The sequence below is a fragment of the Alosa alosa genome, chromosome 21, assembly GCF_017589495.1.
Source record: "Alosa alosa isolate M-15738 ecotype Scorff River chromosome 21, AALO_Geno_1.1, whole genome shotgun sequence".
Lineage (NCBI taxonomy): Eukaryota > Metazoa > Chordata > Actinopteri > Clupeiformes > Clupeidae > Alosa > Alosa alosa.
The window spans coordinates 7,006,585-7,077,689 of NC_063209.1; the positions used below are offsets into that span (position 1 = coordinate 7,006,585).

Consider the following 71,105-nt stretch of genomic DNA (forward strand, 5'->3'; position numbering starts at 1 on the left):
ACCCTCAAGAGGGTCTTCAATGGGTTTCCTGCTCTCAAATCTTTAAGATTTGAGTCCCATTATGCTTTAAGGGACGTTCAAGAGATCACCAAATTCTACACAATATGGATTAAATTCAACTACTACATACTTATACAAGTGTCTCAAATCTCTTTTCAAAGAAATTGCAATCATGAAAAAGTTTCTTCAACTTTGCTTAACAAAGACTAATTTGTTAGATGAATCCCATGATGCATGAACCTTTCACTTATCTGCCTTCACTTCCACTCGGAAAGAACGCCACCAAGCCCTGGTCTCGTGCTTAAAATGCTCCAAGTTTACAATACCTGAAAAAGTACAAGAGGTTCCCCCAGTCCCAACACCCCAAGAAACAAATGCATACCAAAATGTATTCCATCACAACGTACTATGTATTTATTTACCAAATATGCTTTACAGATCGCTTTTTATACATTCTTACAATGCATGAAATGCCAAATGGCAAAGCCCATACAGGTTTTTTTTTTTTTAAACGCAAGTAATTAAGTAAATTGTGAACAAGATAAGCAGCATTTTACAAGCTTACGTGATCCAAGACTGAAGTCAGGTGGGAAAAGCAAACCATTACATTCTAAGAGCTAGACCTCCCGTTCAGCTGGCAGAAAGCGCTTGTACACTGGAAAATGCAAAGGGGAGAAACACACCTTGCACCACCCCACCCTAGATTATGCAGTATAACCCCACAACACCATTTATTCTTTACTACAAGTCAAGAAAGCTTCAATGGCACTTAAGTACATACAAGATGAATCAAGCACACAATTTGTATAAAGCACTAACAGATTACTTGCCATACGAACAAGGTAACAACGCCTTGAGCCTGTACGCATCAGTTGTGCTCCACCTTAGGAGGGATCTTTGGAGGGACCACCAGATCTTTGTGGGGGCGGGTAGTTTTAAATAAATCTGAAAAAGTCAAAATCAAGTAGTTCCCCGGCCCCCATATCCCAATTTCGTATTCCTCGAAATACCATCAATAAGACAGATAACAGAGAAATTGAATAAAGCCACCTTACAAGTTGAAATATCAAACTGCTCAACATTCAGATTCTTGTGCCTCATGTTACCCGGCATTGATGAGCTGGTGTGATGGCGGACTTGTTACAGAACGAAGCGCGGCAGAAAGGTACAATGGTGGCTCCACTCCCAAACACGATTACTCGCACCTTTTCTTTAGAAACCCCGCTTTTACAATAGAGCTGTGAAGTCTAGGGAAGACATTTAGGTTAAAATCCCCACACCCCACCCTCCCACAGCAAGATGACATGGTTCCCCAATAAACATGTAAAATGTATGAGATGTACATAGAGTAAGATCCAAATCACTAGAAGACCATTACAAATACCTTCCTACATTCCAAAAGGGCTGCCGTTTCAGGCACATCCTTATCCTTTGGATCAAACAATACTGCTGTGCAATCTAGTGTGTGGACACGCTATTGTGGAACTTGCGCTGGGTGTAGTCGCCCAAGCCAGTTGAGCCTGTAGAAAAAAAACTCGAAAACGCGGTTTTCCCCTCCCAATCCCCTACAGACCAACTTGACTCAACATGTACAACACTTTAAACAGTATTTAAAAAAAAAAAAAAAAAAAAAAAAAAAAAAAAAAACTACAGTATGACCTCAATTCCAGGTTTACCTCAGGAATATAAATATTTCAGAGGATCCAAAATGTTATTTACTAGCAATAGAGGGAATAGTTACTCCCTTTATTTAAAACTCATGCAAACTCAGAGCTTGTTACCAGTATAGGAAGCTGCACCAGCGTAAATGTAGATGGACAGACGGAGTGGGAGACAGAGGTCGCAAAGACGATTAGACGAACTCCCACTTCTCACGATCTCCAAAGATGATGCCTTCTAACACAACCTATTGAATTTCAAAGGGAACAGAGACGCCTTTTCCAGTCGAAGGACTACATCGAAACGATGCCCAAGTTGTGGAGGTTGAGGGATAGTCGTCTCCCCAGCACACACACCACAGCACTCATCTCAGTCGAAACCACTCAGCCAACAAGGGGAACAGGTGACGGGGGGGGAATATCAACGCGTGAAACGCCACGCCTGAAAGAAGAAAAGACAGGGCTTTGCGAGTAAAATGTTGTACAATTGCAAATCGCGTATTACGTTTTTAATTTAGGAGCGATACCTATACCCAACATACAAACCAAACACCTTCCTCCTATGACTTTGAAGCTAGCTGGTGACCCCCTTTACTTCTGTACGCCCACTCCCTGCCTCTGATGTCACCCGGGGACCCATCTTTGGTTCACTCTGGCCTGCACTGGAATGGACTGCTGCCTCAGGGGACCATCTGCACAAGGATGACTACTCTGCCTTGCGATGCTCGACTCCCTCTGGTTGTGGACACTTCCTCCTTGCTTGCATCTCTGGGCCTGCCTGGTTTCCTCCCTCTGATCCTCCCTGGTTCCCCTCTGGCTCTGCCCCGCTCTCCCTCTGATCCCGCCCGGTGGTCCTCTGGCTCCCTTCGGTCCTCCCAGGTCCTGCCATCTGCTCCTGAAATTCTTCTAGATCAACGCTCACCACTAACTAAGTCCATTTGGAGAGTAATGTTACTCTAATAAACTCAGTCTTTTCTCTCCACAGAAGAGCAAATAACATTTGCAGGGTAATCTTCAGCTACCGCCAAAAATAAATGAAAACAAATCAAACTCTTGAAAGAACCACAAGCAACGCTTTCTGCTTAATCGCCATCTCGAAAAAAAGTTCCATAGCCGGTCACCAGATGGTGCCGTTCAACACTACATTTAGGTCTTGGTAGACTGCCAAATACGGGAGTATTGGTTTTAAAATGACAAGCGCCTTGATTGCATTGCGCTAAAACTGCGTTAAAACAACCGATTCACACTTCAACGGCCATTTCTTCCGCAACGTTCCATTGCCTCACACACATTTCATTCACATTTATGACTGCGTCACCTTTTCCTCACAAAGACGCGGCGCCATTTTGACTGATGCAGCTGTCTCAGAACATTTCTGGACTACACTTCCTTCACTACAGGCAACATACCCATACCAAATATGGCAATTAGCGTTAATGTTACCCATTAACGTTAAATGTTAGGTGACATTCGACGTAAAGAGTAGTCATACCTAACGTTAGATGTCTCACTAGCTTTTAGTCTTGACATTTGTCAACACATGAATCAGATAAAAAAAACGACAATGGTCACGTGACGCTATTGCCTTCGGTTAACATAACGTTAGCGATAAAATCCATCTGTATTAAAGTTAGTATATATTTTTTAACGGGTAAATCTTCAATATCTGACATATCTGAAGTTATTACTGAAGTACAATTAGAGCAAATAAAGAAAACCTATGACTGTTAAGACTTGTTTTTGTTAGGCCTTTCTGACGCCCAATACGGCTAACGTTAACGTTCACTGATTAACGTTAACTAGCATAGAGCTACCGTAAGCAATCTTGGCTTGTAAGTTAACGTTAGTTGCTAACGTTAACGTGGCTGACATGAACTCAGTTGCTCAAAAATCTGTTAAAATGTAACATTATTCTTGCATTTAAACAGAACTACGTCCAACCATTGTTATCTAACGTTAGAGGCAAACTATGCCATTCATTTACTTGATGTTAACGTTAGCTATCCTATAATATATTAGCTGATTAGCTAACGTTAACAGTTTAACCTGACAGGACTTGCTTCCAAATCAAACAATCACTTCCTTAAAACAGCTAATATTGCATAAGATAACTCAACAGTTTAGAAAATTAGTTTCTCTCGTCAATATTAAAGAAAAAGACTACGACAGTGAAAAAGAACGATACCGATAGCCGCGACGAAAGCTGCACCCAAGTTAAAATACGCAGTGAACGCGAACGGTTTATATAGGAAACGACTCAAGAACCTTACGTCCGCCCTGTATGCCTACGCTTCAAGAAATAGTCCGGTTGTTTTGCAAACGAAATACTGCAGTGCCTTGTTAAAAAAGATCAGCTTGTTCTGGCATGGGTCGATGGAAAACGACATCATGGCTATATTATCGTTTTGTTAATGTTCCTATATCTTTGTGGGTGAAGATAGTGACTGAACAACTATACAGAGATAACATGGACTGAGTCAGAGTCGCTCTGGTAGATGTGTGAACCTTACAGTTAATTCTAGAATGTTCTGACGTTATAACCTCAGACCTCTGACTTTTCATCAGTTTTACCGGCTTTAAATACGAGGCCTAGTAATGTTCTCTTCTGTAACTGATCTCACTGCTAAAGCATTGAATAAATCAGTGACTGTGATTTGTAGGGGGTCATAATTTAATCTCTCGCCAACAGTTATTGTACAACTATTCAAATTAGGGAAATATACATTGAAACAATACTATTATCAAAAATTCAACAGCACATATCTTTGTGATGAGTCTGTTTACTCATTGTCTTAAGACCTTTTGAAAAATAACAGCTGACGTCAGTGGCAGCTCTTTGCTGAGCGCATGTATATGGTAACAGAGGTGAAAAATCCTTGCTTAAACCGGTTTGAACAAGAATTCAACGCTGGAACTACTTCCCTCACCCCCACATGGGAGTTGGCTGTGACGGATAGTTTCAAATAAAATAAATTAGAAAATCCCTGGGCTTCCCAACGCCGGAAACAGTGAATACAAAGCTTTGTATTGTTGGTAAATTCTCAACGTACTTGATTTTAGTAATCATCTGATGACTCCGTAGGGTGTGACTTGGTCGTTTATGCCATTTGGCTACTCTATGACCATTTTTATTGGAATTGGTAGGGTTATTTAAGTCGTTGATCGACAAGTGTAATCTACAGAGAGAAAGGAACTACTTTAGGCAAGAATGTCTACTTTATTATATGCAGATTTTGGTTAGGTTGGCATTTTGTTACGCAACGTCTGTGTCTGGGCTTTTGGTCTACGTGACTCTTTCTTTTTTCGAATTTTCTACTTTTGAACCAGTAGGTGGCGGTAAACCATCGTATTTAGCCCTTTTGCTGTATGTATTTAGCAGTCCCAAAAGAACAACAAAGCAAAAAGGTGCTGGCCCAAGGGTAGATCTTGGGGTGGATGCATAATTTGCAGGCCACGTAATCGCGGTTTATGATGGTCTATTATTTCTAAAAGAGCTCAGCATACAGAGTTCATTCATCAAAAGACAAAAAACAATGTAATCCGTCTAGCCTATGTAGCTGCAAAGAATGAAATCAAAGCCTAATCATCGAGACTCAGACACTCCAGTGTAGCTTACGTGATTAACTGCATGTGTTGGGGTGAGGGTAGAATTACCCTAATAATCAGATGATCAATCAAACAATGCCAAATAAGTTGAGAACTGAGGCTATGGGTATCTGGCTGTACTGAAAAGTGCTGGGGACATGAGCCTTGATGTGCAGATTGGTATGTTCTATGGACATTCTAGGGAGTTTTTATGTAATCCTGTCACTGGACTGTTGAGCGTCTTTCTCTAATATGAGGGCCATTCCTAAAGTGGTCTCTAGGAGCACAATCCTTGCACCTATGGCACTTCAAAGGGGGAGGGTGTTGACAAATGGTATAGTATTTTGTAAAAGCCAATGCCTAAAATCCCATGTCATTTCCTACTAAAAGTAACAGCTTCCACCATGGGCACATGTGCACATTGCTTCACAGAATGGCTTTTGCAGAGTGTCCTGTAGTCATTTTCCATTCGAGTAGGCCTACATGTTTAGGTTACTTGTTTATTTTACCGCCAGGACAATGCCACAATGTAATACATATTTTGGGGATGAAACAAATATCGAATTTGTCACATGTGTTTTGAGTCATGACTGATGGCAGTGTTTAGTGCTCTCAGCCTCTATAATGTGTTTTTGTAAGGGAAGCTCTCAAAATAAAACACCTAAGATGGAGGTGCAAAAATGGCCTGTTGGGGGATGGGAGAAGAGACTGTAAGGAGATACAGGCCAAGCCCAGCCAATACTTCTCATGTAACATCTAGGGAGAGTACAAAGGGCATAGGCTATGATTATGAAAATGTGAATGGAGATTAGGATACCTATGTGCTTGCAGAAAATTATGCATTACAAGACTGCCCTCAGAAATGTTGGGTTGCCACAATTACTTTTTTCTGGACAGTGGTTCACATTTCAAACTGAAACTTGACTAGGTTCTTGGAATTGACTTGTATAAGCTTGTAAACTACATTGAAATATAGCTAAATTCTTGACAAAATAAATAGCCTACAGTCAATGATACTGAACTTTGATTATTATTTTTCCACTGGAACATATTCTTAAGCTGCCATATGGACCTATGTGTATGTAGACACCAGCAGAGGGAGAGTTCTGTATTGTAGGCTCCAAAATTGATTGTGTTAGTGTATACTCTGTTTATGCAACAGCGCATTGATCATACAGGAGTGGGACTAGGGGGATGGGAGAAGCCTCAGGGGAGATTGCTAGTGATGGCCCTCACACCGAAAGAGGGTGGCAATGTTGAGAAGCTATGGGTGTGGTAGGCTACAAAACAAACAACAGCTTCTTCTTTAAACTGCCCTGCATACTGGCCTCTTGCAAACGACTGTAGGCCTATGGAGGAAAATGTGAGTGTGTTTAGAATAAGAACATAAAGTGCCCACAGGTTAAAGGTCCACATTGGAAGGAGGTATTATCAACAGTTCATAATATGATTATGAAATACCTGTAAATAATAGAATTAGATATACACAAATTAGATGAAGATAATAAGGAAAGCCTATCATACATTAAAATATAGCCTAATGTAATCTATTCGTTGATTGATGTTAACAACAGGTCTGTATGTTAACCTAAATCACATAATATCCTTCAGCAAAGCTTAAGTGTATACATACACTGTATACACTTAACACACATTAATTACATTACATTAATTTGACATCAATACCACTGCATGGTTTTGTACCCGAGTCGCCTGTGGATTTAAACTAGACTAGTTGTAGACTACAAGCTGCGTGATTAAACATGTTCAGAGTAGGCTACGGAAGGATAACTCACTACAGTTAAAAGCAAGATCAATGAGACATGAAGCATGGCTTGAACCCAAAGGTCCTGTTCTGTTCCGGTGTTAAGTTCGATTTGTTCCAGCATCATCAACCCATGGGCACAGTTGTCCCACACTGTCAGTGGCTTCGATGTGACATCATTACATCACAATTAGATTTTTATTGGATGCTAGGAGAGATGAGGTGAAGGGGAGTACCATAACTCTCACGCACACAGGGCACTCTCACAGTGATTGTTTGGACACAGAGAAAAAGTTAGTCAGAGCTAGACGGTAGTCTAGGTTAAGGCAGAGATAGTTGAGTTAAAAGAGTTGCATACAGATGATCTGGATGCGGATGTGCCAAGCGGTTGGATGATTTGCGCAAAATCCTTTTTGTCTATGAAAACTAATTGAGGTAGTTTAATTATACACATATGTCAAGGTAACATTTTTTCTTTTCGGTATTAGTTCAGTTCATTTGCGAGATTCAGACACTTAGCATGTGCACGTAAGTGATTTACTTTTCTCTGTTTGTTTTGGAAACAAAAAACGATCGAATGCATGGCACGTCATTTGGATGCAAAAATTCAGAGTTATAGCCTCAGCAAAAAGTAGCCTAATTTTAACGTTAAGGGATTCGTTTAAGAAGTAGCTGTCCTAGTGCCAAGAAAGGTAGCCTTCTTCATGTTTTGATTGCGCTGGCTGAAAAAGAAGTTGCCTAGTGATGGAGAAGTACTTCACGCCAGTTCACAAACCCTCGCAGGAGGACATAAAACTCAGAAAACACCATCAACACGTTCCCCATCCTCACCATCACCATCATCACCATGACCGCAGGTCACATGACAAGACACCTCACAGGTAAGCTTTTTAAGAAGTTCACTATAGGCCTATATTATCAGTTTAAGCATGAGGTCTTACCACACAGGAAATGTGATTTATAGGCATTGATTTAGGTATTGATTGGTTATTGCTTATTGCTCTACCCTAGGAAATTGCCATATATGAACACATCTGTGTCACTTCTGAATTTTAAAAATCACTCCCCTATTTTCCCTATTCTTCAATCACCATGTTTATTTTGCGATGTGCCTTTGTGCAGTGTTCCAGGATCTCACAGTGACAGCCATGCTCATCACCGAGCACATCACCATGACCACAGTTTCCATGGATACCATCAGATTAACAACCACAAAGCTGAGGATCAACACAGGTCATCTTCCTCATCCAGTCTATCCACCTCCTCCTCCTCATCATCATCCTGGTCCTCAGAGCCAAGTTTGGACGATGAGACATACTTAATGCACAAGCCCCAGCACTCTCTCTCTTGCTCCAACATAGCTGAGCCTAGACGCAAGTCTCGTGACTGGGACTCGGAGGGCGTGGAGTATGACTTGAGATCCCCAACACCATTCCAGCAGTGTTCGCCACACCACAAGCCGCACTACCAGCACAGCCACCCACATCCCAAGAGTCAGCACTCGCACTACCACCCTCACGGCTCAGAGCACGGCCCCAAGCTGTCCAAGCTCCATCGTGGACAAAGCAAGAGTGAGGAGGGTCTCCTTCAGGGCAACGACAGTGATGACGGGCATGGCGGGTGGGACAGACACCCCCATATGGAGCACGGGAATCTCTACAAGACCGCAAGCCTGGGCCGGAGCCTGGCTTTCAGCGATGATGCTGAGGTGGGTGCTGGGGCCAGAGCCACACCCAAGAAGGCAGTGTCCCACATGCAGCTCCCGAGCAAAGGCATCCTTAAAAACAAGGACGGCGGGTCGGCAGCAAGCCAACGGGCGAACTTCCGCAAGGCCAAATCGATGGAGGTCCTGTCTAACCGGGAGCAAGCAGCAAAACAAAGTGGTGGGGGGCCTTTGGGCACCCCAAAGCAAAACGATGTAGAGGTTATAAGGGAGAATTTTGTCAAAACAAAGCTGCAGTTTTCTGCATTTTTGGATGAGATAACGCGTCAAGTTATAAGTCCCTCCAGGCTCAATACACTGGGGGTCACCCCTGGCTCCAGTCCAACGTCGCCGAGATCTCCTCATCAGGAGCGTAAGGAGCCCCCTGGTGGTGGGAAGAAGGAAGAGGAGGGTTCAAGAATGCAGCAATCCAAGCAGCGCATGGCAAAGACTGTAAATCAGAGTCCAGCAAAGTCTGGTAATCCTGATCCACAGTCGCATGCACGACGTGACTCCCATTCAGGGAAGCACCAGCCTAATCTTGGGAGCCCCACAAGGTCTGCCGGTCACCAGCAGTATGGTAACAATAAAAAACGCTATTCTGTCGGGGAAGTACAGGGTGTCACAGAGGACAAACAGCACCAGGGGAAGTATAACCAGAGGCTCACTGATGGCACCAGCACAAGCTCTGAGACCATTTCACACGAGTCCAAACACCATCACTTCAAGCAGCACGGTGATGGACACCATGGCAGTCACAACCCATCACTGCGTCACCATGGAGACCACAGGGGTTCCCCACCTCCACCCGGGCACACCGCGGGACCCGACTACGAGTCTCCTTCCAGCAAGTCGTCCAGTGCCAGTCACAGCTCTGGACATGGCGACAGGCAGAAGCATCCAGGCCACAGGAGACACTCCAAATCTCGGGTGAGTGTATCACATGTTTACGTGAATATGCACATAAGAACATAGGTATGTGCCTATAGGCACCCTTACCCAAACACATGTAGATTTACTTATATGTTAACTGGACAATAAAGAAAGCTTGTAATGAAGCATGGAAATAGAAAAAGCTGTCTCTCTGTCCGCCATTCTCACTCTTCTACTCTTTGCCTCCCTTCCTCTTTTGGCATAATACCTGTAATGATCTCTCTCTCTCCCTTCTCTTTGTCCTTTATCTGTTCTCTCTCGCTGCAGGATTCAGTGAGCTCTGTCGACAGAGTTCAGTGAGTGTTATTTTCTCATCTGTGTTGTGTCATTCTTTATTGATTATGACCTTTTAGCCTAGAGTTTTCCTGTGCTTTAAGCTGGCTGGTGCTCTACAATCTATCAGCCAGCCTGAAGCCAATCAATTCTCTATTTGCCTGCTATCTCATAATAATGGCATGTTTAATATCCATCCGGCCTTTCTGAACTGTAGGCTCTGCTTTGTAATGCATTGCAATTAGTTACATGATTTGTATGGTGCTGTTAGAACAGCAGAATGAATCTAACTTAGCACAGTGGAATGGTGTCTTTGTTTTCCACGCATATGGGGATTAGCATCCGGTTGAAACCACACTGGCGACATATTGTGAGAAATAAATGCAAATTCATCTTCTGCAGGCTGCTTGAGCAATACAACAAGGAGCTACATGAGAACCTGCTGCAGACTGTGGCGTGTATAGAGAACATGGAGACCGAGCTCCAGTGCACCAGGTCGGAGCTCGGAGTCCTCAAGGACAAGTACAAGAGGTTAGGCGTGCACATAAAACATGCTTTGAAGGCTATCAATTTACCATATACCAATTCACCATTAACAACTCTTGAACATTTCATCACAGATAACCATGTACATGGTCATAGGCTACAATTATTAATATCATGATGCTTGTCCTAAATAATGTTCTTGTCTGTTATCTATAGACTGCAGGAGAGCTATACCAACTCCCAACACTCTAGCAGCACTCTGGAGCAGAAGTTACAGTCAGCTGTAAGATTCACAGTCATCCACGTCAGAAATTATTACATTTTTTTATGATGGTAGAATGATGTAGAAATGCACATGTTCAATGGTCAAACCTATGAAATACTTTTCTACAATGTTGTGTTATTGTGTGGTTTGATAGATGGAGAGTATGAACTCAGAGAGGAAGTACCTCTTACAGAGGATTCTGGAACTGACCAAGCAGCTGGACACAGCCCAAAATACCATCAGCTCACTGGAGAACATCAATGTAAGTGGAGAGTAGTAGCTGCAAGCATTGTTGGTTCAGGACTAATTTATTAGCAAATGATTGCTTGCTTGGCAAATAATTGCTTTAGTGTTCTGTTACCTAGGTTCCCGCTTTGATCAAGGAGCTCTTGCAAAAGCACTTCAAATCTGAGGACAGTGTTAAGAATTTTCTGCGCTCTACCACTATGAAGGACAGCAAAGACAACCAGTCAGCTTTGGCGACAGTGGAGGTGGCATCGACTGATTGGCCTGAGTCCGGGCCAGTTAGGACGACGGCCTTTATCCCATGGAAACAAGACCAGGCAGAGTGGCCTGGGTCAGGAGAGGACAGGGGGTGCGGAACCAGACAGGACATGGAGGCCGCTGGAAGCTCCAGGTCTCCACAGCTCCCTTTCACTGTTGCTGAAATTAGCATGGCACTGTTTAAAAACATGAGTGATGCTCAGGCCAAAAGCCACGAGCACCAGCACCCAGAGGTGCCCCCAAACCCTTACGAGATGGGTGGCACAGGCAGGGGAGCGGGCGGAGGGGAGCCCGGGGATGATTTCACCTCCCTTACAGCACAAAGGATTTTGGACAATTTTATGAGTCAGATGTCTCCTCCCTCCAATGAAGGCCAAGAGGAGAGAGGCGGTGGTGCCCTGGACTGGGCAGGACCACCACCAGGACATTAACCTGACCAGTAGCTCCTCTGATAGAGCTATTATGCTAAGGCTATGGGTCAGTACCCAAAGAGCCCAAATACTTGTGAAAAAAAAAATACTGTACATGTATGCCTTCTGTGTATAAGTGCTGGTTTAAGATACAGTTGTAAAGACTCAATAATATGCTGATGACATGTAATTGCTCAATGATAGATGTTCAGAACAAGTGATAGCCCTATTTGTAATTAAGTTGAAATTAATTATTATTTAAATCCATTACCAAGTCTGTCTGGTCAGTGTAACTCACTAAGCATACAGAGTAAAAATAAATCTGAAATAAGAGCAGGAAAATGTACTGGTAAATCTGGCAGTACAATTTCCGTACATCTTGTATCTTTTTTTATTGACAATTCTTTGAAATATTCAAATATTGCCATTCACTGGCAAGTGAGGGATATCATAAAGATATGAAAAGAAAAATGTACAGTAATTGTGTTGGCAGAAACATACCAGTAAATTTTCCAGTTACATTTTCTTTTACAGTGTAGTAGCTTTGTTAAAAAAATCATGATATGTGTGATTAAAATAATAGTCTGCTCTACCCACCCACTGCTTCTAGCTTAGTCTTTGCTGCTGGGATTATAGTCGCTAAGTGAATGTGTGTCTGGTTCTACTTGGATACTGAAATTATACAGTGGTTTCACTAAACCGTGATCTACACATTGTTGCAGATTACTGTCCCATAGCATCCAAGGATTAAGTGTGTATCATAAAGGGCTTTATACATGCCAAGATGCCAGCTGCATTATGGGTACTGTAGCAGCCTCAAAGACATGCTGACTGCTGTATGTTTGACGCTGCTACAGACACTATCCAAAAATATTGTATTTACATTTTATTGTCTATGATTGTTATAATTATGCCACATTTGTTTCTCATGACTTGTGATTATTTGTGAATCTGTGGTGGTAAAGTGTACTGTGCTTTAGCTATTCTGAGGCTGCCTTTGAAGAGTGCTGAAGCTGTGTATATAATAATTATGCAGTTATAATATAGATTATGTTTCCTAGTTTCTGGATAGACTGTACATATCTCAAGAGAGTCAAACAATACCATGTGTATGTCTGAATTTATCTACCCTTCCAAAGAACCATCTGTAATAAGTGTATTGTCGGATTTATTTTCATGCTTAGTTACGTTTCAAATATGTCATGGTAGAATATCCTTGCAGGTTATAACATCTGCTACAACATTCCATCAGACCCAAATCTGGTCAGACTGTACAACTTTTTTTATCTTAAGAAATCAAAGGTGAATTCAGACATAGACTATGTTATGTTCCCCCCATGAAACTTGTTGATTTGTACAACATATGTAAATATCCTGTGCCTTGAGATATATCCCTTACATGTTTAAAACTGCTTTCAAATTGTATGCTCCACCACACCTAACAAAGCCTAATAAATGGATCTACATCCAACAAGTGAGCCAGTCTTTTTATTATTATTATTATTATTATTATTATTATTAGAGAATGAGCTGTGACCTGCACCAACGATGCAAAGTCCTATAATTTCTGTAAGGACTAGGCTAAAATTATTGGTATTATTATTAATTTATTTTTGAGTGGATGCAAGGTCAGTTTTCATTTCCCACTCACAGTTTTCTGGACAAGGTACAGCACCCATTTGACTTTTATGTGACCTTTTGCGGTTTAACCCTAAATTACTTGGTACATATACCATTTTGACAAACAAAATTTTTTCATTGCTTGTTTCTCTCTCTCTCTTTCTCTGACCAGCTCCCTCTTCCCCGTCACCTCATCTCAAATCCTCCTTTTGAAGCTGCCGCTAAGGGCAGGTCTGCTGAATAGACAGTGGCCTGAATTTCCATTGGAGGGGTTAATGTAATAGGATTCAAACCAGGGGAGGAGGGAATGGGATTACCTGGATGATATCCTAGATATAATTTTTTATGTGTATACTTGTCTTCTCCAAAATGGCCTCGGAAATATGAGGACGGTGCCCGTGAGCGCGAGCCCACCCACAGGAGCCTAAACAAATAAATACGACTCTTGATACGTCACAGGGTGAGAGACCCCCATTCTAATCTCTGCTGTTGATTAGGATTAGATTGAAGTAGTTATTTTTACTATTTATCTGAGAAATCCTAAAATAACTGAGTGCTGTCTTACTAACAATTTTATTTAATTACTTAATTGATATAAGCTTACAGTAATTTAATATTTCATTTTTGTTTGACCTGAATGGCAAGCAGCATTCATTCTTTGGAATTCCTCCATTTTGACCTAGATCTCTACAATCCATCTTGTCCTTCTTAGTCCCTTGTCTCACTCAGTCTCCTCTCTGTCATCTACTGTCCTTCACCAGGTGCCTTCCTCTCTCCGTCTGTGGCTCTGCGCTGTTGTAGGCATCATGAGTATGATGAAGATCAAGTTTACCTTCCAGAAGAGGGTGCGTTTGGCCCAGGGTCTGTGGCTGCTTTCCTGGGCGGCCATGTTCTCTGGGATGGTCGTCTTCTTCATGGGGGTGTTCCTGAAGACAGAGCTCCTCCGCAGATCTGAGGTACAGCTCAAATACTCAATGACTTAAAAAGTATATTCAGTACTTCATATAACATTAGGGAAATGTCAGTCTCACCTTATGGAACTTTGTTACATTTGTTAATGTGAATGAATTAAGATTAATCTGAATTTATTAGAGTAAGAGTACTTGTGACTGCAATATAATTTCTTTGCTTAAATATAATTTTTACATTTTCATTTTAAATATGAAATCATGATTTCACTGTTATTTTTGCTGCAAAAGTTACTGTGTCAATAGAATGTTTGTATGATAGTGTAGTAGAGTTTGGTGGATTATAAAGGTGACTCATGTCCTATATGAGTCAGGTGTAGTCAGGGATAAGCACCAAGGTGAATATTATTACATCTTGACGCACTACACACTACACACCTTCTATAACACCTATGTCAGCTTGGAATTTTCAATTCAATTTTCAATTTAATATCATTTATAGAGCGCCAAAACATTGCACATGTGTCATGGCGCTTTATAGAGGTAGTTTTGAATTTCCCCTTGGGGATCAATAAAGTATCTATCTATCTATCTATCTATCTATCCATCTATCTATCTATCTAAACAATAAGAGAAGGCCCATGAGTAACAGGGGCGAGGAAAAACTCCCTAGAATTGGAGATACATGTAGGAAAAATCCTTGAGCAGATCCACGACTCAAGGGCCTGACCCATCTGGCTAGGGTCAGTACAGAACAGTAAAGTCTGTTTACCCCAGTAAAGTAAAGTCTGTTTTCATGTTAAATGAATAAGTTAGTTAGGTGTAGAGAAAAGAACATGGTGTTTAAAGCCACCTGAGGTGTGTGTTACAAAGAGGTGGGATGGTTACATATCCAGTATAATAATGTATGAATCTTATTTAGTGTCAGAAAGTTCAAATAGTCCAGTGTAGGAATGAATTGTCCAAGGGGATTAGGAGTTGTCATAGGGCATAGGGAATCCGGGCAGGGGGACAGCAATAGGCGATGATAGGGCAGCCGTAGGGATGGGACTTGAGGTGAGATGAGGGCCAAACACAAGGATGGCTGATGACTGGTAATGGTATACCTCACAAGTGAGGTAAGGTGGAAGAGATAGAGTGGGTTAGTATTACTATGAATCAAAATGGTTACCGTAATATCAATAAGTATATCATTGGTACTATATAGTGTTATACCATAGTGAGAATAGCCAGAGTGAGAGTTGAGAGAGACAGAGCGGAAAGGGGAGAGGAGGGGTTGTACGGCGTGACACATGGAAAGTCCACTAGGCTATAGCAGCATAACTAAGGCATGGTGAAGGGTAGTCGACACCAGTGCAGGTATGGTCAGTGACCATCGTCGCACGCATGACTGGGGTGCCAGTCACACAAGGGCACAGCAGGATGGTCTATTCCAAAAAACCCTGAGGTGGTTGAAGTTCCACACAGCACCAAACCTAACTATGGGAGGCACTAAAGAGGTATGTTTTAAGTCTAGATTTAAAAATAGGGAGGGTGTCTGCTAATCGAATAGAGGGAGGGAGATTGTTCCAGAGGAGTGGTGCGCGGTAGCAGAAAGCTCTGCCTACTGTAGTTTTTGAGATTGGACTGAGTGATGTCAACACTCACAGCAGGCCTCCTAACTCACCGGTACTGTAGTTTTTGAGATTGGACTGAGTGATGTTAACACTCACAGCAGGCCTCCTAACTCACCGGTACATACCTTGGTTATTGTAACTCACTTGTAAGTTGCTTTAGTCTAAAACGTTTGCCAGTAAATGTATTGCAATATATTAATTTAAGTCCAAGATCAGTCCCCATTGCCAGTACTTCAAAGAGTGTAGTTACATCATGTTGTGTTAGGATTGTAAAAGGCCGGCATCTATTTCAAGTAACATCAGTATTCTTGTGTCACCTGCGGTCTAGGTAATGCACAATGATGACATCCATGTGGTGCCCAACTTGCTCATGGTAGTGGGACTGGCATCTGTGGGCATTAACTTGTGCGCTGGCCGAATCTGTCAGGACTCCATGGACGTGGCCCGCTTTGCCCGCTGGAAGACCTTCCTCACTCCTTTCTTTATCGGGTCTCTGCTGTTCACCTTCATGTTTCTGGTGGCCATGGCATTGAGCTATGCCTTACAGGCCAGTTTGGAAGAGTCCCTAAAGATCGGGCTGAAGAATGGCATTCGCTTCTACAAGGTAGAGGGCTGTGTTCTTTTAATGTAATTTATATGTGATCATCATCCATTTTATTGTTCAGGGAATAAAATGAACTGAGCAATAAGCTCTTTTATTGCGATGCCTTGCAATTGCTTATTTTATTGCAATTTAGAACATAACTTGTTTGAAATACTGACATGAATGACATGCATGTGTGTGTGTGTGTGTGTGTGTGTGTGAAACTGTAGGACACAGACACCCCAGGCCGTTGCTTCCAGAAGCAGACCATTGACCACCTGCAGATAGAGTTCCAATGCTGTGGGAACAACAACTTCAGGGACTGGTTTGAAGTGCAGTGGATCAACAACCGCTACCTAGACTTCACCTGCAAGGACGTGAAAGAGTGAGTGAATGGCTCTGAGCTGAGAAAAGTGGAGATCAACGAAATGTGTGAGGTTGTGGGTTATGGATGTATATCTAGATTATGTTAAAAAAGTTCCATGTCCAAGTGTAAACAAAGTAAATAACTGGAATGATACTACATCCAAACTTTGTTCAGAGTATGTGTAGGTAAGTGATATTCCAGGCAATGCCTTAGGGTACAATACTATCAGTTTTAGAGCAGTTTGTCACAAATTTAACATGAACAGGACAGTGTAGAGCTTTTCACACAACCATTTAGATGAGCTTTGGTCTTATGAGGACAAGTTCAACAAAGAACAGCAGGACTTAATGAAAGGTTCCGGAAGTATTGACGACATGGCAAGACCAAGAGGGCACTTTCTGTGACAGCTCTTCCTGTATGGAATCAAAAGGAAATCACATGGTCTCATTGATTCACATTGATCCACACAATTACCCACATGTGCATCACCTCCTATGGAACACACATGTGTGAACTTTTTGGATTGATTCGAGTCAACAGTCATGCTGTGTGGATTGTACGTGCCATAGATCACACAAACCAACACATGCCAAAGAGCATGAACACGCATGACGGTTGCGTATCTGGACTGTGACCTTGTGACTGATTTCATGCTGAAGGGTATCATTGACGTGCAATGCAAATCCTAACCCTGAGCATTGATTTCTCTGTTTTCTGGCTGGTAGTCGTGTGCGGAGCAATGTTGACGGCCGCTACCTGATGGACGGCGTTCCGTTCAGCTGTTGCAACCCGGCGTCCCCGCGTCCCTGCATCCAGGAGCACATCCTGGACAATACGGCGCACCACAACTACGACTACCAGACGGAGGAGCTGAACCTATATAGCCGTGGCTGCCGCCAGGCCCTCGTCAGTTACTACATGGGTCTCATGAACACCATTGGCCCTGGTGTCCTCTCCGTATTCATGGTTCAGGTACAGTGGACATCCGTTCCCCAATTTCACTAGCATAACATTATTCAGTCAGTGTTGTTGTCCATGGGGAGACTCTTGGCAAGCCAAAAACATGGTTGACCTTTACAGAATTTTTTCTTTTCTCTGTGAAAGTCAAACACTTAGATAGGACAGTTTAATGGCCTCTCATTATTTGTTTTTCTCAACACAAAAACAATCAGTGAGAGGTCAAATTGGTGGGATTTGACAGAAAAAGGGCAAAACATTTTATTTAGTAAACAGGGGATGAATATAAATCGAACATATTAGACACTGCTCTTTGGGAACCCGTGCTGGCATGTGAGGGGAAAACTCAATTGCAAGAAAGTATCGATCGGCCTGTTCATAAATGAAACATGACTATTGACCAGAGGGTGGTCCTGCACAAATGAGAGGATACATTACAAGCTCTCATAGCTCTTTATAAAACCCCTAGCAAACATATCATAAGGGGAGTGACTCAGATGAGGATGACCACCAGTGTATCCAAATTATTCTCTTGCTCATGCAATGAGTCAGGATAATGACTTCTGCTGTCTATTGCCTTATTGATATTATATGAAAAGATGAATGGTGCCTCTTTGTATGCTAGACTAATATACCATATGAAGATACATGTTTATGCTGTAGTGGGACCTATTGTCATGTGAATTATTGTCATCTTTTTCAGATGTCCATGCTGGCGAGTCTGCGGTACTTGCAGACGGCCATGATTGGGGTGGAGGCGGAGGACATGGAGGTGGAGACCGAGGGCTACATCCTGGAGAAAGGGCTGAAGGAGACGCTGGAGGAGGCCAAGGAGACCCTGAAGGCGCTCCTGCGCCTGAAAGGAGGCCAGGTGGTGGACGAGACCACGGAAGGAGACGCAGAGGCAGGGGCCTCCGAGTAGGCCACTTCACCGAGCAGCTAAACAGAGCCAGGGGAGAGGTGACCCAGCAGAGCTGACCTGGGTGGATGGATGGACGGACGGATGGATGGGGCGAGCTCTGACTCCTCCGGGGAACTGGTCCACAAGGGTTCCATCTGAGTTTTTCAAGCAGTTTTTTCTCATGTGTTTTCATATGGCAGTGTTGTTATACATAGAAAAAGAAGGCTCTGATCCAGTCAAGTGCAAACGACTGCACACAAAATTATGGACAAAAAAACAAAAAGTACACAAAAGTATGGACAAAAAACCCCCCACACACATTCATACACTCTCTGTGTCTCTCTCCCAGGATTATACACAGACACCACACACACCCTCCTCCACACACACACACACACAGACTTAAAATAATGAAAATCTTTATGGAAAACATGCACTGTTACTCATTAAGACATGAAAAATGCCCCCTTTGTATTATATGTGTACAGTTTATGGCAAAATTCTTGTAGTTGGCCTCTGCTCTCTTTGCATTGCTGTGTAACCAACAGTAAAAAAAAGATTGTACAAAAACTAAAAGAATTGGAAAGAAATTGAGAGAGTGAATAAATACTTTAGAGTTTTTAACAGTTTTGTAGTCTGGTGTCATTTTCCCTTAAAATTTCACCTCAGACTCAGGTGCAGTTTTAAGATCAGGTGAGTGCACATACAACACACCTAATTATCAGATGGCAGACACAGGGATGAAAACAATAGCCGATGGGAGGGTTATCATTGAGGTCACAATGCTGAGGGCTTAGTCGGACAGATCTACGTCCTCTGTGCTAACACCTTATGAAATCTCATTATCCTGTTGATGGAGCTAATGCCCAAACTGCTGATAGAGCACTAATACACAAATGGCTTATAAATAGCTATAGGAGAATACATTGGGGCCTCACAGAGGCCTATAGGCCAAATGAAATTTGGCTGCAATAGGCAATGGGGTTTGGGGTATTTAGTCTGTATTTCTTTTTTGTCATTCAGCAGTTGACATGAGAGACCCTCTCAAAGTGAACTAGAATATTTAAAAAAAAATATGCATACAAAACTGAGATGAGAAACGTGAGTTTTAGCCCATTCTAGAAAACAGACAAATTCTTCAAAGTCCATGTTGAGCTGTTGTGCCATCGCCTCCAGATGGCGGTACATTGCTGAGAATAGTCTTGTCAATGGAAAAGTTTTGATAACTCTGCTTTGCTTTAACACAGTCTTTATTTATGATAGACAGGTGACTTTTTCACAATAATTTTTGAAAAAATGCTTTGTTTCCCTTCTATCTCGTGGGTCAGCCAATGCATGTGGTGTTGTGTGTGAGGAAACACATGCCTGCGGGTGTGATGCTGACCTAAGTCAGCTCTGCAGGAACAGAATTGATGCAATACACTTTGAAATTCCGGTGTGGCCTTCAAAGTTCTCGGTGACTCAGTATGACAGAGGAAGAGCGACAGCGAGTAATGTAGATATGTTTAACGATTTAAATGTTTTGTATTTATTTTAACAATGAACAAATATATCGTTCACTGTCATTGATGACAGTATGTCGATAACAGAGTTCGGGTAGGCCTAATTTATTACTATTTTTACTAAAAGAAACACGCGGCACGAAGATGGACGCAAATTTCACGGAAACGTTAGACGACTTTATGGAAAGTGCATTGGTAACGTGGGTATGTAGTGAAAAAAAACAACAACTAAAAAACATTTCTGTTATATAGGACATACGGCATTTGACCTAATTTACAACCAGTAGCCTACAGGTTAAGATAAGTTAACCTCCACCAATAATGTAGTTCGCTACTGTTTTATCATTCCTCAGTGATGTAACATCCAGAGTTACCTACTTTCAGATGTCTTCTTGAGTGGAATTAGTATTGATCGGTGAAGGATGTGTAGTACTTTCCATACCGCGGAAAAGGAGGGGGTTTATGCATGAGTTGGCATGTTATTAGTTATAGAAACGGGTTAACCATACCAGACCCTCTGACAGAACTTCTGCTTTTCCCGGCTTCAAATATTTTTTGCTTCCTTTTGCTTCCCCACTAAGCCATGGCAACTGATAGGTGTTTTTAAAAGAGACTAACAAACAGCCAGTCTTTTGTTATATTTAGGCAGATGCCTTCTTTCACCTGTGTCTTGTGTTTTAATATTGGGTATGGAACTGTCAAAGTGGCATTATTGCCTAAATGTGGAGTTATATATTTCATTATATTATTAAAATGTTATAAAACACTGTTTCTCCCAGGTGCGTCTCTTTGAAGATGTGGTGGGTGGGGAAATGACTAACCCCTCAGCCCACCAGTACATGGAAGTGAACTCTATCTCCCAGAATGTACTGAAAATATATAAAAGACTCACAAATGGAATCTATCTCAATGAAGTCATGAGGATCATGTAAGTCAGAAAATAGGCCCTATTTGAAAATATGAAAAGTTTAAAACACAGGCCATTAGCATAACTTTTCTCTTTTTAAAAAGGCTTTATGTAGGCCTATATTTTATACAGCAATTGTAATAAAACAATGACCTCTTTGAAATGAGCAATATGGCTTTATATATTTGTGGGACATCTGCACCCCAAAACCAAACATTTACTCATGGCAAATATCCTGTTATAGTGACCCAAATCCAAAAGTCGAACAGATCTACCGCAACGTGAATGAGGACAAGATTCTGAGAGTGCAGAATTTCTCTGTCCTTAACCGGCACTTGCGCTCCTACTACCAGGTGAGGCACAGGGAGGAATGGCGTGGCTGTCAGATTAGGGGGCTTATAGGGTATATTAAGCTTGTCTAATGTGATGATTAGCCTAATGTAAACAAAAAGGTTGCATTGTAACAATGATTCCCACAAATCATAAGTTGTGAGTCCCCTATATGACTGAATGGAACTTTAAATGCACAGCTCACATTTGTGTATTTAAATATATAAAAGCTGTGTATAGCAGCATTCGTAGTTAGCACTTGTAAATAGGAATGTTTGTGTCGCCTGCTGAGTACACAGAACTATTGTTATTCATGGTTGCTAACTGGTCGTTTTTGTGGTTTCACTTCTTCTTTTGAACTTCCGCGTTGGCAGGCGTTTGGTTGCATTTATCCAAACCTGGATTTGTGTATGTATAGTGTGTCAGTACCAGCAGGTTACAATTGGAAAATCTGTCTGCCTCTCCTCAGGAGAATCTACAACAATTGATTCTGATGCCCCTTCCAAATATTGCCATTTTAGGACGAGATCCTCTCACAGGTAGCCTATGCTTCTACCCATCTGGTCAGTTTCAGCTGTAACACTTACTGCCACTGTATGTAAGACCTGTGTAATAGCACAGACTAGATGTAAAAAGCAATATAGAACACAACAGAACCTATACCCTAACTCAATGTTAATGATGTTTGTGTTTTCCTACTGTTAGAGGGGGCTGTGGAGGAACTGAGGAGATTGCTTCTGCTGTTACTTGGCTGCGCTGTGCAGGTTCAGATCTGATGTATTCCTCACTCATGCACCATATGTACATTTAAGGAACTCAAATCACTTTTGTCCGTTATTTGTTTTCTCTCTACGTATGACATCAATGTATTATCTGCCCTTCAGTGTGAGAGGAAAGAAACCTTCATCCAGCAAATTCAGGCATTGGACATTGAAACTCAGACAGCTATCGCTATGTGCATTCAGGAGGTCAGGACTACAGTTTATGGATTTACATTGAGAAATATACTGCCTGTCGGTTTTCTAGTTATTTAATCATGAAAGTAGATTTTTCTTATGCTGATACAAAAAATGGCATCCTACTGCAACTCAAACCCAGCTTATATATCAGCATAATTGTATGTTAGATAGCTCCAAAGCAATAACATGACAGGACATGAATACACGACATAACAAGTGGTTTGTGTTTTCTGTTGAATTTAAATTATATGTTAGTCTGTTGAATAGTAAAATGTCTATTTGACTAGTCATTGAAACAGATGCTGCCACCATATGTATGTATGTTGATGATGCCACTACTACATTTGACATGAAAAGGCCTGATGCAATGTGATTTTAACGCCAGTTTGGTTTGGTTTGCAGGTGACCCAGGACCCGCGTGCGGTGCTGCCACTGCAGTATGCTGAGCTGTGTGGGCTGCAGATAGAGGAGATCCAGAGCCTCTTCAGCATCATGGCCAAACAGATTCAGGGCCTGCTCTCTCAGAGGGACACCCAACTGGAGGTAAACAAGCACTGGGGAGCTTCACAGCTCAAAGTTCAATAGTAACAAGATAATGTAGAACAATATGATGGTGTGGTACTGTTTTTTTTTTCATCAAAGCCTCTAACAGGATTTTACATGTTACTTGTAGTCTATATCTTGTATCAATAGAGCTTTGCACATAGGCTTAATATAGAGATCAGTTCTGTGTGGTCTGGTACTACAGATACAGGTCAGCACTCTGTAGTATGCACTGGTATTTATGGTAATACACATATACCCACTCTAATTGTGTTCTCTCTCTTTCTCTCTCTCTCTCTCTCTCTCTCTCTTTCTCTCTCTCTCTCTCAGAGGATTGCAGAGTTGTGTCAGGAGCGTGAATCCTCTCAGTCACATTCGGCGCCCCCTACTGGCTTTGGAGACAGCCCACCAGAAGGGCTCAATGTGCAGCTGGCTGACTGCAAGGCCAAGCTGCGGCGCCTTAAACAGGAGCTGTGAGTGTGAATGTGTGTGTGTGTGTGTGTGTGTGTGTGTGTGTGTGTGTGTGTGTGTGTGTGTGTGTGTGTGTGTGTGTGTGAAGCTGTATAATGTAGTGATGAATAGTATTATTTTGTCAGAGATTATTATAATACTTAATCATAATTAAAGACTATAGAATGTAATTATTCAAGTGTCGATGTACCTTGCAGGGAAGACAAAGGCGATCAATTACTGGACTATAAGCTGGAGATTCAAACTCTGGAGGGGGAACTGAAGAAACTACAGCAAGAGGTAATTTAATTAGACTCAGGGCTCCATTTGTTTAGTTGTCTTACAATAACCTTTTCATAAGCTGTTTTGGAAAAAAGAAATAATGAACATTGTCAACGGCTATAATTGAGTTATGCGCTTTAATGATAGACCAGAGAATGAAGCATTGCAGAGTGCCTCTATCGTTTTTGTGTGTCCTCTAACTTAGTGTGTGATTCATGTAATACATCTTGTCTGTGTGCGTGTATGTGTTCAGAACCGGACCTTGCAGGGGGAGTCGCGCGTGAGCCGAGGCCTCCGTGATGAGCTGGACTGTCTACGAGACCGGGCCGCCAAGGCCGAGCAGCTACAGGCGGAGCTGAAGTCCTGCACACACCGACTGCGCAGCCTCGACCTCTGCCGCACACAGCTGAAGGTCAGAGGGCAGGGGGTCACCAGATTAATGCAGCTCACCCATGACTTTACAGGGAGGGTTACGTAAACTGTAATGATTTTCTGAATAGTGAATAAACATGTTGTGAATCAATATGAGGAGTTGCATTTCAAGTAAAACACAATGCAAGAAATGTTTTGCTCGATGTTTTGCTTGATCTGTGTGATAATATATGTATAAGTGCCATTAGTTGTGCAATATGAAGATTCTTCACCAACAGAACAATGGGTGTGTTTTAATTTACTATAGGATGGAATACACAGAATGCATTGCATAAAAAGACTACCGAAGATTGGCATTGGTGGTCGGACATGTGTTCTGGACCACCTCCTCTCCTCAGTGGGACTTGATTCAGTGTGTCTGTGCCATTGCAGGAGCAGCAGCAGTATTGCACCACCCTGCAGGAGAACAAGGCTTTGCTGGAGGAGCAGCTGGCTGATGCCCGGGCACGATGCTCTGCTCTACGGGAGCTTGAGAGGGACAATTTTTTGCTCCGGCAGAAGCTGATGGATCTTGAAGGCGTAAGTACTGTGCACAGATATAGCATACAGTACAAGGATACAAGGATACAAGGAAGTTTATTGTCACATGCATATAGTTACTGGAAGTAAGAAATGCAGTGAAATTATGTCTGGTGTCAACCTATTTGTGCATTAATGGGGTAAAAAGTGCAGTAGAAGAGGGTTTAGTAGATTAAGTGGCAAGGGCTGCATAAAAAAGGTGGGGGATGATTGGGATTGGGTGGGGGCACCAACAAGGAGCACCCAAGAGCAACAGGGGCAAGGAAAAACTCCCTTACCAAGGAAGAAACCTTGGGCAGATCCACGGCTCAAGGGGCTAACCCAACTGCCAGGGGTCTTGGTGTGTGTGTTGGGGGATGACAGGGGAGATGGGATAGTGTGCTGTGTATGTGTGGGGAGAGGGCAGTGTGCAATATGTGTGTTGGAGAAGCTTCCTCATGAGACAATGTGCTGTGTATTGGGGGCAGTGTGCTGTAAGCATGTTGGGGATGTGTGTTGGAGAAGCTTCCTGATGAAATAATGTGCTGTGTATGTAGGGGGGCAGGGACTTACTATTGCAAGCAGAGTACTGTATGTAATGTATGTAATGTATGTGAGTGATGACAGTGAAGATGTGTGTGTGGATGGAGGAGTGGAGCAGTGACTGTGTGTGTGTAGTGTGTAGGTGGGTAGGTGGGGGCAGTGTGCTGTAAGTATGTAGAGGATGTGTGTTGGAGAAGATCCTGAAGACAATGTGCTGTGTATGTGGGGAAGTGTGCAGCAAGTATGTAGAGGAGGCTTACTGTAGCAGTGTGCTGTATGTATGTGAAGTGATGACAGTGATGATGTAAGTGTGTGTGTGTTGGGGTCAGGGACTTACTATTGCAAGCAGAGTACTGTATGTAATGTATGTGAGTGATGACAGTGAAGATGTGTGTGTGGGCGGGAGTGGAGCAGTGACTGTGTGTGTGTAGTGTGTGTGTGGGTGGGTAGGTGGGGGCAGTGTGCTGTAAGTATGTAGAGGATGTGTGTTGGAGAAGATCCTGAAGACAATGTGCTGTGTGTATGTGGGGGGCAGTGTGCAGCAAGTATGTAGAGGAGTGCTGTATGTATGTGACGTGATGACAGTGATGATGTAAGTGTGTGTGTTGGGGTGGGGGGGGGCAGAAAGGCTAGGCAATCAAGGACATGGGTAGATGGAGGAGAAATCAAAAATAATAAATAAAAAGTGTGCAAAAGTTGGAGAAAGTCAGATGTGTGTGTGTGTGTGTGTGTGTGTGTGTGTGTGTGTGTGTGTTTTGACGTGTGATGAAATAAGAAAATAAATAAAAGGTCTGTAGCATAGGGAGAGGGATGTAAAAGTGCTAAAAGTCTTGTAGGTGTGTGTGGGGTGTGTGTGTGTGTGGGGGGTCATGAGTGCTGAGGAGTGAATGAGTGCAAAGTCAGTATAGTGTGAGTTCAGAGTTGGGAAATGTTTGAGAGTGCTGAGGAGTGAATGTGTGCAAAGTCAGTATAGTGTGAGTTCAGGAGTTCGGATGGCCTGGGGATAAAACTTCTCCTGAGTCTCTCAGTTCTGGCTTTGTGACTACATAGTCTTCTTGATTTCAGCGGTAGGAATAATCCATTGTTAGGATGAGAAGAGTCCTTCAGAATCTTTTTGGGCTCTTAGGAGTACTCTTCTGGAATAGATATCTTGTAGAGCAGGGAGTTGAGTTCTTATAGCACGTTCAGCTGAGCCACTACTCTCTGCAGAGTACTACAATCTCTAACTGTGGAGTTCCCATACCAGGTGATGATGCTACCAGTTAGAACACTCTCAACCGCTGAAGTGTAGAAGGCCTTCATGATGGATGTAGAAACTTTGAATTTCCTTAGCTGACGAAGGAAGTAGAGTCGTTGTCTGGACTTCTTCAGAACATATTGAGTGTTAACAGTCCATGTTAAGTCTTCAGTAATGTGGACAGTAGCACCGTGCACAGATACAGCAGTGTATAATTTTATTGCTTTATACCTAGAGCCCTGTGGCTCAGTGGCTCTGGCGTTTGCTCTGTTCCTCGGAGGTATTTGAAGAACACAGGAAACATAGGTGATGTCACAGAGGAAGTCATCTTAGTATGGGGGAGTCAACTTTCAGTTTCTGTCACAGTGGATTTAAAATACAGCCTTAATCCTCCACAAGTTTCGCTTACAATTTAGACAAAGGATATAAGAGCGAAACTAGGGACTTATTGCCCACATGCATAGATAGTTATCAGTTACATATCAAACCAAGTGAAACAAGATTCATTACAATATATTAGTGATACCCAGCCTCATTTATGCAAAGTGTCCTCTGGGCCTGTGGGATTTCTATATTATAGGAGGTTTGTCTCTCAGTACAACCCAACTGCAACTAATTGAGTGAACATAATGAATTAATTAATGGAAATGAATGGATGCAGATGTGTAAAAGTATATGACATAAATATTTTTTTCCAGTCCAAAAAAGAAATGAGGGACAGTGTTAAAACGCATTCAGAGCCTGCCAACTCCAACACCAACACATGTTTATTTGCGTGTGTCTGTGTGTGTTTGTGTTTTTATGTGTGTGTGTGTGTGTGTGTGTGTGTGTGTGTTTGTCAATGTGTGTGGTGTCTGTTTATAATCCTAGGAGCGAGACACAGAGAGACAGAGGGTTGACGAGCTCTTAGAAATAAACATGAGCCTGCAGTCGGAACTGAAGTCGGAGCTAAAACATAGTCATGTTGTCACTCATCATTTCCACCAATCAGAGGTGGAGTCTGATGAAGATCAGGCTCCAGAGCAAGGTCAGCATCACACAGCTTTTTCTCTTCCACAAGCTGTTTTTGACCGAGTGTTAAAGCTGTCACTGTAGCCAGATGCAGAAGTGTGCCCAGCAATTTCCATTGAAAATCTGAACAGATGGGGTACGCATTCCATTCAAAATGGAAAGAGACATGTTATTTTGTGATCCGTCTTAACTCTTAATCAACAGCTGTCTCTCACAGTCTGCCCTGCAGTCCCCGTCTCTTGTCTCTTTGCCCCCTGCGCCATCTCTGTGTCCCTCTCTCTCTCTTCCAGATCTGAAGCCGTTGAGTGTGGAGGTGGACGAGGCCTCCAGCCTGCGACTCCTGGGAGCCGAGAACGAGAACGCCGAGCTGCGGAGGCGGCTGGAGCTGCTGCAGGCCGAGCGAGAGGTCAGGGCACCAGAGGTCACTGCTACTGTAGAGCAAGCAAAGGGAGAGGTCAGAGAGGGAACATAGGAAGGGCTTCCTGGCCCTGCAGTGCGGACGGACAGCGTAGATTTGTAGACTGAGGAAGAGAGAATGTTGTGCTCCCAGAGGCTTTTGTTGTGGAGAGATCAAAGTGGATGATGCTTAGAGCATGTGGGGACATGTTTAAATATTCATCAGAGATGATCAAAATATCTGAAGACTATCTGAAGACTAGGCGGCAAATTACCAAGGTTACGAAGGCTATTGTATAACTCTTCTGGTGATATAGCTTCAATATGCTGTCACAATGTAAAACATACTGTCTACTCTGTGAAGATCTTTTTTCAATCAATAAGAGGTTATTTCCAAGAAATTATCGAAATGCTAGTCAGTTATAGTACATAACTGATGTAGTGTCTACATCCAGACATATTGAGTGAGGAAAGGGATACTTTCCTCTGAATGGAATACTGCTCCCTCACAAACAAAATTGTTATAATTTAGAGCACTATTGTAGTGGGTACTTAACACCTCTGGAGAGAGAGAAGGCGTGGTCACTCAAACCGCAGGTTTCCGTGAGCACTGGCTGAAGTGATTGCCAGTGCGGTCAGAACTGAATGCATTTCATCAAGGCTAGCTGTGGGGAAATGTTTGCTGTAATCCTCGTCTTGTGAAAAGCATGTCTTCACTGTGCCTTTACTGAAAGACGTAGACGTGACCCCAAAGGTTACTGTTTGGACTCCTCACATAATCAACACAGGTTGCAATAGACAGTGGGCAGAGTAATGTGGATGATTGTATAGAGTATTGTCATTGTATTGGTGTGTAGATATCACTGTGTCAACATTTCATATGGACCCTTTCAACAATAAAAACAAAAACAATGCTTGAACGTTCTATTTGGGCCCCAATCTACTTCCTCTGCATTAAGATAACATATGGAATGTTAAAACGGAAGTCTTGTGGGGCCAACTATGATGCTGATAATGGAACTCTCTTGAAAGGGTCTATAAGAAGTCATTTGTTGTTATATTATCAAATGTAAATTGGAATGTTTTACCTCAAAGAAATTGAAGGAGGAAGAATAGAGCAGGTACTCTGGTTACACTGTGTCAGAAAGCATGTTGAGATATTTTAGCTCAGCAGCTTTTTGTGGCTTTTGCATCAAACCATACTGTATATCAAAACCTAAAAATCTGATGTGCGATTAGAAAAGCAAAATATAATATTGTTTGTCATGGCAACACTTTCAATATGCTGTATGAGTGGGGTAAGTTAAATACTCTTCTGGATGCTTTTGTCAGGGATCGCTGATCATTGTCATTGTCAATGCAAAAACGAATAGTATCTTCAGCGTATTGCGTAAGAACCTGATTTATAGTCAACATCACAGTTTCGTCTCCTCAGTTCACCTCAGGCTCTTTATTATGCATCTTTGTCTTACCTTAAACCATTGGCAATTTCATTTTCCCCATGCTCCAGGGCAAAGTTATTACTGCAATTTAAAAAGGTTGTTAAAAACTTAATTTAATAATCGCCTAAATTAATGGTTGACAGCACATTATGAGTTAATAGAATTTGAAAGTATTTATTGCCCTTATTAACAAAAAAATCAGTCCTTTCTTTAGGTCTCCTGTGTCTTCCTTCCCATGTTGATTTCTCTGAAGAGAGCTATAATTCATATCCTGAGGACAAACTCAAATGATATTGTGACAGTTCCTACAAGCCAGCGCCTTAAACTGGTTATGTCTACAAACATATTGCATTTTGGGCTTATCAACGTGATGAGATTATTGCTTTTGAATGCTGTAGGACACTGGCGAGGATATGAGGGAGGAGCTTCAGAGGCAGATGGATCGACTGCGTTGCCTGGAAGAGGAACATCAGAGCACCCTGAGAGAGGTGAGATGGAGCGGGCTGACAAAACAACAACACGAGTTCAAACAAGCGGAAGAAAGACAGAACTATCCCCCAGAGGAGCCTGCCATGTTATTCCCAGCAGTTCACGCAACCAATGTTTTATCTCCCAGTTTCAGAACATGAAGAACGAAAACGCCAGCCTGAAAAAGTCTCTTGAACAACTGAAGACAAAACATGAGCTTATCGATGCCGAAGACGAGAAGGGAGAGTCTCCGAAGAGGGAGAAGAGAGGCACTCCGAGAGGAGAGGGGGAGGGAAAGGATACGAGAAAAGAGGAGAAACTCAGGGTGGATGAAGAGAAAAGAGGGGATGACATAATCAGAGTGAAGAGAGAGGATGGAGAGGGGGAAGAGGTCTTTGACCAGAAAGAAAGGAAGGATGACAAAGGGGTGATGGAAGTCAAAACTAAAGACAGAGGCGAAGCTGAAGGGGAGAAGGAGATGGAAAGAGAAAAAGAGAAAGTGCCCATCTCCCCAAAAGAAACGAGGGAGGAAGAAGAAAACAAGACGGAAGACAAAGCACCCAATCTAGAGAGGACAGATGAAGAGAAGAAAGAAGTGGATCCCGTGCTAAGTATCAACACCAGCCAACTCACTGCCCAGCTCCAGGAGGCCCAGGAAGAGGCTGATCGGCAGGCGGCCATAGCCCAAGACCTGCGCACCAAGCTGGGGGAGCAGAGCAAGAAGGCCTGGGAGGCTGAACAGCGGCTGGTGGTCCTTGAAGCCCAGACTCAGAGGCTGCGGAAGTCGGCAGAGATGCTGACTGACACCAGGAAACAAATGGAGGTAGTATGCCAGTTACGTGTCAATCAAAATAAGAAATTCACAGATAGACTGGGGCTGCTGTGTTAACCAAATAAAGAGCTGACTTGAGTGTTATAGAGGTCTTCTGAACTGAGTCTTAGGGAAGATTGTTCTCTATGTGAAACCTGTCAGAGCGCCTTTTATTGGCAAATTGCTATCCACCAGTCCATCACAGAACCACACAGCATGATATGTCATTACATGTCAGTCAAACAGTTACTGCTGGTTGTGAGAAGAATAGACAGAGTAGGTCGAGCGGGTGGTTTTGCAGCCTTGATGCGGCTCAGCCAACGGCAGACTCTGCTACCGGTTTTCCCCGTTTGACCTCTTGACCTCTGCCACAGGCCCTTCAGAGCGAGTCGCTGCAGATGGAGGAAGAGCTGACACGGCTGCGCAGCCAGGTGGAGGTGCACAAGATGGAGGCGGCAGTGATCGCGCAGCTGGAGGGCGAGCGGGCGGTGCTGGAGAGGGAGAGGGAGGCCCTGAGGGCCACGCTGGAAACGCTCAGGGCTGTGGCGCGCAAGGTGGGACCGGAACACGCCACAGCGCTTCACTTATCACAGCTAATCACTCCGATAATACTTACAAACAGACACTTATCAAAGTTTTATGTTATATTAGTGTAGTAAATTACACTATTACCTAGCTGAATGAAAAGTGATTTTTTGTTTCTGTACCTATTTCTGTGAAGGCCATCTTTGTGAAGCCACTGCTGTGACTATGTATGAATTATTGATATTCTATTTTACAGTGTTTAGTTTGAGGTTCAATTACACTCTGTTTGGTCAGGAAGGTTGTATCAGATGAAATTTTTTTTTATGGCTTAACTGCTTGTGACCTGATCACGAACCTCACAGAGTGACCAGCTGGAGCTGACCAATCAGACGCAGAGGGCGGAGCTGGAGCGGCTGGCCCGCGGCCTGGAGTCGGCGCGGCGTCGCGAGGAGGAGCTGGAGGCCGAGCTGCGCGAGTCCGGCCTGGAGGCCGAGTCGTCGGCGCGCTTGCGCGACCAGGCGCTGCTGGAGGCGTCGCGGCTGGAGGCGGAGAAGGAGACCCTCCAGGGCCAGCTGGACGGCCAGCGGCGCGAGCAGCGGCAGCGGGAGCGCGAGGCCGCTCGGCTCCGCCAGCAGCTGGAGAGCACCACCTCCGCCCTGGAGCACAGCAACCAGCGCGCCTGCAGCCTGGAGGCAGAGCACAGGTCTGGGGCCAGCGCTGCACAGTGGCACACCAGAGACAAATAAACATTCAAATCGAATAAAATAAACAACAGCATAACAAGGGAATAGGTTTTTTAGGACGTGGAATTTTAAATTTGTCTGTTACAGCACTTTTGGGGGATTAGAACTGTATTTTTTCAACTTTCATTGATTGCGCTGTTGGTTGGTCCACGGGAGGCGTGAATCGTTTGTCTTTTTAATGGTGGCGCAACCAATTTTGAAAATAGCCCAGTTTGCAGTCCTACACATTGTAATGCTATTTAACAGGGCCTTTGTTTCTTTAGACCTTGACAGGAGGCCATTTGTAAGTCATGTCCTGACTCCCCATCTGTCTCTCACACTCTTTCTTTCCCTCCCTCTTTCTCTCTATTCCTCTGTAAAGGCGGGCTTGCCAGGAGATTTCACATCTAAAAGAGCTCAGTTCCAAACTGCAGGATCTTGAGCGGGAAATTCAGAGCCTTACAGTGCAGAACACAGAGGGGAGAACCCAAATCGGCACCCTCACTCAGGTCCGTGGTATAAAGAGCTCAAGCAGGGTTGTGTGCTGTGTGTTGTTTTGTAAGCTGCCGAGAAAAATGTCCTTGTATTTCCCAACACAGGAGCTGGCCAATGAGAAGATTCGCTCTCAGGAGCTGACCAATCAGGCGGTGGAGCTGACTAATCAGGTGGTGGAGCTAACCAATCAGGTGGCAGAGTTAACCAGTCAGGTAGCAGAGCTGACCAATCGGGCTGCTGAGATGACCAATCAGGCGGTGGAGCTGACCCAGAAGCTGGAGCAGTCGGAGGCCGATCTCAAACTGGCCATCGCCTCAGCCCAGAAACAGCCCGAGCAGCAGCAGCCTGTGGTGGAACCAGAGCCAAGTGCCAAGGTGACGCAAGCCACCGAACCAGACGCCCAGACCTCGCCACCCGCGGCGGCCCAGCATGTCTCACTGCAGAGCGGGCAGCCCAGTTTGGAGGTCCCTGCGGTGGGCCCTCAGATCTCCAGAGAGGCTGAGCTGACCGGGGGCAGACTGTCCAGAGACCACAGCCCGTCCAGCGCCGAGCACAACGAGAGGCTGATCGATGTGGAGAGAGAGGTGTGCTTGTGCATACATGTTAACTCTAAACATCAGCTGCTACATCAAAGTGCACACTTTCGTCATGAAACGTCAGTAGTTATAACGACAGCAACAATGACTTTGGTGTACAGCTAAAGAAAGCACCAAAAGGAAACTCACTTTTTCCCTCTTTTGTGCCATTAATAGAATGACATCCCAATATGTAGTCCTTTCTGACCTTCAGTCTCTAACCCTTCCCAGAATGCCTCTCTTCAGAAGGAGCGGGAGGCCCTGCAGGCCCAGCTGTCCCAGTGTCAGGTGACCTGCACTGGGTTAAGGGAGCAGCTGGACACCTTGCAGCGCCACTCCATCTCCCTGCAGGAGAACTGTGCCAACCTACAGGCCCTCAACACCAAACTGCAGGTGTGAAGCTTTATACAGAGTTCCAACACCATATGACATTCCTTATACACTCAGAACAGTTACTGAAGGCACTTATGGCAAACTAGCAGTGCAGGCATTTAAATTCAAAACTGTACATCTGACTGCAGATGCAGAAGATTTCAGCAAAACCATGTTGTAGGCCTTTAATAGACAGTATGTAGCAATTTGCCAACTGTATTGTTAGGCATATTTTAGAGGCAACTAGAACTGGTATCATCTTAATCATTTCTTGCTATACCTATGTGAAGAGGGCAGCCAATTAGCTGTCTAGAATATGTGCTATGCAGTTTCTTGTGGTTTGTTAAAAAAAAGCTCACTATATAGCCAAAAGGCATGAGTTAGCACTTTACCAAAACCTGTTTGTAGTGCTTGTAAAGTTTTTGCGGTTCTTTTCTGTCGTTAGATAGTGCTAGTTTTCACCCAACAGCCTTTGATGCTGCTTGAAATACGAAGATGCAGTAACTAAAACTGATGGTCATCTGTGGTTGACCCTGTTGTTTGAACTGTTTAGGTGGAACAGGCGACGCTGAGTACCCAGCATGCCTCAGTGATGGCCCGCTACAGCGAGACTGAGGCCCGCTGCGCCGCCCTGGAGGTGGAGTCCAAGGTGTGGGTGAAGGAGAAGGCGGAGTGCATGCTGCAGTTGGAGTCTCTGAGGCGGGACCACGAGAGATTGACAGCTCTGCAGCAGCGTCAGGAGGTGGAGCTGGAGGAGCTCCTGGCCAAGCACAGGCAATTAAAAAGCAGCAGCCGCACCCAGGAGGCCCAGTTCAAAGAACTGGAAGCAAGGTAAGGACAAACTTGTCGGGAGCCATATCTGATGCGCTCAGAGACTCATGAAAATGTGCATAATGCCCCTGATTACTCTTTTTTAAGCAGGCGGCGAGCATCTGTTTTTTCCCTGTTTGACAACTAGCTTGTATGATTAGCAGTATACATGCATAGCCTGTTCCCATCTGGATAATCACATCCTGTTAAAAGCTGGTCTCCGGAAGCAGGAGAAGGGGCGCTAACGTGATGAGACACCTGCGTGCTTTTATTCCCCAGATATCAGAAGCTGCTGGAGCGCAAGAGCCAGCTGGAGCGCGGAGAGGAGGCCGTCCAGGCGGAGCGGGAGAGGATGGAGAGGAGCACCCAGGAGCAGATGGAGAGAGAGAGGGAGCTGGAGAGACTCCGAGCGGACATTGACAGGTCAGAAGAGACACTCAGCCACGAGTCGGCTGGGACCGAGAGTGGCACTGCCACATCACAGCAGAGGATGAACAGGGGCGAAAAAACATATTGTCAATCCCATTATCTGCCTCATCCTCCTCTTCCCATTATCCGCTTCATCACATCTTTATGCTCCTCTTCTTTCTCTTCCCTCACCTGAATCAAAGCATCTATCCATCCATCCATCCATCCATCCATGTCAATCCCATGATCATCTTTCCATCCCGCCTGTATCCACTCCTACTTTCCCTCCCTTCATCTAGCCTGCCAATCAAGCGTTTAATCTCTCACATGTGTGCATCCCTCCATTAATCTCTATCCATCCATCCATCCATCCATCCATTCACTCCTTCCCGCCGTCCCTGTCCTTTGTCAGGTTCCAGGCCCTGCAGAGGGAGTGGGTTCAGGTGCAGTCGGAGCTGCTGGCCCAGGGCTCGGTTGTGCGGGCAGAGCTGAACTCGGCCCAGTTGGAGCGCACCCGCCTGGAAGGGGAGCTCAGCACACTGAAGGAGCAGAACCAGAACCTGGACCTCAACTACGCCCGCCTGCAGAGCCAGTACCAGGTCTGTAGGCGTGTGTGTGTGTGTGTGTGTGTGTGTGTGTGTGTGTGTGTGTGTGTGTGTGTGTGTGTGTGTGTGTGTGTGTGTGAGAGAGAGACTGTTTGTGTGTGTAGAGAGAGATAGATAGGGAGGCAGGAGGTGAGGGGTTCTCATCAGCATTCTGAGAACATTTCAGTCACACACACACACACACACACACACACACTCATGCACACACTTGCCAAATGGGCTCCTTTTCATAAGAGATTCCCTATCAGCTGTTGCCTAGTGACCGCAGGGTGGCTTTGGGTGCATGGAAACAAACACGAAATGCAAAGCAACTGTCTCCTGGAGGAGAGCTGGCTCGCCCGCCGCAGAAATCAAAGGGCATTTTCACAGAAGATTCTTCATTAAACATCAGTTCGTGTGAAAATAATAGGCTCAGTCTGAACTTAATAAACCCTCTGTTGAAGTTAGAAATGGCATATTAGGAGAGGAAAAGATGAAGCGTGTGGAATATTGATTGCCTTGCTCCTTTGTGACTGTGTGGTCAGGTGCTTTGCAATTCCAATTAAGTGTACCCCTCTGGTGATTAACGTTTTGGAAACGTTTTGGTGCATTTCAATGAAAAATGACATCATCTTGATAGCTCATGTGCATGTGCAGTCTCCCAAACCCCCATTAAGAGCAACACATAGTCAGAGATCAATTAAGTGGTCTCTGATAAATACACTTCATTTTTAGTAGTCAGGTGAGCGTGTGTGTGAGAGAGAGAGTGTGTGCATGTGTGTGCATGTGGTATCTGTTTCTTATGAACCCTTCTTTCGTGTGTGTGTGTGTGTTTGATGCAGCTTCTAACGCAGCTGAAAGGGAACATGGAGGAAGAGAACCGGCACTTGGTGGACCAGAACCAGAGTCTGTCTCGGGAGAACAGGACTCTAATGGAGCGGAGCCTCGAGAACCGAGAGGAGCACCACACGCAACAGAGAGAGTACCAGTACGTGGTGTCAGAGCGCACACACACACACACATACAGTATATATATAGATATCACACACACACACGCACATACAGTATATATATATATATATGTATATATATACTATATATATATAGTATATATATACATATCACACACACACATACAATATATATATATATATATATATATATATATATATATATATATATATATATATATTTATAGATATAGATATCACACACACACACACACACACAGACGAACACATAGACAGCCAGCAGAGAGAGTACCTGTACGAGATCTTAGAACACACACACATACACAGACTCACACTGATGAACAAATAGACAGCCAGTAGAGAGAGTGCTTTTATTTCAAGTGTTTATGTTTGAATAGAGACATACAGATAGAGAGATTGTACCTACATGTGACCTACTGTTGACCCTGTGGGTGTACAGAAACACATGATAATATCCATTTTACAGCTGTATACTATATAGTTGTACGTACACTATATTCTATATACACACACACACACACACACAACTCACATGCACACATTCGAAACACAGAGAACACTTACATGCAGACTGCATACATATTCCCTTAAGAGAAAAAAAGGCTATTTTAGTCACACACGCATTCACACACTCTGCACACCCTACCAGCACAACTTCTCCCAACCATTATCCCAGCATGATGCTCACTGGCGCTGCCTCCTCTCTGGCATGTCTAGAGACAAGCTGAACGAGCTACGCCGTGAGAAACAGAAGCTGGTGGAGAAGATCATGGACCAGTACCGGGTCCTGGAGCCTGCTATGCCCACCCCCACCAAGGCCAAGTCAGTGAAGCTTACATCAGCCCTGTCTTCCACCCCCTCACCCCTCCCGCTCCACCCACACCTCACCCCTCCCGCTCCACCCCTACCTCACCCCCATCCTTTGCCGGACGCCTTTCCCTCTCTTGGTTCTTGCCTCCCTGTCCTCTTGTGTTTGCATCTGTTTGCTGTAATCGGCTCGCTGTCTTAAATCTCATCAGCTAGAACTGTGAGTACTCCAAGGACTGATGTGCAGGTGGTCAATCTCAAAATGACATAATCTTGTTTAATATTGAAAAGAGGAAAAATCAGCACTTTGTCCTACTTCAAAGATCAATGTCTTCATGGTCCTCTGCCACTTGCTAAAAGGCAATAAACAATGGCCAGTGTGTTATAAATGTCATCCTTTCCCAAGGCTCAACCTCCCCTATTATCTTTCACCTTTTCCTTCATATTGTCACATCGGTTTTTTTTTCTTCTCAAAAATCTCTTGTCCTTTTAGCCCTCTGTTTTTGTCACTCGTCTTCATTCTCTCGTTCTCTGTGACCTTTTTTTCCCCATCTCCTCTCACTCTCTTACTCTGTCCATCTTCACCTTTACCCTCCTCTCTCTTTGTGTCGTCCATTCCTTTACTCTGACACTCATTCTTTTCCCCATTCTCGCTCCCTCTTCCTCCTCTTCCTCTCTCTCCTCCCCACGCCCTGCAGGAAGAGTAACTGGATAGCCGACCGGATGAAGAAGCTGATAAAGCCACGTGTCGGCAGAGAGGGCCGCGCTCAGTTTATCGCTTGCGGGAGCGTGGAGAACCTCGCCGACGCGGGCGACATCATACACCACTCACCGTCACCTCCGCTGCAAGGTAGTGCTATCTCTCGTCACTTATCTCTCTCTCTCTTCACCTATCTTGCTCTCTCTTACACACACACACTTTTCCATCACTTTTTCTATCTCCTATTCAGAGATACACACACACACACACACACACACACACACCCATTATCACCCATTGCTGTCTTTACCACCCCCTGTAGACTTTTCCATTGTGGTGAAAGATGAGGGAAATAACCACATTATTGTTTGTTTTTTCAACTCACACATGTACACAAACACTCACACTGATAGAGAAAGAGAAAACATATCTTGAAGAGGTCATCGACAGTGTGTGTATGTGGAAATGCGCTGTGTCATGGTGACCTTTTCTATTGTATTTATTGATGGACTTCAGCGTTATATTTTATATTTATCATGAAAATGCATTTTATTACTATATGGTGTATTTTAAGTATGGAAGGACTTAACATACACTACATACAGTATATGGCTAGATTACATTTAGTCTGGCCCTGTATGTTGCTATGTTAAGAATTTCAATATTCTTAAACAAGAATTTGGAATGTTTGTCACCATTTCCAGGAACTGTTTGTCCTTCTTCCCCTTCTTCTAAGAAATAATTTTGCTGGTTTTTATGTTTGTGCTGTTGTGTACAGGTGTTTTTTTTCAACCATTTCCTTCTAAATGTCATGGGGACTTCTGCATTTTGCCCTGTTTTCAGCTGAGCCTTTCAATAATTAAGGGGAATATTCTTGTCTTCATAAATATATCTGTAACACAAATGTATAGATTTTTTGACCAAGTCACCTCTCCCACCTCAGACCTTCGCAGTGCTCCGGGCTCCCCCACCCCCCTGCGCAGAGTCGCATCAGCAGAGTCGGACGAGCCCCCGAAACCGGGTCAGCGCTCGGGCCGCCGCAAGCTGGGCTCGCGTCACGGCTGGGCCCTGGGCAGGGGGGGCCGCGGAGGGAGCGTCTCGCAGTCCTTCAGCCCCGGGGACCAGCGTGCCCACCCCCGCGACCACTGGCGCACCTCGAAGGCCCTGTGGGAGGCGGAGAGCAGCCCCAGCCAGGACAGCCTGAGTGAGGAGGGCAAGGGTGAGCAACACAGCCAGGACAGCCTGAGTGAGGAGAGCAACACAGGCAGGCAGGGAGGGAGGGGGATGGGGGCACCAGGTCTAGGACACACCAGGCAGGCACTGGATGAAGCTGCTTGGGCATAATAATAGACTCATAAGCATAATAGGGGATTCACACCATCCAGCCATAACAGCCCATTATGTTAAAATTTGTTTCGACATGCCTGAGTTGAATTCTCCCTGAAGTGTAGGAAGTGAAACTGAATTTCATATACAATCCAAAGCATGATCTTTATGCTGATGATGGTGGTACATCTGGCACTAAGAGATTGTGCTTGTACATAATGTTTAATTTAAAGCCCATTTGGGTGTATTTAAAACATTTATAATTCCTAACATTTTAAGTAGATGTGGCTATTTACTCGTACTATGTGTGTGTGTGTGTGTCTTAGCTGAAAGTGAGGACAGTCTCAGTAGAGACCTTACACCAGACCGGCAGCGCCTGTCTTCAGGAGCGGAAGGTGGGAGAAACAAAACATAACTGTTGTTTTATGGATTATGGCTTATGCAGTGCTTAAATGAAAAACAAATCTGTTTTGAATGAAAATCACTCTGTTTTGGGTGATTCAAATCTCTAAACTTGGCCTTGGTGTGGTAATACTCTTGTGCTACTCTTTATGTACATAAATGGAGAAATTTATAACCTGAGTTCTGAGGAGATCTCCCATAACAAGCTGCTTTTGCTCCTGTCTTTTACAGATGGCCCTTCAAGCAATGAGAGATCCACGGACTAGAGTGGATGTGCAGGCAGTAAACCACCACTGACCTACACACCCTTTGTGTCAGTTTAAATCAGAGCTACTGTATGTGCTTTATTGAAATGCGTTCTGGAGGGTGGAGGATTAACATGAATGACTTGAATATATTTTTTATACTACCGGTACTTGCCTTACATTCAGTATATACATCAATAAACACATTTTTGTACTGCGGCCCCAAAACAATGACGTGTATGTTTTGAAAGCAATACACTGGCTTGATTTGATTGAGTGTCATGGTTGCTAAGATAGTTGCTAGGCTCCTTATTTCTGGGCTGTACTTACTACATGTGACCATTGTGGGGCAGTGTGACAATAGGCTGTTCCATCAAACTACTTAGAGAATGGCCGTGTCTTTGCAGAAAGGGTGTCCACTCTGTATTTATGTTGAGCAGCACCGCTGAAGGGGGCTTTGGGCCTGGACTCTGAGAACTGGAATGACGTTTTTTGGCCTTGACTGTGGTAATCTCATGAAGAGTGGAGCCGCTAAAACATTTGGGGAGAGGAGCTTTGACAAGCCTCCCTCAGGTGAATCGTAACTCAGACGCGACAAATGGGAGCACTAATACATCTAATGAATTACACTGCCGTCATGGTGTGTCCTCAATCAAAACACGTCAGTCGGCTAAACCATTTGTTTATGAAAGTGTGATATACGGAGGGTAAACCATCAGGACATGTCAATCATTGGACAGGCACAGTGACAAAAAAAACCCTGATATTTTGCACTGAACACTGAAAACTTTCAATTCCTCTAAATCTTTAATACAAAGCATGAAGTCCACTAAAAGTACACTCAATAATGTATCGGATTGTTCCCTTTGCGCGCATAGTGTCTGTTCAGTAGGCCAATAATGTTAGCTTATAAAACCAATGGAACATGGAAAAGATCCCCTATTCCCTTGCCCTCTCTATCCCCTCTCCTGTAGCGTTTCTGAATTATTAAGAGCTGTGCGGCTCTCTAATGCTGGTGGAGTGAGGCTCCGCAGGAAGAGCAAAAATATTCCTGTCCTCCTCAACCGTTTCTTACAGCTGTGGTAAACTGCTGCCATGACCTGTAGCAAGGACCAAGTCATGGCAGCAGTACAATGGTATTATTCTGTCATTATGACCGCCGCGCAGCGAAGCGATTCCCGGGACACTGAAAGACCGGGGTAGACGAAACTTGGTGGGCATGTAACCCCATATGGATAGCATGGAACCATCGTTTTTCGTTTTGATCTGTAGCCCCCCCGCTGGACTGCACCCCCCGAAAGGAGGGTAGGGCAGACACAGTTTTCTGTGAATATCGTAAGGTTGAACCGTAAGGTTTAGGAGGACCATTTTTTTTTTTGTATGTTGATCTCAAGGGGCCATGTCAACCCATTCCATAACCACTCATTTCATGTATAGCGCCACCTAGTTAAACACAAAAAAGTAAAAATGAGGTGTTGTAATCGCAGGTATCTGTGACCTAACATAGTCAAAACTGCACGAAATTGTAAGTGTAGGATCATTATGACACCCTCTGAATGCACGCCAAGTTTCGTGGAATTCCGTTCATGGGGGGCCACACAATAAATTAATTTATGTTACTATACACCAACTGGCCTGTAAGTGGCCGGAGACAGTTTTCTGTGAATATCTCGAGAACCGTAGGGCCTAGGAGGTCCACCTTTTTTTGTATGTTGGTCTTAAGGTGGCATGTCAACCCATCCCATTACCACTTATTTCATGTATAGCGCCACCTAGTTAAAAATTAAAAAGCAAAAATTAGGTTTTTTCATCACAATATCTCTGGCTGACATGGTCAAAACTGCACGAAATTGAAAGTGTAGGATCATTATGACACCCTCCGAATGCATGCCAAGTTTTGTGAACTTTCGTTCATGGGGGCCTTACAATAAAATAATTTATGTGTACATTTAGTGACCGTACACCAACAAGGATTCGGGACACTGAAAGACGGGGTACCGCGAAACTTGGTGGTCATGTAACCCCACATGGATATCATGGAACCATCGTTTTTCGTTTTGATCTGTAGCCCCAGCTGTACTGGACCCCGAAAGGAGGGTAGGGCAGACACAGTTTTCTGTGAATATCTTGAGAACCCGGAGGGCCTAGGATGACCATTTTTTTCCGTATGTTTGCCTCCAGGGGTCATGTTAACCCATTCCATGTGCACACATGTGCATAAACAGATACACGCACACACATACATTCACGGTAATCATAATTGATGACACATACTCACACAGTAGACATATATGCGCATGCATGCACATGCACAAACACACATGAGCAAACACACAAATGCGCACACACACACACACCCACACACATAAACATAACGCAGGTACTGCATACACATGCACACAATTCAGAATTTCTCAAATTATGAACAGGCAAGATGGGGGTGGGGTTGTATAAAATGAATTTACATGTGAAATCTATTAACTAATCATGTTTTGGTACTTGTTGTCTAGCAGATACCAGTGAGAATTGAGTGTGGATAATGCAATTTAGTGGAGACAGTTAGAATCATATAGGCCTTTCAGCGTGATTTATTTTTGTGGAAAAAATGTGCTGGACTGGGCACCGGTCATATTTTGTACCGCTCTGCGGTACGTCTAGTTGAAAGAAATGCTGAGCTATTGAACGTTGCAGCTGAGCAGATGTACAGTACGGTAGCCTTGTCCAAACATAGCATCTTGGATTGGAGATGATCTGTGATGGCAATTATTTAAGTGTGGCCTTGGACGACAGTGGCTGATATACAAGGTCCTCGACAAAATCACCATTTGTGAATTGTGATGGATGTTGATCGCACTCTCCCTTGTCCCCTGTGACAGCATGTGACCTCTTGACCTTTCACATAAGTACATTGTGAATGTTGTTAGGGGCATGAGCTGTAAAGGGGTGACTGCAAATATTTCCTACAAGGACCCACTCTCATTCATCCTCTCGTTCTCTCTCCCTCCCTCCCTCCCTCTCCCTGCTTTTTCCACCCCCTCCCTCCTTCGACCCCCTCCATCCCTCGCTCTCCCCCTCCCTCTCCTCCCTAGTGTATTAAAGGCTTTGACGCTCTCAGTAAAAAGCTGATTTATTTTGTGGAGATATCGATCGGTCCCTGCATTAAAGATTATAATTCATTACCCCGGCCCTTTTAATACATTAAACACTCAAAATAAAAATAAAATAAAACAAAATCGAGGTGGGTGCGAGTGGAAAACACTCAGGGGCGTTCGCTCACGCAAGCACTCACACACACACACACACACACACGCAAACACACACCTTCCCTGTTCATCTCAATCACTTCTAGACTCACAAACACAAACACTCACATACAAACACACCCTTCAGCAATATAGCCACACATAAATATTCAGCAATACTCCGCAGCATAAAGCCAGACACCCAACTAGACTGACATGAAAATAGAAGGCACACACACATAAACACACTATACTGTAACTCAATGACAAAACATGCAGACATACACACACAGAACATCTGTAAATCATACCTGTGGCCTGACCATGACGGCATACATTTAGTGACTTATACAGGGACATTAAAGGGGCCGTTGTTGGAGAGGGTCTCTATTAATTCTTTTTTTTTTTTGTTTCTTGGGGTGGGAAGGAGAGGATTCTTGTTTTGTAATTTGCACGCTAGTGAGGTCTATATCAAGAAATTAATGAATGGCCTCAGGGAAATGGTAATGACTCACAGCAAACTTACTGTGAGTAAGAGCAACCCTCCAAAACCACACACGATTCTTGCCTGACCTTCTTTACGAACCAGAGGCATTTTATTTTCAGCCGCTTAGCAAAGTAAACCTCCGCACACATGTACAGAAAAATCCTGGATTGAACCGACCATATGGAGACCGACTTGTATAATTGCTAAGTGCAAACTTTGATGCTGATACGCTGATTATTCAAGTGCAATGGGGAGGGATTAAGTGAAGTGGGTTTTTGCCAGTGTTGCAACACCCCAGTAGGTCATTGGTGAGTTTTATTTGGCTTCTGTGATGCAGGTGTGTTGGCCAATCATGTCATTTCAGCACAGCAACCCTCAGTGTCATCTGTTCCGTTCCACTTCATAATTACACAGAATTGTCTCATCTTTCCACGCTGCTTTTTGCACTCCCCTCTTTGTGCATCCTACTCATGAGCTCACCCCCCACCCTCTCATCCCCGCCACCCCATCCCATCCCCCCGCCCAGGTTTATGCACCCCTCCTTCTGCATGGGGTTTCCGAGCCCTGACAGGCTTTCAGGTTGTAAATCACCCAATTGATCCAATGGGGCAGCAGAGTGTCCTGGGTTCTGCTAAGCAGCCATTTTCATTTCACAAGCAGTTTACCACCATCTCCTCACTCCCTCTCTCCCCAGCATCCATAAACATCAGGTTTGCCCTCCTCGACCCAACACACACACACTCTGTAGTTTTGACCCCTCACTCTTGTCCGGAACACTCAATCTCGTCCACTCTCCCTGCCACTTCGGTAATCTGTTAGAAAGGCCATCTTTTTATCTGATCGCACGGAGGACTCGCAGCCAACGCAGCTGGTGACACACAAGGAGACGCAACTGGCTAACACAGAGAAAGTAGACAGATGCTCCGGGTTGACACTCGGCGGGACATACTGATACCTCCGAAATAGAAAGGCATTCATAAAGAGCGAGAAAATGTGTGTGTGTGTGTGAGAAAGAAAGACAGAGAGAAGGAGAAAAAGAGAAGAGAGAAGGAGTGAGAGGGTGAGAAAAGACAAAAAAACACTTCCCCTGGATGATTTCGAGACGAGGTGAAGAGGAGAGAAAGCGTGTGAGGGAGCCAGTCGAGAGAGAAAGTGAGGGTGATAAAAACAAGTGCGGCTAATCTGTCTCAATAGGAGAGTTAGGGCCTTTTAGGAGACACATCTCTGTAATCTTCACTCGAGAGTTACCAAATCAGGGAGGATAAATGATGCGTGTTTGTGATGCAAATAGTGGGAATTGAATTAAACTGAGAGGACTGGTGGAGCTTGAGAGGAGAGTGGGGGATTCAGAGAGGAGAGGCGGTGAAGAGAGACCGAGAGAGAGAGGGGTACTAGAGAAGAAGAGAGGGCAGCAGTTAGGCGGAGGAATAAATGAAGGGAGAAGAGGAGAGAAAGAGTGCTGATGGGATGGGGATGAAGAGTGCCTGTGGGATAATTACTGCGCCAGCCCCACTGTCCTTTTCATTCTAGCTTCACATACTTCACTCTCTCCCTCCCTCCCTCTTGTCTGCGTTATGCATGTACATCTCTCATACCTCCATGTTAAATCCCTCTCAAATGGGCCCAACTGCCCCCCACCCTACCCCACCACTTTCTTCTATTACCCCCACACCCTTCTCAATCTCTTGCCTTGTACAATTGCAGCACGTCGGTCTTCCCTCTCTTTCTTTCTCTCCTCTCTTCCTCCTGTTCTCCCACTCCTCTCTGCTCTGTCTCTCCCTCCTCATTATTTGTAGAGGTTCCTGTGATGGCAGTATCTGGGCTGTCCGCCGCTTATTAAAAAATGAAAATGACTTCAAATGAGTTCATCAAGAGCTCCCTCTCTTCTCTCTTCTCCCATCAGGAGAGAACAGGGAGGAAAGACTAACAGACTTACTGGAGATTTCTCTGCATATGAGAGTGTGTGTGTGTGTGTGTGATTGTGTGTGCTATTCCTTCAGACAGAAATAAAAACCGACCCAAGAATAAAGACAGTAATAACTTAATTTGAAACAACATCCAGTATGGTCTCGAAACAGTTTATCTTCGGCGGTGTTGTAAGCGGCTCACTTAAGGACCAGAGCCCCTTTACCCCCATAGTGCAATTAGTACAGTAAGAAAAGAGCAGAGCAGAGCCATTACGTTTCCAAAAGAATTGACTTTAATGAGACTCCTTCATCAAGCCCGCAGACATACAGTGAAATAGCAGAGAGGGAAAAGTTATTTAATTGTAGGCTTGTGAGTGTTGAGATCATGGACAGAGGCTAAGCTATGTCTCCATTTCCTCCGGTCTAATAGGTTCAATAACTTACATGTGCCCATAAGGCATCCCCTCTCTACATGTTGCCAAGTGTTTATTTAGCTGAAGTAGACACATATGAGAGAATACAAATTACATCTTTGGCTATTAATATTACAAACATCACTTCAAATCCACTCAAATACATCACCCCTCTTAAAGGATATGATAGATTATTAATCTCATGAATTAAACAAACTGTGCACTTACACAGGGTGGTCAGTAGAAAACAGATATACAGTAATTTCCTGTGTATTAGCTGCAGGACAGTGTTTTATGCAAGTTAAAAAAACAAAATCATATTAATACCATATTAACTGCCCCCGTGCATTAACCCAATGGCTGAAGAAATTTTGCAAAATCAATGTATAAACCTCAGCTAATAGGGAAATTACGGTAATGGAAATGTCAGTGATGACTCCTTGTAGTGCGAACCACATCAGGTAACACTTGTTAAAAGCGTGTGAAAGTCAACATAAAGATTCCACCTATTTTAATGGTTCATACCCACTTCATTAACACCAACGTTGAGGTGACAATCGCAAGTTGCATTAATACTGTGAGGGCTATACTAACATTCCTACCTAACATCCAGGCACAATGTTCATCTTAACATTGTATAAACTAAATCAATGGGTCTTCACTTTGCCAATTTTCCTTTAAAACCGCAGCCTGTGCTACACTCGACACTGTGAGCGTAATTCCTGTTATTGACCCTATGTAGTATTTTGCGAGCACATCTTGTTTAGGAAGGTGTCGGGCGGTGTTGTGCCCCAGCCAAGCCCCTCCATCTCTAAGCATTTCCCAGCAGTACCACAGTAATTACACATGTTCGTCAGATTTTTCTACAGAGGGAGAAGAAAACAACATTTTAAAAAAGCGAGCAGAGATGGGGTGATGGGGGTGGGGGGTGGGTGACGAGGAGCAGGAGGAGGTCAGGCAAAACCATGATGGGTGGCGTAGCGTATCCACGGCAACGGTGACAGGCAATCATAGCTTGCTTTTCACAGAAGATCCTGCCGAGAGAAGATGAACAGGGATTTTAAAGCGTGCAGATTAAACTCTTTTCATCTAATTATCATCCCTGTCAGTACCATTATCGTTACGACCATCAGCTCAGGTGAGAAGCGCAGGTGCCCCACCCTCCCTAGACATTCCCCCCCTTGAGAATCAGGATTACTACGCCGTCTGAGGACTGTTTAATGGACATGTCTATTACTCCAGCAAAAATTATAAAAATGACTGTGCTATTATGACAATTATTAGTCTACATTTACTGCTAAGATTAGTCTGTCATTCGCAGGTGCACAAATCAGTTTTTCAGTGTAATTAGACAGAAAGTGTATTGCAGCGCTAATATACTGACACAGGGGGTAGTTTGTTAGACGGAGAGGAAGGGAGATAAGAGATGGTTATGGACAGCCGACGTGCTGTCGTTCTAACACAGGTTAGCTACAGCCAGCTACGAGCACTACGCTTTTCAAACACACAAGGACAAACAACACAAAGCACTAGCGCACGCCATGCCTTTTACCTGTCCACCAGGGGGGCTCTCTGATTGGCCAGCAGACTCAGCTGATAAGGGGAGGGATGGACATGAGGGGTTTTGGGGGGAAAACAAGCAAAGATTGTCCAAAAGAATCCAGCACATGTAGTGATGTGATATGCATGGTTTTATATGACATTACTCAGCGTGACGGCTATTCTGGAAAAGGCCATTCAGGAAATAAAAATGACTTCCGCGGGTGATTTGTTATTAGAAATGGCTGTAAATGATGCTACAGGTTGTGCATTACGTTGATGCTGACTGTGACAGATGTTGGCAACAATGACAGCAAGACAAAACCAAAAAGAGCCTAAGATAATTACAGTGTATCTCTATGGAGCCCTGTTTGTCTTGGTGGTAAGATGGTTGTGCATTGGACATACATTAAAAGAAGTGCCCTACTCTCTGTGACCCTAACAGGCATCAGGTACTCCGACATGCGGTGAGAAAACCTCTCGTGAGTCACCCCATATTGTTTCGCAAGTACCTCTCTGAATAAATAAACAAGGGTGCAACACTGTGCTTTGCAGCTGCTAAATCCTTAACCGGCCAGACATAACTTGGCTGTCAGTGAATGCTTTGTGAGATTCTCCCGGGGGCTACAGTATGAGTTTGCAGATATTGCTAAGTGTGTGAGTGGCTCGCTCTGGTGATACTCACCCTGAGGGAAATACAGAGGGAGATTGCGCTGGTAGAGATCCTCATCTGTCTTCAGAAAGACGCAGAAGATGACCCGGTCCAGCTTTGAATGCAAACAACAACATTGAGATGATGACTCACAAACTGTCCAGATTTGTCCATTTGAGCACAATCATTTAGATACAATAGATGCAAGACTGAGGAGCAATGAAATTCATTTTCTACAAGGGTCACACTTTTATGTCATTGCTGTCATTTCCTGTGTTTCTGGCGTATAATGGTTAAATAACCATCTTCTGAAATATCCTACTACCAACACAGTTAAGCATCCTCCACTTAAGCTCACCCCACCCCAATTACACTCCATTGTGTCTGTACCAAATGTTCTAGAAAGGCAGTGTTGCAGATCATACAAAGAGCTGCTATAGCTTGTTGGATACTGTTTTTTTATACTACACTGTAGCTGCATTGAGGGTCCATTCAGGTCACTTAATATAAAGCAATGATGGAAGAGGTAATGAGTGGTATTCACTAATGATTTGCGACGCTGCTTGAGGTCAAGGCATAGACTGCACTAAAGGCATTACCAGTAAACAGCAGCGGCTGCCTGCTCACCTTCGCTGAAAACAACGGCCTTGTATATTTTGGATGCGTTTTACATCCTTCACCTGACTGGCGTGTCACACTCCCTCAAAACTCGCCAGTCTCCACCAAGTCCATTCCAAACCCCGACTGCGGGCATGAAGGAGCAAAACTGGCACGACTTGAATTGACAACGTGTGACAGAGCCTGTTGCCAAGTTTAGAATTTTCAATTTGTTTGTTTGTCTCTTTGCTGTCTGGACGTGCCCGTGCTGATTCCCCATCAAACGGCTCTCTCCCCCTCTCCTCTCCTCCACCCCCCTCCCCTGCTGCAACTATCCCCCTTTTCCTTGTCTCTGCCTCTCACTACCCCACCAACCCCCCCTCCACCCAACTCCACCCTTCCTCGTCTCCTTCAAGGGGCCTGTGGGGTGCGGATGGGGTGCGGATGGGAGGGGATTAGGCCTGGCTGGTGGAGGAGAGAAGCTAGGGGTTTAATTAGGATGCCTTAATGAGGCTGTCTTTGTCACACCACACATCAGTGGCGCTCAGGAGGCGCGAACAGCTCAGCGAAAAAAGCCACTGATGAGTAGAGGACGGGTGGAGGAGAGAGAGAGAGGGAGGAGAGAGAGAGAGAAGAGAGTGGTGAGGAGGGAGGAGTGTTGTTGAAGGAAGAAAGAGAGGGAAAAAAACAAGTGATGAGAGAAAAAGGAATGGGAATGGTGTTGGAGAAGGGCTGTGGGGGACAAGTGAGAAAGGTGGAGAGACAGGTGGAGAGAGAGAGAGAGAGTGAAAGATGGAGAGAGAGAGAGAGAGAGAGAGTGAAAGATGGAGAGAGGGAGAGAGAGAGAGTGAAAGATGGAGAGAGGGAAAGAGAGGAATCAGACCAAGTATGTGGAAGGAGTTTAGTTTTTCTGGTCACTGGTATTCTTTCCATTCCCATCTAAGGGATTAGTGTGTGTGTGTGTGTGTGTGTGTGTGTGTGTGTGCACGTGTGTGTGTGTGTGCGTGTGCACGTGTGTGTGTGTGTGCGTGCACATGCGTTCTTCTCCTTGTACATGTGTGTTTGTGTAGTTCTACTACTATGACAGCAGCTCAGTTATGATCCAATTATATAGCTAAGCTCCGCGTGTTTACAGTAGGCCTATATGGGCATATGAAAAGTACAGTAAAACTGTGTGTGTGTGTGTGTGTGTGTGTGTGTGTGTGTGTGTGTGTGTGTGTGTGTGTGTGTGTGTGTGTGTGTGTGTGTGTGTATGCTGTGCGTGTGTGTGCGTGTGTGTGTGTGTGTGTGTGTGTGTGTGTGTATGCTGTGTGTGTGTGTGTGTGTGTGTGTGTGTGTGTGTGTGTGTGTGTGTGTGTGTGTGTGTGTGCTGTGAGTACACTGTGCTGTTTGAAAAACACAGTCCCACAGTGATTACTCTCTTCCCTTGTGTTCATGGGAAAACCATGCCAGCAGCAGCAGTGACAAAACACACACCTAGAGGGAACAGAGGGATGAGAGAAAGAGAGAAAAAATATTATGAAACTCACTCACTCTCTCTCTCTCTCTCACACACACACACAAACACACACAGAGAGTGAGAGAGGGGGGTAAGAGTGAGAGAGAGGAAGAAGGGAGGGAGGGAAGGAAGAAAAGAGTGAGCGAAAGAAAGAGAGAGAAAGAACACACCTGTTCATGATGCTCATCCAGGTATTCTCTCACTGTAGCCAACGCCACCTCCACTGCATCCTCGGGTGGATACCCTACACGGAAACATGCACATGCAGATACACGCATAACACACAGCGCCACAAAATTATGTTTGTCACACACACACACACACACACACACACACACACACACACACACACACACACACACACACACACACACACACACACACACACACACACACACACACACACACACACACACACACACACACACACACACACACACACACCATTTCCCATAAAAAATTCATACAAGCACAACATCCAAGAGGGACGAATTTCTGAAAGGACAGATCCTCCATTCAAGCATAAAAACTCAGTACGACACATGTGCAATGCTGCAACTTGTCCCTGTAATCAGTGGCTCATCCAACAGAGGTGCTCGCTAGAGCTCCATGATGCAACAGGGGGAGTGAGTCATGGAGGTGGCCACACATCAGGGTAAACAGAGCCCAGCGGAGGTGGGTTCCGAACGCGCTGCGGTCCCACACAAAGGAGAGCGAGAGAGCTGCAGACGGCACATTATAAAGGCAGGCTGCACGGAGGCTGTACAAAGGCTTGGCGCGTACCGGTTTAGAAGAGTGTTTTATTTAGACACTCAGCCCGGATCTCAGTCACCAGCGAGGAAATAATAAGGTCTCCCCACGCACGGCCACTCACCTCTCCACAGCAAATCCACCAGATATAAAGCACACAGAACAGGCCGTGGTGCTGAATTCACACTAAGGGCAGCTCATATGGGGCTCAAGAATGAAGGATAAAGGTTATTTTATTTCTGTAGCATTAGTCCTCCATATTTATTTCACTGACTTTTACAGGTTTACCTGTTTCTTCCACTTAAGATATCATCTGGCTTATGGGCATATGGCTTTGCACACAGTACAGAGAGCATGCCATATGATGTCATCCCAAAAGGTATTATGGCAAATAAATCACATTACGAGGAGCTGTACAGTGACTTTTATAGTTATGTGGTACCAGGGCAGGGCCTTACTGTCCGGACTCCATCTCTAGAAAAGAGTTTTTCAAAGACGAAAAAAACTGTCAGCTCCAGGAGTCCTTCTCAACTCTAATCACCGCACGAAGCGCTAAGAAAGGGGGATTACGAAATCAGAGGGACATGGTCTCACTTGTAATCTCTTTTAATCGCGCTGTCTAATCTCACCCTTAATCTAACAAAAACCCCTGCCGCCATGGCGACTGACATCTGCCCGCGTCCCTGGCTGCGCAAACACTCAAGCATAAGTGAGGCTTGAGCACGTGAAAGGCACCAGTGGAGGAGCAAACATGTTTCACTACTTCTCTCACTTCCACGGCCCATCTCAATCCCTCTCTCTCTCTCTCTCCTTTTGTTCTTCTGTTTCAGCCTCTACGATCTGTGTCAGACGCTTCCACCATTCCTCAGATTCCCCCGTGTGCCGTTAATGGCTGCCAATCACCTTCCCTCTATCGCTTCCTCACTCTCCCTCTCACGGCAATGTTCACTCACATTACGCCTCTTATAGTAAGCAATGTATGGTTGCTATGTGTAATGATGCAACTGAGCTAAAAACAACTATGTGAAAGAACACAGGGATTATGTCTGCATACTCACCATAGACTCCAGTGGAGATGCAAGGGAAAGCCTGTGTAAGAAAAGCAATAGAGGACAAGAGGACATCATCAGAGGATGCACTTCAAAGCATCAGATATGACTGGAAGGTTGAGTGTTTTTCTAAAAGGCAGCCTTGTGACTAACACAATAGGATAGCCTTTTCATTTCAATGAAGGCGTATTTCTGAAGACACTTAACAGGTCAACTGAGACGGGTTATTGGGCTAGAGTGACTGTAGCCATTAAAACATAAATGCAACTTTTATCTTATCTTTCTTGTTTTTTTTAAGTGAATGTTGCAATAAGTGCACAAATAGCATCTTGGATCATATGTTGTGGTCTCTGTTCTGAAACAGTGTGGCATATACATGTAATATATACATCTATGTATATATTAAAACCTCCAAAGAAATAGTTATGTGCCCAAGTGTATATTCATCTCATATAAAGCCTCACGTAGGTAAAGTAGTTCAACTCAAAACAATAGGATGGCCCAAAAAGTCTTCATTGATTATCTTCACTTCTCAAGTGTATCAGAGTATATTTAACATACCAGTGAATGCACCCAGAGAAGCGCATTGCTAGACACTTCTCCACCTGTATTTGGGTGTGTGTGTGTATTTGTGTGTGTGTGTGTGTATTTGTGTGTGTGTGTGTGCGTGTGTATGTGTGTTTGTGTGTGTGTGTGTGTGCATGTGCATTTGTGTGTGTGTGTGTGTGCATGTGCATTTGTGTGTGTGTGTGTATGTGTATATATGTGTGTGTGTGTGTGTGTGCATGTGCATTTGTGTGTGCGTGTGTATGTATATATGTGTGTGTGTATTTGTGTGTGTATTTGTGTGTGTGTGTATTTGTGTGTGTCAGCTCCCTTGGTCTCACCACTGTCCTCAGCTGGTTCTGCACAGCTGTCTCGAGGCTGTTGAGGTAGCAGTCTCGCAGGGCGTTTCTCTCCTTGTCACCCACTCCACCATAGGCTATGGGGCCCACTGTGTGAATCACATCTGTGTGGATAAGGGAGGAGGGTGAGAGCAACACTAACCTCCCCCTAAAAATAACACAGGGGTTTTAGCTGAGGAAAGCAACACCGTTAACTTATAACACGATGCCTGCAAGGAGCACAAAAAAACATGGTCGACATCCATGTTATCGAAACTGATTCAGCAGTCACATTATGTGATGTGAAAGCGTGTCTATCTGTCAAGGAAAGTGTCGATTTGATGTGGAGAAGCTCATGCTTGTCAGGAGAAAGTCAGCTAAATTATCTGCTTGCTGCTTGCCATGTAAAAGATCTAGCGCGAGCGTTTCGGGGGGCCATGTAAATTTCACTTTTGAAATTTAACTGCGAAATGAATGACTTTGCTGAGCTTGATAAATATATCATCTCGAGTCTCAGAGTTGATGAAAAAAGAGAAGGAAAATGTAAATCGAGCAAGTGTAATTAGTCTCTGAAGTTTCCTTCAGTGTTGCCACTGAGGAGCAGGAATTATTAAACGGCTCGACTGGCCTTGCAGAACGACATATTAAAGTTGACTTGCTGGGTGACAGTGACACTATTATTTCAGAAGGGAATTATGTCTTCTTCCTGTCAGTCACATCACAACTCAAGGTCAGCAATAGGCTATTTATCCTCCACGCATATCTGGTCAGTCCTGTAATGACTTCTGATCCTCCTCCGCTGGCAATTCTGCCACCTTCGCCGTTCCTGAATCCTGTCACTCTTACAACGTCTATACAAACTCTGTGTAACCTCTGGACAACCCTGTGCTGCTCTGTCCATTCATCTCATTCACCACTTGTTTTTTCCTCTCCCTCGGTCCACCTTCCTCCCACACCTCAGTCCTCTGCAGTCCCCTGGTCCATCACTCTTCATGTCCAGCGTGATCCTCGCGCCCTCCTCCTCTTCCCGTGGCTGTGTGACCCTTCCCTGCTCCCCCTCCTCCTTCTCCTCGCCCGGCGTCCGTCTCATTCGCTCCCTGACCTCCCTGTTCGCGCCTGCCTGATGCTCTTTGGCCTTTTCCTTCGTCCCCTGTCTCCCATCTTGTCCTCCTCCTCCTCTCCTCCTCCTCCCTTTCTCCTTTCTCTCCCTCTCCGCCTCGGAGAGCCTCTCCTTCGCCACCTCAGCTGGCGCGTCCTGTCGGTCGGCGGGTTATTTACTGCCCCTCTCCTCTGTGTTTACAGCATCGATCGCCTCCCTGTTTGTTTAGTCCGGCGCCCGGGCCATACATCAGCCCAGTCACACACACACATTACTCAGACGGAGGGAGGGAGAGACTGAAAGAGGGAGAGAGAGAAAGACTGAGAGAGAGGAAAAGAGAGAAAGACTGAGAGAGGGAAAAAGAGAGTGTGGGGGAGAGAGAGATATAGAGGTAGAGAGAGAGATGGATAAAGGCTGAAAGAGGGAGAGAGAGACAGATAGAAGGTGAGAGAGATGGAGAGAGAGAGACTGAAAGAGGGAGAGAGGGACAGAGAGAGGGAGAAGGGGAGAGAGAGACAGTGACAGAGTGGAAGAATGGAATAAGGAGTGAGGCAAAGGGGAAGAGACAGTTCAAAAGAGATTAAGGGAGTAAGACAGGAAAAGGCAAGGAAGGAGGGGTGTGAAAGGAGGAACCAGAAAGGTCACAACAAGCAAGAGAGAAAAAGAGAGAGAGAGAGAGAGAGAGAGAGAGAGAAAGGAAAGGAGCGAGAGTGACAAAAGGGTAGGGAGTCTGTAAGGATGTGTGATCGGCCCTCCGATGGGGAGTGATGACACTCGGCGGCACAGAAAAGCCGAGGGAACAATGCACACTGGGCAGCCAGCAGAGGACAACACCCGGCACAGAAAAGAAAGGCCGATTTGAAAAGACGAACGCGAGTGAAATGATGAGGAATAAAAGGGGATAAAACCCTTGAAAGTGCGGAAGACAAGCGCTGGGAAATAAAAGACTACATAGGGGAGAGAGAGAGAGACGGAGAGAAAAGGAAGTCAGAGAGAGAAAAGTCACAGAAATACTAAAATCCTTAAAAGCCTATTATTTGGAGCTTTTTATAAAGATTTTTTTTATGCTCATAAAGCAAAAAAATGCTTCATAAAGCTTTTTGTGGAGAACATATACTGTATAAAGGAGGGGGAATATCTCAAAGGAAATAAAAAAAAAGGGTTCGGGCAGAGGCAGAGAGAGATTTAGTGAGACGGACAGTCCTGACGAAAGAGTCCCAATCAGAGACGGAGTGGGAAAGGGAGAGAGAGAGAGAAACGGCGAATGACATAATGGCTTTTGACACAGGTGCAGCTAAAGGTTGCGGCTGGCTAAAGGCTAGGGGCCAGAGGCCATAAATCCTGTACAAATGAACTCATGCTGACATTACTCTGCTCCATTTAAATCTGTGAGCACGTGTAGGCCAGAGTGTGTGAGTGAGTGTGTGAGTGTTTGTGTGTCTGCGTGTCTGCGTGTGTGTCTGCACATCAGTTTTTTTTGTACATTTGTGTAGGTTTGGGTAAGGATTAGAGAATGACTGCAGCCCCTTGAGCCACAACACAGTTATATGGTCAGTACTGCAAGAGCGTATGTTGCAATACCTTGTAGGACAGCAAATCAGATCCCCCACAGAAATATTATCATAGTCCATCCAGTCTCTCCCACTTCAAAATAGTCTCCTCAGCTTTTATATTAAGAACTTGTGAAAGCAATTGAAATTATAAACCTCTAGTATGCTGATAGGATGCCTGGGCATGTAAAATAATTGAAGATAAAATAAATAAAGATTAAACCCTGACATATATCCCACAAAAATTATCAGCACATTAAAAACAAGCAGCTGGAAGAGTTCTTTTATGATGGAAACAGAGGGCTTCTCATTTCCACTAAACATTTGGAGGAAAATCTCATGTGCCCACACATAAGCACACACACCACGCAAACTTGCCTATTCTGGTTCTCTCTTCACAAACCAGAGCATTACAATTTACCATGACAGCTTGACCTCAGAAAACTTTTTGAAGAGCTGCTTTTCTTCCGATGCATTTTCCTCTTTCACTCTTTGACTATTCCTACCTCCGTTTCTCTCTCTCCCTCTCTCCTTCGCTCCCTATTGTGCGGCGCGTTCTCTGACACATTCCTTCTGGCTTCTTCCACCCTCCCCGTTCCCTCTGCCTGCCTCCAAACAATACCCCCAACCTAAGAACGTTTTTTTTCTTCTTTTTTTCCCTTTTTTGTGTTTTATAACTCATGTATACATTCTGTGCTCTTTTTCCATCTATTGTCTGTCTCTTGACACTTCCGGGCCTGCCTGCCTTTTTTCTCTCCTCCTTTCTCTCTCTGTTCGTCTCTTCCCCCTATCTGTCTTTTTCTCAGTGGCATAGAGTAGAGAGGGAGAGAGAGCGAGAGAGAGAGAGAAAGAGAAAAGGGAGGAGGGGAGGGGTGTTCCAAAAGCTGGACCGGTCCTCTGGTGCCAGCCTTCATTTCGTGCTCAATGGAGCGGGACATGTCACAAAATACAGTGCTGGGCCCCTATCCATGCACACACACACACACAGGGGCCTCCTAGAGGAGTCACACCACGCCTCGCCTCACCCCTCCCGAGCGCAGGAGCAGGTGAAATGACTTTTAAAGTATGTGACGGGCAAAGCACAAAGACTAAAAGGGGGTCCCCGGGGAATCACAATGAGTCCTGAAGAAGGGGCCCAAGCGCTTACCATCTGAAAACTCCCAAAGATAGGGCTGTTTTGACCCCTCCTGTCTGTCTTTGTCTTGGCTCGGACCTTTACAAAGTGCACACACACACACACACACACACACACACACACACACACACACACACACACACACGACTGCAGACTAACTAAAGCAGAGGGTTATGATTTCTTTCAGCAAGGATGGCATACTTAATACTTAATGCATATTTTCCGTTTTCATGAACACTATATCCATATCCATGATGCTACAGTGGTAATTATTGAGAGGTCGTACATAAGCAGTTGGAGGTGGGTATTAAGCGAGACGCTGTCTTAGCTGAGAGGGGATGAGACGGTAAAAGAGAGGGCAGGAGAAAGACAGCGAAAGAGGGATAAGTTATGTCTTTGACGAAAGGAGGAGAGTGGGTGTTCATTTGGCCTGGGCGGATTTTAATTAGTGTTAATTGGTCACTGAGGGAAATGAGACCATTCGGAGCATTTGTGTATGTGTGTGTTTGTGTCTGTGTGTGTGTGTGTGTGTGTGTGTGTGTGTGTGTGTGTGTGTGTGTGTGTGTGTGCACAGCACCAAGCTGACAAGCTTTCTCCTTGCCTCGTTTTCTCCCCCTCCCTCTCTCCTCCATAACGATTGTTGCTGTTTGTCTGCTTGTTTCCCCTCCGGTTAGGTCTGTATTGGTACACAGGTTGGCTTTGGGACTTGCCACAGTGGGTTGGTGCTGTGCCTGTGTGTATGTGTGTATGTGTGTGTGTGTGTGTGTGTGTGTGTGTGGCTGTGTCTCTGTTCCTTTTTTCTCACACACCACACTCTACTAATTCCCTTTGGGTCGATAAGCCACCTACCTGATCTTAAATTCCTCTCGGAACACAAAGCTCGCTCTGTGTACCTCTCTTTCTCCCTGCAACCCCCTCTTCCTCTGCGCTTTCTTGTGACTGTTTCGAAAAATGTTATCTGCACCATAATAGACTTGACTTGCCGTGGCTAAAAATACCACCTTGTTAGGCACTAACAAGTTGCAACAAGCCCTGCCTCAATCAGCACGTGGAAATAAAAAAACATTTTTTTTTTTTTTTTTTTGCTCTTATCTAAGCCTGAGCTAATTACTTAATTTTAGGAGGAATTTGTTTTTATGTGCAAATAATTCCTGGGCATAATGAAGCGAGGAGGGACGGAGCATAACCTTGGAGATAAATGGAGACTCATGTTGCTTGAGCATAACCTTGGAGATAAATTGAGAGTCATGTTGCTTGAGCATAACCTTGGAGATAAATTGAGACTCATGTTGCTTGAGCATAACCTTGGAGATAAATGGAGACTCATGTTGCTTGAGCATAACCTTGGAGATAAATGGAGACTCATGTTGCTTGAGCATAACCTTGGAGATAAATGGAGACTCATGTTGCTTGAGCATAACCTTGGAGATAAATTGAGACTCATGTTGCTTGAGCATAACCTTGGAGATAAATGGAGACTCATGTTGCTTGAGCATAACCTTGGAGATAAATAGAGACTCATGTTGCTTGAGCATAACCTTGGAGATAAATGGAAACTCATGTTGCTTGAGCATAACCTTGGAGATAAATTGAGACTCATGTTGCTTGAGCATAACCTTGGAGATAAATGGAGACTCATGTTGCTTGAGCATAACCTTGGAGATAAATAGAGACTCATGTTGCTTGAGAGACATTTGTGTTCTCACTCTCCTCAGCGTTTCATCCTCTTCTTCACTCGTGATACAGCTAGAGTGAACATATGTGGGGAGGCTAATAGCACCTCTTCACAACCGGCTGCTTAATGACACACACACACACACACACACACACACACATGCACACACACACTGGCACAGCACAGAAGCACACACTCAGTCAGAAATATATACACTGTAAGTTAGATTAAAAAAAACATCTCAGAGTAATAGCTACTTTTCTGAGCATAGTGCCTCCAATTGCACAAGACATTACACAAGAACAGCACACAAACCCACAAAAAAACTGATTTTCAGATTTAATGCAACACACACACTCACTAACCATACAGAACTCAGACATAATATTATGAGAGGTGAGGTGATAATCTGCCAAATAACGCATGGCACCCATCATTCCTTTGAGGACTCCCCTTGATGTCCTGGCCTGGCCTAGCAACTGTAGATAAACAGCCAAGTAGCCAAGCGGACAAGAGACCCAAATGACTGAACTAACTGGTCCCATTGCATTATCGATACAGAGTCGATACTGTGCATCCAACCCCCATTCCCTTTAAACTTGACAGGGCAAGGTAAGGAGGGGTCATAAATTAGGTAGGGAAATTACTGCTAAGTGTGGGAATAAATTAAAGTGCACTTGCATCTGTAAACACTGTCTGACTACATAATTACTGCACACTCCCACTAAGACAGAGAAGGAGGGGGGAAGAGAGAGAGAGAGAAAGAGGAAAGGAGAGATGGAGGGAGGGAGAGATGGAGGGAGGGAGGGAGGGAGAGAGGGAGAGAGAAAGCCTAAGCTGATGGCTCAGCTCTGGCCTGCGGTCAGTGCTGCAGGGTGGCCTAGAGTCCAGTTTGCTGTGAATAAACACACAACATCCCTGTCAGGAGATTAGCCAGGCCCACCTCACCTGCAAGGTCAAGAGAGGGCAATGGAGAACACACACACACATGAAACAGACAAACACACACACACACACACACACACACACACACACGGAAGTGTGAGGCTGTCCACCCTCAGCTCCCTGCTCTGAGTACTCTCATGTCTTCCTCCTTTGATGACAGCCACCATCCAAAGCTCACCAGGGGTGTTCAGCACCTCCGTCAGCCAAAACACCTCCAGGACTGTGGACACAAACACCACTAATACATGGTGCCTGAGCCGTCCAAAAACTCTCTCATTCATTTACTTCTAAAAAATATCTGCCATTTCATATGGGACACTGGGGTATATATTGGGATGCAAAAAAACAAGGAAATAATAGGAAGACTGAACTTTCGCTTCAGTTTTTCTACACAGGTGGACAACTGGGCCAATATGAAATATCATTTTGAGTTCACACTGAGCACTGTAGCAGACTGTTATAGAATATACGTACCGCATTTTCTCATAATACAGAAATCATCTGCCTTTCCTGTTACCATAACAATAACCCTGCTTGTACATGATGTACTCTGCTCCCTATTCCCTTGTAATATATCATTCATGTCAGGAGACAGTTTAGTTTGTGGAAGAACGCCATCATCGGATGACTGACAGGCCACACCCCTATCAGCTGTCTGTTCCTATATACGTGATCTTTCCCATGAAACACTAGTGACCTGCTGTGCACATCGTGTTTGTCACGTGGGCCGCAAAGGATTTAGTTCCTTCCTATATGGTAACCATGCCAACGTTGATATTTATGCAACGCGTCCTTTCAAATGTATTTGACATGAGTGGTTACGCGTTATCTCAAGAGTTCTTCACTGGATAGAGGCCTTCTGCTCCAGCAAAACAGATTCTCTGACTTGTAAGTACTTTGGATAAATATTATTGATGAATTTTGTACCACTGCAGATCATCTTAGTTATTTGGGGGAGCAACCAAGGTATAAACAAGGCAGGTGACTCACGTTTAGCTGGCAGGCCATATGCTCCGGTGATCTTGGCCTCCCCTGTTTCACAGCCTCCCAGCGTGGCACATTCCTTCTTCAGCAGTGGCCCGGCTCCACGATGAATGGCTCCATCCACTGTAGGGGAGATTCACATTCATGTTAATGCTCAACAGAAATAATATGCTGTAGTAATAATGGATGAGAGAGAAGATGACAGTGGTAAAAAGAACGTAAAAAAAAGGCGTAACTCAAGATGTGGAAATTACCAAATGAGATTTCATAAAGGACAGAAGCTGAAAAGCCTTCAACCATATTCACAACTGTGCCTGACAATTTGCCCATAATGAAGCCCTTATTGCATTGCACAGTGGATCTCCTTTTCATGAGTATTATTGTCATTACACACATGGAGAGACTACTTCACTAAAAGTGTACAATTTCCAGGAAATGCACTGTAATCATTTCTATCTCCTCTGATACCCCTAGTTACATGAAAATGTGTAAATGAAATGCACTGTTTAGTGAGAGTCTGGATACTGTTGTTTATTTTTTTTAAATATTTTTTATATGATATATACCATAACATGCATCATTGGGGTAATAACATGATGGTAAGTTGATACCTGTGGTTGATGGTGTGGCTGTGAAGCTGAGAGCGTGCTATCATACCTGCCTAGGGTGATAAGGAGCCCAGTACTTACTCTCTCTCACAGAGGGGGGTAAGAAAAAAGGGGTGAAAGAAAAAATCCAGAGGAGGGGAGAGGGTGAGGTGACGGAGGAGTTGGCATACGTGGGAATAGCTGGAGAATGGAGAACGTAGGGAGGGAGAAGATGAGAGTGTGTCTTGCCAGAGAAGAACAAGAGAGAATGAAAACGGAGCCACCAGAGGCCCAGACAAACAGTGAGAGAGAGAGCAAGAGTGAGAGAGTGAAAAAATGAGAGAGAGAGCAAGAGTGAGAGAGTGCAAGAGTGAAAGAGAGAGCAAAAGTGAGAGAGAGCAAGAGTGAGAGAGTACAAGAGTGAGAGAGAGCAAGAGTGAGAGTGCAAGAGTGAGAGAGAGCAGACAAACAAACAGTGTGGAGAGGAAGAGGAAAGAGAGAGCAAAAGTGAGAGAGAGCAAGAGAGAGAGAGTGAAAAATGAGAGAGAGAGCAAGAAGATGATGGAGTGATGAAGTAAAAGAGCGAGGAAGTGACTTGTACCCAGTGTTAAAGCCTAGGAAGTTCCGGTGTGTGTGTGGTGGGATGTTGGAGTAAGGGCAAAGGATATAGGAAGAGAATGAGGATAAGAGGAAAAGAGGAGAAGAGGAGAAGGAGGAGAGGAGAAGGAAGAGAGAAGACAGGTACAAGTGAGTGCACTGCACCCACCTTAGGGACCGCGCTACCATCCTGCACCATCATCCAACGCACACCTTTCTATCATTACACACGCATGCACGCCTCTTGTTAGTAAGTGCTAATTGGCACCACATTATACCTGGCTGGGGGCTTGGAATGCATTTGAAAGCATATGCCTGGGGCGTTATTCACTCGTAGTTGGCTCACACAAAGAGGTATTTAAGCATACATTCCTCTATAAGCGTACACGAACGCGTATGGTATGTACGCACGCACGCACACACAGTACAAATTGCATTCAGCTAAAAACACATCCACTCCAGTGCTGGCAGTGTTGGATCCGTCACATGGAGAATGGGCTAGTCACTATCGCGCTTCCTCTGCAGATAATCTCATTTTGGATTGGTCAAGAGTGAAGACTGTTAGTGCTGATTAACACCAGTCGGACGGAATGCCATCCACTTATTGGCCAAGGCTGGTCACCATGGCAACCATTAGCAAGGGGCGTCCAGAAGGCTGCGGCAACATCTGTTTGGCCTCTCCCAAAGTCCCTGCGAGGGAGCTGAGATCGCTTGCTTTGGTCTGGTCCAGTTGGCCAATCGGTTTAGTCTCAAACTGGATGTCATCCACAATCCCGATCTGGCCAAACTCAAGGACATAACAAAAGTACACAATCAAATACACACACACACACATTCTCTTTTTTGTGTCACACAAAGAATGAGGGAGGCACAATCAATAGAAAATGTAATTGTGTCCTTGCCATCTTTGTGAATTTGTGAGTTTTTAGAACACAAGGATGTCTGTAGCATGGAGAGGCTTTAAAACGGGGGATGCAGCTGCAACTGTGCCAACTTTATCGCATTTATGCAACATTTTCACAGTAACAAGAGGGAAATGTCACCGTGTACTCAGAGCAAGCGGGATACTCGGTGGCGGCTGAATTTAGAACAATAGGCTTTTTGGAGTTCTGGGAGCATAAGACTTTTTTTGACATCCTCTATGATTTTTTAGCAGTGGATTAATTGAGAACACCCGGGGATTTGAGCCGAGCGCTTAATTGCGGACAAATTTAAAATGCCATCTGAAACAATATGGGGTCCAAACGCGTGGTTGAAATGGTGTAATTTCTGTGGGTTTTTTAAAGATTGATTTTCATCTCTGGGTTTTTTTTTGTGGAACTCCTCTCCCTGCTCTGGCTATCAAATTGGCATTTTGTTCAGTGTTCTCTAGAGTGTATTAGAAAAACATCATCGGGGTCATATTAACCTGCAGTGCATCCCAGGCTACTATACACCCCCGCACACTCCCCAATTATAGGGATGCACGATATATCGGCGGCCGATATATTATTGGCCGATAAGTGAAAAAATGAAATTATTATTATCGGTCCGATAACAGAATTCTGGCCGATAATTTGGCGCCGATATTTTAAAGTCCTAATTTAGGCCTACGTAAGGTCTGTCTGGCTACACTGAGCTACTTGAGATTGGTTATACTTTTTCCTCAATATAATGTCAGCGGTGTGAATGTATTTCACCACTCTAACAAAATCTGTGGATATGCGTTCATTTGGGAATCTGTGCATCTCAAAATCGTCTCGTGAATGATCCGCTATTTAACCTTACCAGAGCAGAGCTCAGCCCTATCTAGAGCCGTCTTGTGCTGGTGTGTTTGCACATTACCGCGCTGATCGGGGAAACAAATAAGCAAACTCGTTAGTGGGACGAGTACATAAGTAGGCCTAGTTCTAAGTTGTGTTTTAGTATTATCTGCTTCAGTTCCAGACAGGTCATCATAATAAGTTATTAAAACCTTCTAACCCATTTCATTTCTGCTGCAGCAGGCTGTGCGCAACAGAGTAGACGGACATAAGATACAGTCTGAGGAGTTGCAGCTTTATTCAGTTGAAACTAAACATAAGTTTCCCTCACAAACTCTGATTTGGTCACTATACTGTAGCTTATTCCCATCTGAGCCGTTTATGAGTGTTTAGTCCAACTCTCATATTCATACTCTCTAGCCATCACTTGCAATTCACTGATGTCAGGTTCACTTAAAGGAGCCACACATACTGTAGGGCTAGGCTACTGTTATGTTGTTGACTGCCGCACTATTGAGGACTATTATGAGTTCTGTCCATCATTTGGTGGTAGGTCAAATTACTGCAATGAAATTATGCTTATTAAATGCTTTCCCCAAATCACTTTTCACAATTTTTTTTCAAGAGTAATATTATCGGTTATCGTATCGGTATCGGCCACAACAAACCAATAAATATCGGTTATCGTTATCGGCCCTAAAATTCCATATCGGTGCATCTCTACCAATTACCTGTCCACCCACCCCCTCCATACCTCCCTCACACTCTCCCTGATCGCTCATTCATCCATTCATTCATCCATCTATCCTCCTTTCTCTCACTCTCGCTGCTTTGCCCTCTCTTCACACAGCTCTTCCTCACCTCTCCTTTCTTTACCTACTTCACTGTCAATTCTTCATTTCTGACTCTTTTAACACTCCTCATTCAAACATCCACCATTCATCGCTCCTGTAACAATATTCACTCATGTACGCACACACTTTCCTTGGTTTCTTTCTCCTGCTCTCTCTCTCTTGCACGCTCTCTCTCTCTCTCACACAAACACACACAAACACACACACACACACACAAAACCACCTCCCACCCCACACACACAGAAAAGCATTTGCCGTCTCTTTATTTTATTCTTCTTAATGCAGAGACAGTCTGTCTTGCTAATGCACTTTCAGTCCCTGCCTAATTATCACCCCGGTTTTCCAAGTCTTAACAAACCTCTGGAGGCCAGTACAGGTGAGAGAACCAGCACGCAAAACAAAAACCCCGGAGTGAGACAAAGATGAAGTGAAGCAAGTGAAGGAAGAGCGCAAGATAATAGGAGAGGGATGGGGAGAGAGCAGAGGAAATCAACACACACACACACACACACACACACACACACACACACACACACACACACACACACACAGAGCTGGTTAGTGAGAGTGACAGGGAGAGAGTGAGCGATGAGCATGTGGAGACAGATGAACAGAGAGCAGGCAGGAAGAGAGTGCAGGAGTGGAGAGAGAGAGAGAGAGGGATAAAGAGGGAGAGAGGGAGGGATAGAGAGTGAGAGTGCAGAGAGAGAGAGAGCAGAGACTAAGGAAGTGATGGGCGAGATGCAGAGGCACGCTCAGACAGAGTGGGTTTAAAATGACAAGGCGAAGGTCACAACTAAATCAATCCCATTTGCCTTGCTGCCAAGGCTCCGAGCTGGAGCTGGAGCTAGAGCTGGAGGCCGCGCGTGAAGCCCACGTCACCACAGACAGACGAGCGCGGCATAGCGTGGCGTGGCGCAGCTCGAGGGGTGTGTGTCACCACCGGCGCCAGCCTGGAGGGATTTGGAAGCCAGAGATTTATCACGCATATTGATTTGCTCATGGCCAGACACTTAACACTAACATGCATGCGGCCACGCACACATGCACACAGAGGCACACATGGATGGGCACAGTCTTGCTTTCACACAAATGCAGTCTCTCTCTCTCACACACACACACACTTTTCCCCAAACATCAGCACACAAGAGCTCCAACACACAAAGCCCAAGGTAAGCTGGCAGAAGGTGCTGTTTATTCTAAACGCATGTCAATTTCCGCACTGCTGAGTGTGTCCACAGTACCAAGCGGCAGAGCAAGGTGGCATCCACTGAAAGGAACACCCACAAGCAAGCACTACTCTACTCCATCTGACTCCACACTACACAATGGCTCTACTCCACAAGGGGCTGCTCACTGCTGGAGCTATTTGCAAGCATAGTAGGTGGTGTGCTTTATGGTAGGTGATGGCAGCTGAGAACAGACTGTCCTTTGAGGCCATTTTACATTCATTTCTTCCCAGACCTGTGATTTAAAGCTGTCACTGAGATTGCTACCTTTTTTTCAATCTCACAGGACTATTTGGGTAAAATCCTTGAATGGTTGAATTGAATTTCAGTTTCTGGTGTCCTAAGGAGGTCTGTAAAGTCAGTCGAATATCTCTTACAAGGAATCGGTTGTCAAAAAAGAGTAACTGTAATCAGAGGAATCTCTTTCTCTTTGAGAGTTAGGTGAGGTTCAAATACTGTAGATTCCCTGTATGTTTTTACTGGGAGTACAGGTGTGATCAGTAAGTAATTGAGCATTATGTCCAGTCTAATTAACATCATCCAAACACACACACACACACACACACACACACAAACGTGCACAAGCAGTGCCATTTGGCTGCATAACACTATGTGCTCACATACAAGAAAGGCATAATAAGTAGGGGTGCACCGATCCGATATTAAGATCGGATATCGGCCCCGATATTGACAAAATAGCTGGATCGGGGGAAATTGAGCAGATCCATGGGCCGATCTGTTAGCCTACTTCAATTTCCTGGACTGAGCCGTGGCATCCTGTACACACAGCGCGCAACTCGCCTTTTGCTGCCACTATTTAATTTAGTGTTTGTCATTAGGCTACATCATTGTCATTACGGTTTGCCAGGCTTTATATTTCTGGTTTACTATTCATGATGTTATTAACCACCATTTGCCATTGATTAATTACGATCTGCATGGGCTTTTGTGCCATTTTTAGGCAACAAATGAAATGTGTGATGTTCAACACAAAATACTCAAACCAAATACATTGTCATTTTCATCTCTTATCTGTATAAACTTTGCCTTGTATCAAGAAATGCAAACGTTCACACTGGCTGTTGAAATCTTCACTACCATTCAAACTCCATGTGAACTTCATAGGTTGTCATGAGGAAACCGGACTGCACCACAATGGGTATGTTTCGAGGGTGATTAGTGATGTAAAACATTTTGGTAGTGGTGTTTTAATGTATATCACTAGCTTGGGATTTTTATCTGCACAACGTTGTTTTTTGGTGGAAGACAAATGTTGTGTGTTTTATGTTTGCTTATTAGATTTATTATTTGGTAATAACTGTGAACTTGAATTTGAATGCTGCTCCAAGTTGCTGCTGGTTCACAATTTTTTAATGTATAATATTGTTGTAATTGTGTAATATTGCAACAATAATAATAACAACAACAACAATAATAATAATAATAATAATAATAATAACAACAACCAATTACATTTATATATTGAAATAAGTGTTATTGTGTTACATTTTGTCTTAGGAAGAAATGTTTAGTTAGGGAGAGTAATGTTTAAGTCACGCCTGATGCCTTTAGTCTCTTCCACATGGTGAGGTATATTTTAATTCAACAATGGTATTGGATCGATATCGGGTATCGACCGATATCGGGTATCGACCGATACACAAAGCTCAGGCATCGGTATCGGTATCGAGACTGAAAAAGCTGGATCGGTGCAATAATTTCATATAAATATAAAAAGGAGAAAGGAGAGCGAACCTGAGGAAGCCAATGGCAAAACACTTTGTTCGCTCCTAATAAACAATTCCTTACCTCAGACTAGTGTGGAGCGATAACATCTACTTTTAAAAGCCTAAAATCTAGTTCTTTTAGCTGGTACCCATTTACTGACTATTACAATGGTCAGCAAAATAAATGTCATTCCACATTAAACAGTGGGAAAACACATTAAGTCTAATTGAGACCAACTCATTTAGAGACTAATGCAGAGTGAATCAAATGTGATGTGTTTTTGATGTTTGCTATGCATTTATTTAAAATGAACATATGGAAGTAATCATAATGGAAGAAATTGGTAATGACTTTGCTTCTCACCAAGAGTCTGAACCTACAGAGACAAAACCTGGAATTACATATGCCTCGTCTCATCACCTACACTGAAAAACCAGCACTGACAAAAACGGAGATGACATGTATATTTAAGAGCCACCACACGATGAAGCAACTTAAGTGAGTGTAAATGGATGGCTGTAGAGACTCTTGACTTCAGGGTACGTTCAGAGCGGCACAGGCCTGCAGTCACAGTGTGAGAGGCTCCAAGCAGGCCGGCTCGCCACGCTATGAGGCAGAGGGGATAATTGGAACCCTGGGTGGAGGAGCTGCTCTCTTTTTGGGAGGCCTCTCGCTACGCTTGTTCGGCGGCAACAAGTGTCGGCGGTGTCGGAGATGAAGCGGCTCTTTTGTGCGCGTGGCTTGGAGGGGTGTTGAGAGGGGCTGGTGGGGCGCGCCAGTCATGCGCTCCTCAAATTGGTGGTCTGTGCTCTCGCCAGAACGAGACAACCATCAGAAGTGCCGCAGTGAGATTCCACGCCTCCGGCAGCCCAACATGTCCCATCTGCCCAACATCTCTCCCTCTCTCTTGCTCATTCTGCATACGCTCCTCTCTCTCGTTTTTTGCCATTTCTCTCTCTCTCTCTCTGCCGCCTCCCCTCTCTCCTTCAATACTTTCTTCTCTCTCTTTTAAAATTCTTCTTTCTCTCATTTTTTCTCTCTCTTTTAAAATTCTTCTTTCTCTCATTTTTTTTTATCCCTCCTGGCCCCTTGCTGATCCTTACGTTTTGCTCTGGCTCACCACCAGCTAATTTGTCTCACCTCCGCACCTCCATCTACCTCCCCCCTCTCTCTCCCCATCTCTCTCTCACTCTCTTCAGCTTGCTTCTCTTTTATCACATTCTGTTGCTCTGCGCCCTCCTCCTTGTTACTGACCCCCCAGACTGTGATATTAAAAGAGAGTGAGTGAGAGAGCGGCATGGAAAACAGACGAGATGAAATGGATGCAAATAAGAAAAGGCTTACCTCCACCTCCGCCCAGCAATGATTTGTTTGCTAAAAAGACAAAGAGAAAAAAGACTGATTAGATTGTGAACATATTTGTCATTTTGCAAACAAGATGCACGCTATTGACAAGACAATCATCAAAGGCAACTGACATTAACCCAGGCTACCCTCTCCCAAACCGTCTGACCTTTAGAGTATGGGGTCAAACATATCGAACTTTAGATGCTCACGACTCACAAAATCAATGTCCTTTTCATCAATGCAGTCAGGAATATTGTCAAAGATCTATTGTACAACACAATGCATGCATCTGTTTAAGTTTTGCTAATTTTTGTCTTGGACAATAACAAATGAGTGGACAAAATTGAAGTCATGTTTTAAACAACAGCAGAACAAACAAAAATAATCAATTCAGACAGTGGGTTTAAGACATAATGTCTTATGACAAGTGGCTTCTAGTATCAATGAACATTGCATTGTGTTCTTGCCCGGGATAAATTGGAGAAACAACAAGTAATTAATTTTGACATTAAGCCCTCAGCCACAAGAGAGCTGTTCTGAATGTGAGGGTTTATGATCAGCGACTGGACGAATAAATTATGAACGAGCAATTTGATAGCTGATTAACAGTCCCACATTAGAAATTCATTGGATCTGCTGAAGACGAACATAAAAATGGCGACACGAGTTTGCTTCACTGTGCCAGCCATAAAGCCAGAGCTCATCCAGGAAGAGCAGTTTAGCCAAACTGCTCCTGTCCATATGTGCAATTATACATGTGCTTCCGCAAACACACACACACACACACACACACACACACACACACACAAAGACATGTACAACCACACACACATGCACAACCACACACACAGACACACACCCATAAAGACATGTACAACCACAGACACATACACAAACATAAACACACACACACACACACACACACGTGAAGATGTACAACCACACAAACACACACACACAGTTACTAAGAGAGGCACACGAATATGGATAGAGGGGTAACCATAGCAACCCAAAGCCCAAAGGTTTGTTACTGAAACCTAGTTAATTACACAGAGTGTCTGGGAAAGACGAACAGAAAGATGTTGAGAAAAAGAGACAGAAAGAGAGACAGAGAGAGAGAAGAGATTAGAGTGAAAAAGAGAGGGATGACAGGGAAAGAGGGAAGAGCGAAAGAGTAGATACATTTTGCCTCTCTCCCCATCTGCCTGTCAGAGGGAAAACGACATGAGGAGAGATAACAGGGAGAGAGGGGGAAAATCAGAGGATACCAAGGAAAGAACAGAACAAATAGAAACTAGGGAGAGAGAGAGACAGAGAGAGAGAGAGAGAGATGGAGAGAGACAGATCACAAATGACAACAACGCAAGGCAGTTAACTGTTGATACCCCAGGGAAAGGGATTTGCCATCTGTCAAACCCCTTCCATGTGCTCTGCTCCCCCGGATATGGGTGGAAGATGGTTACACAGAACACCCAGCGGGGCAGCAACATGACATGATAACAGTGTCAGGTGAGGGGTGAGTTCACTAACCACTCCATCTCTAATGACTTAAACTGAGACAGATTGCAAAGCCGATCCTCCCATTCACTGGGGACTAAGCCGCTAGGTTGTAAAAATGCCACATTTGATGATACTCCCCAAAGATTGCAAAATTGAGGAGAAATTATTTATACTCGCTGGCAATATTTCTTCCCCAAGAACAGCAATTAGAACCTTGTCAGGATCAGCTGAATTTATAAAGGGGGAATATGAAAATACACAGACCACATGGGAGGGCAAAGAAACTTGTGTACACACACACACACACACACACACACACACACACACTACCTCCACACACTTGGTGACGCAAGCATACACACACACACACACACAAACACACACTGAATGGAAAGAGGTACGGAGGAGGGGGTGGAAGAAGGTAGGGGAACACAGATGGGACTGAGAAAGAGAGCGAGAGGGAGAAAGAGAGAGAGAAAGAGAGAGAGAGAGAGAGAGAGAGAAAGAGAGAGAGTGAGAGAGGGAGAGGGAGAACGAGGGAGAAAGGGAGAGGGAGTGCTTGATTTCTGGGGCCATCACTAAAGGAGGAGAATAACACAGAGGTCCTTGCTGCATCACTGAGGTAGGAAAAGCAAACGATTTTCAAGTTCAGACAGAGACAGAGAATTTGAAAGAATGGGAGCGATCGAGTGAGTGAGAATGCTGAGAGAATGTGAAAGAGTGAGTGACTAAGACTACTTTTTGGTCAAAGCCTTTCTCTGAAAAGAATCAAGACAGAAAAAAAGGAAAAAAGTGAAAAGTAACTGATGAATGGTTGGGTCAAAAAAAAAATGAAATGTCAGATGGCCACTGGTGTGAGAGAGATAAAGAAATCAGCAGTGGGATCAAGAGAATTTTAAAGGAAAAGATGTGAAGTCTCAAAGATATACCGAGATCACATAAAACTTATGCACTGGAAATGGCTTTCTCTGTAGCACATTATGCTGGACATGACTTCTGCTAGTTTTTTATCAGTCTGAATAACTGTAGGGAACAATCATACTCGTGCCAATATTATTTCTTTACCACCTACGCAACTATGTACACATTAGGAAAATGAAAGGTACAGTAAATATTAAGTAAGGCAGTTCCTCCCACCCCATCCTTGCCTCCCCCCACCCCTCACACCCCACTCCTTGTCTTATTTTCTGGTTCTCTCGCTCGCTCGCCTCCAAATCCCAGAGCCCCACCGCAACCTGTTTGTTTTTGCGCTTCTCTTTCCTACTCGTGTCAGATTGCCATCCAATACGTTTCACTTTTGCCTATTCTTGCTGTTCATTCTGGCACAATTGGATTGTGTGTGTATGTGTGTGTGTGTGTGAACTGTTTTTTTTATTTCTATCATTCACAATGCATGTCTACACAGTACAGTATGGCAAAGGAAGATCAAGATAGAGGCATGTATAACACTATAGAGTGTTTATGTGGGCAGGATTCAGCAGTCTCTCTCCTACATACATGCACATTCCACATTCCTCAATATGTTCAAGCAGAGGGTCAAATTAACTTGTGAAAATAAATATAACACTGGACAATGGAGGGTAAATATTATCTGAGCGGAACTGAGATAGCCAGAACTACAAATGAGCTATTAGCAAAAATAACAAGATGCTGGAGGAAGTGAGCAGAGCAGGGAATATTTGAACAGTGTGTGGCCACGGTGTGTGTTTGTGTGTGCAAGAGAGTGTGTGAGTGTGTGTGTGAACAGATGTCTCCAATGTCTGACACACTCCACCATCCTGCTGGCCCATTGGCACACTGACACCTCC

At 44.3% G+C, this 71,105-nt stretch overlaps 4 protein-coding genes across 6 annotated transcripts in view; 3 read left to right on the forward strand and 1 right to left on the reverse strand.

Moving 5' to 3' along the window:
• The first annotated feature begins 4,605 nt into the window (after positions 1-4,605).
• On the forward strand, positions 4,606-13,027 carry si:ch211-276i12.4 (knob-associated histidine-rich protein). The gene is made up of 7 exons (XM_048231976.1): positions 4,606-7,889; positions 8,131-9,640; positions 9,911-9,939; positions 10,319-10,447; positions 10,619-10,685; positions 10,822-10,929; positions 11,033-13,027. Exons 1-7 carry the CDS (start codon positions 7,753-7,755, stop codon positions 11,600-11,602), a joined length of 2,550 nt encoding a protein of 849 aa, XP_048087933.1. The 5' UTR covers positions 4,606-7,752; the 3' UTR covers positions 11,603-13,027.
• A 516-nt stretch (positions 13,028-13,543) lies between these two features.
• Positions 13,544-18,906, forward strand: rom1b (retinal outer segment membrane protein 1b). Its single transcript, XM_048230659.1, has 6 exons — positions 13,544-13,661; positions 13,963-14,157; positions 16,054-16,329; positions 16,539-16,693; positions 17,401-17,647; positions 18,336-18,906. The coding sequence occupies exons 2-6, from the start codon at positions 14,008-14,010 to the stop codon at positions 18,552-18,554; spliced, it is 1,047 nt and encodes a 348-aa protein (XP_048086616.1). The 5' UTR covers positions 13,544-13,661; positions 13,963-14,007; the 3' UTR covers positions 18,555-18,906.
• A 1,078-nt stretch (positions 18,907-19,984) lies between these two features.
• ccdc88b (coiled-coil domain containing 88B) lies at positions 19,985-39,526 on the forward strand. 2 transcript variants are annotated; one of them, XM_048232153.1, is made up of 29 exons: positions 19,985-20,239; positions 20,815-20,963; positions 21,187-21,295; positions 21,742-21,811; positions 21,978-22,036; positions 22,157-22,240; positions 22,634-22,774; positions 23,105-23,247; positions 23,443-23,524; positions 23,760-23,918; positions 24,311-24,457; positions 27,087-27,243; positions 27,518-27,633; positions 29,464-29,553; positions 29,682-30,356; positions 30,719-30,898; positions 31,232-31,572; positions 31,974-32,100; positions 32,191-32,670; positions 32,893-33,054; positions 33,587-33,864; positions 34,123-34,266; positions 34,664-34,850; positions 35,678-35,823; positions 36,545-36,649; positions 37,333-37,484; positions 38,278-38,553; positions 38,987-39,055; positions 39,294-39,526. In XM_048232153.1, the coding sequence occupies exons 1-29, from the start codon at positions 20,180-20,182 to the stop codon at positions 39,326-39,328; spliced, it is 4,923 nt and encodes a 1,640-aa protein (XP_048088110.1). In that variant the 5' UTR covers positions 19,985-20,179; the 3' UTR covers positions 39,329-39,526. The 2 variants fall into 2 exon arrangements, with proteins under 2 accessions (XP_048088110.1, XP_048088111.1); XM_048232154.1 differs by lacking the exons at positions 19,985-20,239; positions 20,815-20,963; positions 21,187-21,295; positions 21,742-21,811 and having other exon boundaries at positions 22,010-22,049.
• A 5,687-nt stretch (positions 39,527-45,213) lies between these two features.
• macrod1 (mono-ADP ribosylhydrolase 1) overlaps positions 45,214-71,105 on the reverse strand; it is a 59,355-nt gene continuing 33,463 nt past the window's right edge. Inside the window, exons 4-11 of one of the 2 annotated variants that reach the window (XM_048231103.1) lie at positions 67,795-67,824; positions 59,720-59,836; positions 52,329-52,450; positions 51,451-51,481; positions 49,813-49,886; positions 47,581-47,662; positions 46,909-46,949; positions 45,214-46,390 (exon numbers count right to left, since the gene is read on the reverse strand). In XM_048231103.1, coding sequence (XP_048087060.1) covers positions 46,379-46,390; positions 46,909-46,949; positions 47,581-47,662; positions 49,813-49,886; positions 51,451-51,481; positions 52,329-52,450; positions 59,720-59,836; positions 67,795-67,824 — 509 coding nt within the window. In that variant the 3' untranslated portion in view covers positions 45,214-46,378. The remainder of the gene's footprint in view (positions 46,391-46,908; positions 46,950-47,580; positions 47,663-49,812; positions 49,887-51,450; positions 51,482-52,328; positions 52,451-59,719; positions 59,837-67,794; positions 67,825-71,105) is intronic. The other variant, XM_048231104.1, reaches the window with a different exon arrangement.

Coding starts and splice junctions, on each gene's coding strand:
- rom1b (XM_048230659.1), top strand. CDS start 14,008: ATGAGTATGATGAAGATCAAGTTTACCTTCCAGAAGAGGGTGCGTTTG. Junction 16,330..16,538: donor ATGGCATTCGCTTCTACAAG/GTAGAGGGCTGT, acceptor GTGAAACTGTAG/GACACAGACACCCCAGGCCG. Junction 17,648..18,335: donor TCTCCGTATTCATGGTTCAG/GTACAGTGGACA, acceptor CATCTTTTTCAG/ATGTCCATGCTGGCGAGTCT.
- ccdc88b (XM_048232153.1), top strand. CDS start 20,180: ATGGACGCAAATTTCACGGAAACGTTAGACGACTTTATGGAAAGTGCA. Junction 27,634..29,463: donor TGCTGCAGGCCGAGCGAGAG/GTCAGGGCACCA, acceptor TGAATGCTGTAG/GACACTGGCGAGGATATGAG. Junction 32,671..32,892: donor TGATCGATGTGGAGAGAGAG/GTGTGCTTGTGC, acceptor AACCCTTCCCAG/AATGCCTCTCTTCAGAAGGA.
- si:ch211-276i12.4 (XM_048231976.1), top strand. CDS start 7,753: ATGGAGAAGTACTTCACGCCAGTTCACAAACCCTCGCAGGAGGACATA. Junction 9,641..9,910: donor GGAGACACTCCAAATCTCGG/GTGAGTGTATCA, acceptor CTCTCGCTGCAG/GATTCAGTGAGCTCTGTCGA. Junction 9,940..10,318: donor AGCTCTGTCGACAGAGTTCA/GTGAGTGTTATT, acceptor CATCTTCTGCAG/GCTGCTTGAGCAATACAACA.